Here is a 69,849-nt window from a genome sequence, read left to right on the forward strand (position 1 = left end):
TGCTGGCTGCTGCTGGCTGCTGCTGGCTGCTGCTGGCTGCTGCTGGCCCCACACACCTCCCCAGTGCCTTCCTGCCTGTAGTACGGTCCTCTTGTCCTTCCTTGGACAGTACTCCATTAATCAGAATCCGCACTTCTAGGGGACTTGGACCAGGGCCCTAACTCAACATCTATCTCCTCAATCTCATGAGTGAAAATCTCTGCACAGCAAGGGCTGAGCCTAGCTGGATTCACAGGAGAGTGGCAGCTTACAAACACTTGTAGAGAGCATGGTCGGAGAGCTTCTCTCCTTGTGTGGAGAGAACAATGCCCAGAGTGGCAGGTAGACTACCAGACAGAGCCACAATCTGGGCTTCTGAGTTCTCACCCACATAGAATGAGCCTCTTCTGCATTTTCTAAGGAGGAGAATAGATCAAGAAAGAGCACAGGGGCTTCCTGAACCCAAATTCCTCCTAGCACAAAGCCCACCTGTTCCACACCAACTCTGATCTCCGATCCTACCTTCAGATTTCAGACACCTCTGACCTCAGGCAAGGCCCTTCCCTTCTCTAGGTGGCTGATGGTCAGGCTTCGTCTAGGTTGAGTCACAAGAGGGACTGAAAAGCCCTCTCTGTAGATGGGAGGCTGCAGGTCTCATCCCTTCTCATACACATAGAGGTACATTGTACCCACTTCTAGCCCTAGGGACTCAAGGAGACCAAGAGACAAAGAATCCCCACCCTGACCAACTTAATAGCCCTAGGCAGACAATGAACAAGCCCAGGTATTACAGACAGTAACAGCCTCTGAAGCCATTGAGGATGAACCCTACTTCCTGGTCTCTACTTTAGGACCCATGTCCCATTTCCCCAGTAGCTCTAGAAAGAGAAACATCAGCTTTGCCACCTTTTAGGATTTAAATTACCATATAAAAAGATGGACATATTTGGAATTTGTTGAGGCCCATTAAGGCAAAACTACTTCCTCCAGATCAAAATAATAGAATCAAAGCCCTACCTCTGGCCTAGTGCAGAGACCTGGCAATGTAGGCTTCTCCAAACATTATATACGCTAGTCTTTTCCCTTGGGAGTCAATCCAGATGGGTTTGTCAATCACCTGGGCAGGAGTCCACCCAGCCCCACCCCAGGGAATCTGATTCACCTGAAGACACCTAAGGGAAGAGAATGACTAGTTATCTACTCAATGAGACCATGTCCTTGTCCCTCCTGGAAGCCCCTCCCTGAGAGCAAACTCTCAAAGCTCTTCCTTCCTGAAGTGCTAAGGAGAACTAACTGCTCACATTTTAGAGCTATTCAGAAAATTGCAACTTTTATTCTTCCTTCTTTTCTATCTCTTTTTTTTTTTTTCAGATAATAGCCAAAAACTTGGATATGCTTTTTCTGACACTCTGGTCTTTCTCTGGGAAGTTTTTCTCCAGCCTCTTTTCCAGCATTCATCTGCTTATCCACCGTGCCACTGCTGCTGGCTGACCTCCGTCTGCTGCTGAACATGCTACCCTCAAGCTAACTCACACAGCATGGCTTTTTGACTTGCCCTCCTCCATCTCCATTCTCCTGGAAACTTCTGGAATCTACAGCTTGCCCACCCTGCCGCTATTCTCTCAGATGCTAAAAAATCACCTTCTAGATTCCTTCTAGTCAGTTTCTAGACTAAGAAAACCCAAAAGAAGGGAGTTGCAGTCTCCCTCAGTGACACAGGTAAAGACGTAGTAGCTAGAGAGGGAGATCCAGATGTCCACCATATCTGCTCAGGAACAGGAAGAGGAGCTTCATTAATTTGCCAAGATGAGAGAAGGAGGCAGCCCAAGGCACTGACTAACAACCCTGACACCCAAACTGTCCTAATGGAAGGAGAGAACTGACTCTCAAGTTGTCCTTTGACCTACACACACACACACACACACACACACACACACACACACTTAATTAATTAATAATGTAATTTTGAAATGCTTTAAAAAGAAATCAGAAAAGGAAGCTATGCAAAGGTTTAAAAACCTACAGAGAGGTGGGAAGCCTGGGGCAGATGGGCAGGAGAAGAAGGAGGGGAAACTGAACAAGGGCAGGAAGCAGGGGCCACACAGGACCCAGTAGCAAGGACCAATTGAGACTTTGCATTCAGTGGGGCAGGAAGCTGGGAAGATTGGGACTGGATGGAGTGTGTATTATGGTGGAATAGGCTGTGTCCTTGAAATTCCCACTATTTCTAAGAAATAAGTGAAAGACTCTAACGTGTCTTCTTATGCTAAGGAAACGCCCATGCACAGTTCTCTCAAGTCCCAGGGGTCTCTACCACAGTAAATAGGATAATTTAGGGCTGAGAGGTTGCCAGGCTGTACATCAGCTGACAAAGACTTTGACTACTGCCCATGCCAACAGTAGACCAAGTGTGGAGTGTCTTGGGTTGATTGCCCCAACACGGAGACGGCTTGGGCCTGAGGCTTAGCTAGACCCCATCTCATATAACTGACCTCCAATGATCTTGTTCAAGTTCTAATCCTCTTGAAACACTTCCTCTAAACAGAAAAATGATGCCTTCTGATTGGCCTGCCAGGGCATGGCTAGTATCAACACAGACTTCCAGGCAATACACTTCAATTTAGTAGGCACTCTGTCCCTAATCATGACCGAGTGCCAGCTACTTCAGTTCAGCCTGTCTGAATACAAATCCCAAGGTGACCCATTTTATTCCTGAGAGGGCAGGAAAGTGAGTTGTCCCTTGACCATACCATTCAAGTACAGCTGTTATACCTGCCCTCAAGCATACTGAGCACAGGGCCCAGAGCCCCAGCATAAATCAAAGCACTTAATGCTAAGTGATGGTTCTTTCTTCCTCCTACTCTCTCAAGATCTCTACAAACTGACCATTAGCAGTTTCACTGATGGTGAGACTGAAGGAGGATGAATCCCCTGACAGTCAAGTGGCCTGAAATCTGACCTAAGGCCCTTTAGGGCATCAGCACAGCCAGGAGAAGGGATTCCAAGAAACTGCAAGCTCAAGAGGACCCAAAATTCAAGCAACCTACAGGCAGGGCCTAGACCCTCTGGTCAGTAATGTAGGAGAGGCTTGTGTACAATGAATAAGGTCACAACATTCTGGCTGCAACTGGCTTAGATCCTGGTGGAAGAATTCCAGCAGAACTCCAGGGCTCCAAGCCTTACCTGACCAAGCCATCAGCTCCAGAGTCCTGTTCACCTCATCCCACCCCTGCTCAGATGGACCTGCTATAGGGAAGCACAGCTGGATTCCCCCAGACCACTATTCCAGGGGCTCGAGAACACATCTGTCCTCTGTACATCTGGAATCATGTACGGCTGCAGAAGGCAGGGCTCCTGGGTCCTGTGCTGAGGTAGAAGATTAGAGATCTACCCACTCATTGAGACCATTTGGACAAAGGAAGGTGTTCCCTCTGCATAGGCTTTGGCCAGAGATCCCAGAGTCTGAACCTTTGGCACAATGAAAGCACATTCCAGAAACCAAACTGATACAGGTCCTACCAACAGCCTTTGTCTGTGTTCTATTCTCAGCTCCAACCCCACCCTGCCTGCCTCATTGTGTCATCAATTTGACTTGTGCTGGGGAAGGGCTTCATTAAGCCCCCAGCCCTCTTCTCCCCTCTTGTAGAGGAAACAAGATTGCCCATCTCAGGGCCAGGATTCTTGTATCTGAAGGAGCTCAGGGGGTGCCCTGGACATGCCTGTAGGTTCGGATGATGCTCAGTGCTCCTGTGTGGAAGGAAAGAGGGCAGGGAAGAAAGAGGCAAAGAATGAGGCAGAGGCAGTGTGTGGAGCGGTGGGGAGTGTCCATGGAAAAGACTGAATGACTGACTGCCCTGGGGTCTGAGAGGAGTGATGCTGCCGCCATGTCCTCTCTCTACCCCTGAGGACAAGCCCCAGGGAGCCCTGTGCATGGTCCATCTGCAGGGGCCCCGTGAAGTGTAACTGCTCGGCACGTGGGAAAGGCAGGCAGAGGACGGTGAGACACACATCTCAACACAGTAGCATTCAAAGAGATCAAAATGCATTTAATGTGGTCTAGTCTTGTTGCCTACATCTTTAGATACCACTATGTATTGAAAATAACATGAAAATTCTCCAGTTTCACCGTTTAAAATAGATTTAACATTCTATGACCTCACACAGGGCAGACACCCATACAAGGGCCTCCCTATGGTGTGTTCTTCTGCCCCCAGGCCCTCGGCTGGACAAGGACCAGGTGCACAGCACCAGATGGGCTTAGGGCAGCTGCTTCATCCTGTGCAGCTTTCTCTCTCTCTCTTTCTCTCTTTCTCTCTTTCTCTCTCTCTCTCTCTCTCTCTCTCTCTCTCTCTCTCTCTCTCTCTCTCTCGTGCTGCACACAGCACCCATGCCACTGACATTCACATACACACACCCTGGGACCTCCACACACTCACACATGTTCACACACACACACAGATGCATCCATGGCCTCTGACAGGATCTGCTGCAGAGCCTTACTTACCATCAGACTCCTCAGACTGATGCACACTGCATACAGCCTGCATAACCAGGGCAGGGCAGGAATTCAAGTCTGACTGTGATCGTGTCTGTGGCCAGCATCCAGCCTGACCAGTTCAGGTTGGTGAGCACTAAACTCACCTTACCCGAATAAAAAAACAAGCACACACATACCTGTGGGCAGACATAGACTACCTGTATACAAACACCTGTGTATACCATATACCTGTATACCAAGTACCACACACAGGGAGACGATGGTGCGAGCACGTCTGTACATGTGTGCACACACACCCTGGCTTTCCTTCTCATGCACTCCCCAGGGGCCAAGCTTTCCTGCTTGGCACAGGCACATGGCTCCCCTCTCAGTGGCCTCCCCCATCAGGTACACTAAAGAGGGGGGCTAGTTTGGTCTTTAGCACAAGCAATAAATAAATACAGGGAAGGAGGAAAAAAGAGGGCAGGAGAATTTGAAAATACAGCATCTGCCTGCCTTTGGCAGAGATGAAAGGCAGCTTGAGCTGCTCCCCAGCAGGGCCCAGGGACTGGACCGTTCTGGCAGGCCTGGGCCTGGAGGAGGATGGGCTGGCTAGAGTTCTGAATGCTTCAGGCCACTGAGATGAGCTGGGAGCAGGCCTTGGGAGACCAGAAGCCCCTAGACCCTGTTCTGGATACAGGCCCACCTACTCAGAAAGAATGACAGGTGCCCAGGCTCCCACAGTGACACTCAGTAGCCAGGACCCACCCTCTGACTCTCCCTAGCCCTGATACCTGGATGGAGAAGTGAGTGACAGGCGAGCACTGCCAGGCTGAATGCACCCTTAGGCCCCAGGGCCAAGGCTAGAAAAGTCAGTGAGATTTGGGGGCAGAGGTCTGGTCAAGAACACAAAGGAGCTCAGGCCTCTGTAACAGGTCCTAGGTGGATCTCCTAGGTTAGAAATTAGCATGGAATCTTAAGCTAGATGCCTGGGAGCAAGCCCACCTCAGGTCTCCCTGACTGGGCATTACAGGAAGACTCCATGGGCCTCAGGAAGGAAAAGTTCCACCCCAGGTCCCTAAAGGCTAAACAGAAATTCTTTGTTTTATGACATCTTCTCTGGTCATCTCTATGGTGGCAGGGGGCTGGTGTGGGATGGTGCTGGGGAGAGGGGTGTTTCTCTCCTCCCCTAGACTCTTGCCTTCCAGCAGGAGATGACTGGCTGGGGCAGCAGGGCTTCCTCATCCTGCCCCAGGAGTATGAAACAAGTCAGGCAGGGCCATGGCTGTGAGAGGGCAGTCTCTACAACCTCAGAGGGGCCGGGGGGGGGGGGGTTTCATGAGTGGAGGTAGGGGCAGTAGGGAAAGATTAAACAAGTCTGAGAAAACCAGAAATGACAGAAGCCAGACAACCAGAGTCTCTAAGGCACAACCCAAGCTGTGAGTCCAGCAGCGGGGTGGGGCTGACCCACTTCCAGGGAAGGTGGGACCTAGACCCCATGCTAATTTCCTGAGTGTCCTTTTCTAAGAAGCACCCACTCTGGTGTTTCCTATGCCCCTTGCTGCAAGGGGTGGAGGCCTGGGGCAGATAGGGGGTGAAGCACACGGGAGCATGGAGTTGGGGGGAGTCTAAACCCAGCTCTGAGGCAGCTGAGGTACAACATCAGACAGAAGAGCAAGCCGGATTCACCCTCGTGGACCCCACCCCCAGGGACATCCAGACACTTTATTAGGATTGTCAACATGGTCACAAGCAGCCTGATTCATCCTTAAGAGTGACAACTTGCAGGGCCCTGGCCCACGTGAGGGAGAAACCAGACCTCTGAGAACCTTCAGGGTTCTCTGTCCAGCTGCCTGCCTGGCAGCACTGAGTAGAATTCCAACTGTCCCCACACCATGAATTTTAAAAATTGAACCACCTGTTAGTGTTTTCTTGTGTTTTGTAGTTTTTTGTTTTTGTTTGTAAACAGTCTTACCCAAGTTAAAAACCAATGAAGTCTACATACACAGCCTCCTCCCACCAGGGCTGGGACCTGCTCCCGAGGCCTCCAGCAGAGTCCCCAACTCCTGTGCAACCCTTCCCCAAGAAGTCACCTCCTTGCTCATGTGTATACACCAGCCTCTGAGGCCATGAGCTGGTCATTCTGGCCGTTCACTCTCCCGCCAACTTTCCCAAGCTATTGCGGAAAAAACATGAAAAAGACTAAGATGCTACTGAGTCTGTGACCCGAGGCATTTGGCCTGCTCTGCTCAAACACAGGTCCCCAAGGGACATGGGGACCTATTGTGGTCGGGGTGGTGCTGCATCTAAGCCAAGGGCACTCAAATCTCTGACTCCCGTCTGTAGGGCCGCTCCAGGGCACCACTGCTGGCCTGGAGTCTGTCAAAGTCATGCTCAGGCTGAGGGCTGCGGCCATCCCGGTCTGTAGCCACTTCGTCCTCCTCATCCCGGCTCAGGAAGGCCAGCTCATTCTCATAGCAGAAAGAGTTGGCACTGGGCAGGAGGAACTTGTTCTCCACCAGGTCCTTGGCGCTGCAGCGGGGTGTAGATGGCACCTCATAGGTCTTGTGGAAGTGTGAGTAGTCAATCTTGTACTGGTTCTTCTCTTCGAAGAGCACTGGCTCAAAGCGGTGGCCCCATAGGATCTCATTAGCCAGGTAGGAACTGCGAGCCTGTGTGGTCATGGCTGTGGCCTCTACCATGCCTTCTAGGATGACCACAATCTCAAAGTCATCCGTCTCGAGGTCCTGACGGCTAATGCCGAACAGTGGGCTAGCCTCATCAATCTCGTGCAAGATGGTGATGGGTGATACCAGGAAGATCCGGTCTAGGCCCTTGTCAAAGCCAACATCAATGTCAATCTGGTCCAGTGGGATGTACTCACCCTCCTCTGTCACCCTGGGCTTGATGAGCTGGGCTCGCACGTGAGCCTCTACGATGTGGCTCTTGCGCAGGTTGCCCACGCGCCACATGAGGCAGAGCTTGCCGTCACGCAGAGCCACCACGGCATTATGGCTGAAAAGCAGAGTCTGTGCTCGCTTCTTGGGCCGTGCCATCTTGGCCATGATGGCACCAATCATGAAAGAGTCAATGATGCAGCCCACAATGGACTGTGCCACCACCATGAAGACAGCCACCGGGCACTCTTCTGTCACACAGCGTAGCCCGTAGCCAATGGTGGTCTGTGTCTCAATGGAGAAGAGAAAGGCTGCCATAAAGCCATGGACCTGCAGCACACAGGGTGTACGGCCACGACCCTCGGCTGGCTCCAGGTCTCCGTGGGCGACAGCAATGACCCAGAAGATGATGCCGAACAGCAACCAGGAGGCAAGAAAGGCCAGAGAGAAGATGAGCAGCATGTAGCGCCAGCGGATATCCACACACGTGGTAAACATGTCAGCCAGGTAGCGCTGTGACTTCTCATCCATGTTGGCGAATTCAATGTTGCACTGACCGTTCTTCTTGACAAAGCGGTTGCGGCACCGGCGCCGTGTATGCACCTTGCCATTGCCAAAACCGTTGGCGCCTGACATGGTAACCAGGTGCAGCCCGTCCTCCTCTGATGATACGATGCTGTAGGGGTTGGCCCGACTGGCTGCGGTCATCCCGGGGTCTGGTGGACCCTGGCCTGCCCCCAGGCTGACTCCAGGTGGGGGCACTTCTGCAAAAGAGAGGACAGTAGGTCTGTCTGGGCAGGTATCCAGGGCCATGACAGTAACTGACAGACACAGCCTCCGTTTAGTCACCACAGATCCCCCGTCTTCCCTCCCACTTGAAGCCTGCTTCTCAATCCTCCTTCACAGCTTGGAAAACAGTCTCCCTGGGCTCCCAGAAGCTCCAGCCAGAAACCTTGGCTTCCTCTCATCTCTTTAGCTCCTATACCAAGAGCTTTGCTTTTACTATATATTTATTTATTTATATTTCTCTGACCCTTGTAGCCCAAACCCTGGTCACCTCCAACCTGGACCAAGGCAGGGGCCGTCTCATCAGCCTCACTTCATCTGCCTTCCTCCCAGCCCCCCATGACAGGCACCAGAAGCCTGAAAGGCACCAAGTCAAATCCCATCCTTCTGCTATTCACAGCTAACTGACCCTGGGAGCCACAAGGTTGGTACAGGCAGTCCCACAGCCTTGTTGCCCAGCTGAACACACTCCCCAACACACACACACACACACACACACACACACACAATGCTCCACCCCCACTCTCTCTCACACACAGGCTCCACGTACTCCCCCCATGGACCCCCCACACGCCCCCTCCCACAGCCATGCTGCTGTACATCAGACTTTGTTCTCATGATGTCATGACAGACCTCCTCATGCCCTAGAGGCAATGCACACATGGTCCTGACACTGCACACTCCAGCACAGATCCTCACGTGGAATAGCAATAGCGACAAGCGTAACAGCTGTGACACTGGCCAGCTCCCTCACATCGGTCTGTTTATGTCGCCCACTGACTTACCCTAGGTCTAAACAGCTGCCAAGCCCCAGGCCTCATTATGCCTGACACTCAGTGCTCACTCTGCTCATCCTTTAGAAGCCCAGAGCACCCACTAAGCACCCGTAGGCTACACCCATATCTTTTCTATCATATGATATAAAGGGTAGCCCTAGAATAGACACCCAGATTGCATCTATTAAGGTTGCCCTAACTTCAGAACAGACATCTTCTCCTATCTCTGCTGTGGACCACAAGACCACAGCCCCCACAAGTATCACTTGCTTCCATGACCTCCTACAGGGAATACCATAACTCCAGGCCAGCCTAGCACACAGTCCTCCCAGAGAAGGCCTGAAGAATGGTGTGATGGCCAGAGCAAACCCATTTCTCAGGCCCAGGCTTTATACTCCCCCCATTGCTTCACAATGGCTGGTGCTAGGCTAAGCCAGGCATCACAGCATGCCTGGCCCCATAAACTCTAGCCTGTCTCAGCTGGGCTGAGCTGAAAGTGAGTGTCCGCTGATGTAGCAGAACACTGATGAGCTGAACATGCTGTGTCTCCTCATCACAGAGATGCCATACACCCCAAGACCTACCCAATGACGGGTCCATTTAGAGACCAATAAAGCCTCGGAGCCCTCCGTCTCCTGGCATCACTAGGAAGATGGAGATCCCAGAAGAACCCAGGGAAGCTGGGCACCTGGGGCAGGCCAGATGCTATCAAAACTTCCCGCCCTTGGACCCTCGAGGGTGGCTCTGCCCCATTTTTCAGAGCTGAGAACAGGAAGACACTTGCCCAATGCCTGTAAGCAGAGACAGCAATGCTGGACCCCATCTAGCCAGCACAATCCCTGGCCACATCTACATCAAAGGCTCAGAGGGACATGGCCTGCAGACTCTGCCACCAACACAGAGGCATGGGTGGAGACCAGTAGACCAGACAGCTCAGGAAGGACTCCCGGGGTCTCTGTCATGAGCCACAGTGCTACTGAGTCCTGTAGCCTTGCAGACACAGACACAGCCATGAAGCTCGAGAACCACAGAAAGAGTTTGTCAGGCATGGGGCAAAACACAACCAAGAGCCTGAAGTCATCCTCTAATGACCATGGAGGGTTTCTAAAGGGTAAAGGTACTCCTAACCAAGACATACGGTCTCCAACACGAGAGCCAAGATCTAAACCTCACGTCTAATGCAAGGTGTCCTACCATGTAACCTCAAGCTCTACAGGGTCACTTGTCCTCACTCTGACATCCTCCCCTACACCTCTGTCAGTTGACCACCTCACCATGGACCTGTGTAGCTGGGGCTCGGGGCTGTAATGTTGGATGTTGTTTCTGTCTAGGCCAGGAAGCAGAGAGTTGGCAGGGATGAGGAACCCGGGAACCATTCTGGGAAGACATCTCAGCCCCGGGTTCCTCAGCCTTCCAGGGGAAGGTGGCCAAGGTTGGGGTACTCAGACGCCGGGGGGAGGCTGCCAGATTCCAGGAGCCAGGCTTGTGTGGCCTAGAGGCCTTGAGGGACGTCCAGCGGGTCATGGTGGCTCTGGCTGGAGCTATGAGCAGCAGCTGGCCTGCAGGGAACAGAATCACAAGAATCAAAGACTGGGGATCCCAGTCTAGAACCCTGCTCTAGGAAAGCAGCCTGGCTTCTGGCCCCCCCATGCCGCAGACATTCCTAGAGTCACCTAGGCATCGTCACAGACCTGAGAACGCCCACTTCTGTTGATATTCCACCCACACCACAGAGAAAATCAACTTAAAGTTTATGCCTGTTCCACACCTTGAGCCAGAAACAGATCCTGAGTGAATTCACTTGTTCCCAAACACCAAGAGAGTATGTGTGAGCATCAGAAGCAGACAGAGCCCTAGGATGTGGAAGCCCCTCACTTGGGGCTTGATGAAGACAGACCCAAAAGGAAGACCCAGAAGCAGAAACTAGCGTTACAGACAGACCAAGTGTCAGAAGGAGACTCCACATGAAGGCTTAAGCAAGAAGGTGCTAAAGATCTCTGAGAACCAGAGGGCAGAGTCTCAGCCGGGGGCATGCAGGCTGGCAGGCTGTTGTTCAATGGGCTGTGCGGAGACTGGGGAAGAAAAGGAGTGAGAATTTGTTGCACTTGAAGAGGTCTAAGTAAGAAAAGAGTCCAGCATCCCATTTCATAGGTGGAGAAGCTGAGGCTAAAGGAGAAAGCAATGCTCAAGCCAACAGCAAGAGCCACAATAGCAAGGCCCAAGCTGGCCAGTGGGAGTTCTGAGCATGGCCAGGAGGGAACAGGGAGACTCAGTAGAGTACAGTACCTGAACTAGACAAGGAGAGTCACAACTGGATGGCACTCAAAACAAAAGCAGTCACAGTGGGCAACAGACCCCACAGGAGGAAACGACCTGTCCTAGACCTGCAGGCTTAAGACCAGCTTCTCATCCTGGCATCTGCAGGTACAGCCTCTCAGCTTCCAGGAAGCCTGGAGCACTGGCTGGGGCCAGGACTGGAGCTTTGAGCAAAAAGAGCTGCCACCTAACCCAGGGTGGAGCCTGGGAGTCATTGGGAGGTACCTCCGGATGGAGAAGGACATCCCATGCCAGTCTCCAAGACTCTGGGCACCTCAGGTTTCGCTAATATCCGGGAGGAACTGGGGCAAGGCTTGGGCCCATATTTCTAAATGTCAGCAAGATGCTGACTGCAAAGATGTGGGCCCTGGAAGAGGAACACCAGGTGAGCCCTCTCCCTCAGGCTCCTCCAGAATGAGGAACAAAGAGTCAAAAGCTTTCAAATGCTGCTACCTGACAGGTGCTCTTCTGAAAGTCTCCCATGCTCACTCATTTAATCCCCATGATGACCATGACGGTTCACCCCTTTTCCAGGGAGGAAACTGAAGCTTAGGGAGATTGAGTCACTTGTCAAGGGCCACACAGCACTAGGGAGTGGAGTTTCTGCACTGGAGAGCCAAGATGAAAGCAACATCTATCACCTCAGGTCCTGAGGTCAGACTCGGTGACACCACACTCCGGCACCAGTTCTCCAGACCTCACAATCCCATTTGGGAATAAAATATACAATACAAACTTCCCCCAAGTTGGCAGACAGCAGGAGAATTTTAAGTGACAGGGTATGCCTAATCAAGCTCCCACATCAAAAGACTCCTTGGAGGTCACATGTGCTGGGAAGGCAAGCATGGGGTAGCTGAGGCCTTTTCTGTCCACCTGTGCCCATGGCTATTTTCAATAACCAACCACAGAGCTTTTGCCCATTGCATCCAGGAGCAGCTAATGCAGCAACTACCACTCTGTATTAGCATGAGAGGCTCCCTGCCTCCTTCATCACAAAGGAAATGGGAGACCAAGCAAGCAGTAGGCACAAAGTTCTCCCTTGTGCCAGGTCCTGCCCAGAAGGTAAACCTGTGGTAGCAGGTAACAGAAAGGGGCACTTGAAGAGATGGCTTGGCCAGAGCTAGGAACACATAGACCAGTAAGGAGGCTGGCCTGGTTGGTAAGCGCTCAGTATGGGTGTTCAGGGGATGAGAAGTTGTCAAGGCAGCTGACATTTTCTTCTTTAGATCTGAGAAGGTGATTCCTGGCCATTTTTCCAAGTCAGATTTCCTGGTCAAGTCTTCAGACAACCTTTGCCCCCATCCCCTGCAAAAATACAGGATCAGTGCATATGCTAGACTCCTGCTTCAAGCCTGTGCTAGGCTTGGGGAAAGTAACTCAAGGGGTGGGTAGGTGAGTGCTGCTCCCCCCTGACCCCCCCACCCCCGGCTCTCACGGATTCAGAGTCCTTGCCCTGATTCTAGCAGCCACGACAATGTCTCTGTGCCTAAAAGCTCTCTGGTCATCAGACCACACTCTGCCCAAGCATGGGGTAGGCTGGGACCCAAAACCACTGAGAGTAAGTGGGTAAGTGGCTCCACTCCCAACCCAGGCATGAGAAGCACATGCTCTCCACGTGTCACCTTGGCTGGATCCTCAGCTGGGAATCCCCAACCAGTTAGATCCCCAGCTTGTTCTGGCTCCAGTCACCTGCCCACCCCAGCAGTTACACTATCAATAACATGTCCTCCCTCACCCTCTCTCTATCTGTTCCTTCTCTGCCTCACCTCAGTGTTTACTCCCCTCTGGGATTTCTTCAGCTTGCCTCCCATGAAGCTACCTGTGCTGGTAACTTGTCTCTTGGACTCTCCTCACGGATCCTCATCCTCTAGTGTCTCTCTTCCACAAAGCCTCTGTGAGCCCCAGTTTCCATCCCCTCCGGGATGATCATACCAGCAAGAAGACAGTACAGAACCTCTTCCCCAAAGTGTGCCTCACCCTCTCCCCTCTCCCACCCATTCTATGAAGACCTGGATCTTCTTGTCTTGGTTTCTACCCATTAGGGCCAGAAGCTGCCTGTACATTCCTAGAGTCGCTCCAATCCTACAGCCACCTCCAGTCAGCCTCCGAGGCCAGAGAGTCTAGTGCAGGCCCTGACACAGAGAACCCGAGAAATGTTCCTGCTCAGATGCAAAGGCAAAGGCAAGAGCTCAGAGTGGAAGGATGAGGAGGGGATAGAGACATGAATGAGGAGACAGATATATGCGCAGGTGGGTGGTCAAGCAGATGGATGGATAAACTGGGCTGACAAACGAGTGGGTGTCTGGAGAGGAGTGACCAGATACTGGGTGGTTTGGTGGGTGGATGGATGGCTAAGCAGATGAATGGGTAAAGGAAGTGAGTAATGAATGGAAGGGTTGGGCAGCTAACAAATTAGAGCAGATGATGAGATCGATGGGTGTTCTGGTGGTCAGATGAATGGGCGGATGGGTGTGTGGGTGGGGTGAGGTGGGAAGGGTCAGCAGGGAGAGGGGTAGAAATCAGGTAAGCGTGGGAGGTGGGGGCAAGAGGATGCATGTCAGATAGACGGAGTGTCTGGGGCTACTGGATGGATACCAACAGCTGGGTAAGTAGGGAGAAGACACCAACGAGGAGTGAGAGGAGGTACCGTCAAGCATCCATTCGTGGATGGTGAACTACCCAAGTACACATCCAGACCTCGACCACACCTGGAGCTGCCTCCAGTGCCAAGCTGCAGCTGCAGCTAGCCCTTGATACCATCTGGGAGGAATAGGGCCTCCGGTCGCTCCTAGACCTACAGTGACCTGAACAGTTACCGTAGATGTTGCTGCTCTCCTCAGATGGCTCAGAAGTCATAACTCTCACCCCATATGCCTTCACAGCAGGGCAGCTCAAACCAGGACATCACCGCTGGACCAGGGCAGAACAAGAAAAGCTCCCCTGATGATGGAGAGAACCAGTGCACACTAGGCTCGGGGTAGGCACCTGACACACATCATCTTGCAGAATCCTCATGGGGGCACAGGACTGGAATGACTACCCTTCCCTTTTCAGACAGACAGTAATGTCTCCAGGGTCATGAAGAGGCTTAGGGTGCTATGCTTGTGTATGAGCTAGTCCTGCCAGGCTTCCCCATTACCACCCCCAGACAGCTGTGGATAGTATGATGGATATTATTTCCATGGTTGGTGTGTGGGTGAGTGAATGAATGAGTACAGGAGGCGGGGTTGGGTGAGTGGCATAGATGAACAGATAGGAAAGTGAACCGGAGCACAGGAACCATCTCAGAGGGGCGGACAGGAGCTTGCCTGGGCACACACACATCCTGCAGTGTCCAGAATCAGTTTTCCGTCTGTCAGGGGGACCCCTGCCTGCCAACCTATCTGCCAAGTGGACTTGGGGAGAAGACAATGCAAAGGGCTCTGAGAGCTTCTGAGGCCAGGACCTTGAGATGTTGTCACCTTCTCCACCTCCCAGGCAGAGTTCATGGGGACGCCCAAGTCTGCTTTGTCACACTGGCTTTTCTGGCTGGGATTGAAGAAATGGTTGGTGAGTCACCCCCACATTCTAAGCCTCTGGGGCAAGCAACAATGGTAGTTTTGGAGACACAGAGTTATATTCTAATCGGGGATCTTCTACTTACAAGCTGTGTGGCCCTGGGGGAGTCACTTCCCCTGTCTCTCCATCTTCAGTGACGCCTTACACTCACTGTTTGCCTCTCGGCCCTTCTACCCTAAGAAAGCAAGATTCGGGAGGCTGGGACAAATGTCACACAACTGGGAATGTCCCTGGCAGGGACATCCTGCCTGTGAGTCCAAACTGTGCTTGGATCTATGTGCTCTACTCATTATAGCCCAGCCTTGGAGGATGGTTCCTCCCCCTGGATATACAGGGAAACTGAGACTACGAGGTTAGGCTATATCCCAGTTACCCACATCAGAGCTCCATATGGAGATGACTACCACAGGACAACTAGAAACTTAAGGTTCAGGAGAGTCAGGGGTGAGAGCTGTGAACAGTTTGTTCTCCCACCTTCCTGTTGGTCACCTGGCTGGTCCCAGGCTCTCTCAAGCTGACTCCCTGCTGGGGCTTGCCCCAAGCCCACAACTCCAGCTTTCATGATTGTTCCTCTCTATATAAGGAAACTGAGGCTTGTTACAAAGAAGTGACTTGCCCACAGTCATCAAACCAGGGAGTGGTGGCCTCAGATTTATGGATACATTGTCCGGGACCCCTACCTCACCCTATCCTGCAGTATAAAGTATCCTACCAATAAACTGGGCCCTCCTTTCATCAGGAGTGTGTTCCCAGGACTAGTCACCATCCCAGATTAGAAGCCTGGGAGCACAGAGCAAGGCTTCCTAGATTTGAGGGTTGGGCCCAGAACAGTTGCCAGCCAGTGAGGGCAAGGCTCAGCTGGCCCAGGCCTCTTGTCATGCTAAGCCTGGGAGCCAAGGCTCTGGAGAAGGCAGATACTTCCTGAGGCTCAGGTGACACTGCCAGTCTCCAGCCAATATTCCCATGAAACCAAGCATGCCACCAGGAAGTGAGAGCCAGACACAGGGCGGGGAACAGGGCCTGGCCCAGCAAGGAGTAAAAGGCCGCATGATCAGCAAACGGTGATCTGGAGGGGCCCTTCCCTGGCTTCAAACTCCACACACCTCAGCAAGTGTTACGGAATAAGCAGAACCCTAGCTCCCACTCCTGGCATGCAGCAGCCACACAACAGCAAGAAAGAGTCCTCGCCAGTATTTGAAGAGGGTTGGTTCAGATGTGACAACCCAGATGTGTCCCCACCTGGACGGCTGAGAACAGAAAGGAGGTTCCAGGTCCCTGTCTGGATATCCCTTGGAAGATACCCAGTATCTTTCCAGGGTAGACTCAGCCCCCTTGCTCCCCATTGCATCTGAGCCCCAGAGAGTGCCCCGCAAGCTCTGACTGAGTAAGCCTGGAGATGAGTGAGACACACTAACCCAGCGGCTGGCTGTGCTGGACGGCCAGGAGGAGTGGGCAGGACCCTGTGAACCTGAGGTTGAAACCAGGGCTAGAGCTCTGTTGTGGCCCCATCAGGGTAGACAACGGGCACCAGATGCCAGGGAATGTTTCTAGGATATTTTTATCTTGAGAACATCCTTTGGGGATGGGGGGGAAACAGAGTGTCCTTGGCTCCAGGCCCCTGGGAGCATTAAAGGACAGGGACTTCTGAGTACCCTCTGCCAGGATAGCAACAATTACAAGGCCTCATCCTAGGGTAAGGGACACCTGACCGGCATTTGGATTTCATGGGTCTCTGGGTTCTATTCCAGCTTGCCGTGTGTCCCAGAGAAGCAGGTCTCTGCTCCTTTCTCATGCTCCTGATACTGTTCCACCTTTTCTGGGCCCGATCAATGCCAGCTCAGAGATTGTCACTTAAAGAAGACAGGGTAGACCTCAGATTTCATTGGATGTCTTACCAGCAAGGGAGAAGGCCAGGCAGCTAGAGTAGAGCCATACCAGAGTCCTGGGAACCTGGTGGGGAGGGTAATCTGGAATACGGTGGAGAACTCAGGAGCATCCCAAATGAATGTCTTTAGGCCTGGGAGAAGTGCACAGGCATAGAAGCCATCCAGACTACAACAGCAAAACAACAGCAAGGGTGAGCATGCCATGGTGCCTGTGACCCTCAGAGTCCCCAAGATCTGGAAGCAGAATCCAGCTCTGCTACTTCCTCTGGGCCTTGGCAAGCTCTTCCACCTCTGAACTTCCCTGGGCCTGCCAGCAAACCAAGGGGCTTTCTGATTCAGCATCCCAGCACGCTACATGACCTGGGGCTGAGAAAGTCTGAAGGAGCACACTGTTGCCATCCTAATTGCAGGGAAGGTGAATACGCATTGAGAGTTCCAAAGAAAACGGGCTCTGCTCCAAGGTTGCACTAATAGACGAAAGAGACGGAGGCCAGAGAAGCCCGCATGCCACACTGACAAGCTTGGGCTCCATCCCAAGATATATGCAGATCTCAAGAGCCATGATAGAACGTGAACGTTTTAAACAGTTTCAGCCAAATTGACTGAATTTCTGCCCCTTCCTGTGTAGCCTTGGGCAAGGCACATCACTTCTCTGAACTCAGTTTTCATACCTCCGGAACAAGACTAATAATAGCACCTGTCTCATGGGGCTGGGACAGGCTCTCAGTGAGTCAGCCCATGGGGATTGCCTACAGGAAAACCTCCTGCCCAGGCCCTCTGCCCATCACAGCTCAGAAAGCTCACAGGCCCCTGTAGGGCACAGGCTAACTCCTACCACAGGAAGGAGAATCAGATGGCCGGATGGGTATGAACCCCAAGAGAGAGGCCCAAGGGACAAAGGCCTGCCAAAGTCTAACTTACTTGGTGTCGCTTTTCAAACTTCAACCAATCTAAGTCTCAGACATTTCCTGAGCACCTAGTATGGGAACAGAAGAGCAAGGACTTTAGAGAGAGAAGAAGAAGCCAGCCAGACCAAGGAGAAGCCTGAAGAATTTGCCAACATAAAAATGTTTACTGGCTGGGCAGCAGTGGTGCATACCTTTAATCCCAACCACTGGAGAGACAGAGGAGGAGGTCAGAGGCAGGCAGATATCTGAGTTCAAAGCCAGCCTAGTCTACAGAGTGAGTTCCAGGACAGCCAGGGCTATACAGAGAAACCCTATCTCCAAACACTCCCCTCACCGCCCCCCACCAAAAAAAAAATGTTCATCAGAGTTGGAGAAATGATTCAGCAGTTAAGAATTCTGACTGTTCTTGCAGAGGACTCAAGTTCAAATTATAGCACCCATGTTAGGTGGCTCACAACTGTCTGTGTCTCCAACTCCAGGGGATTCAACACACACACACACACATAAACACACACACACACACACACAGACTAAAATAACTATAAATAAATCTTCAAAAACTTTTATGGAGCTGCTTATAAAACCTATTATATAAAACAAAAAGCAAATGATAACAATCCATTAACTGCTGTAAAAAACAAAAACAAAAACAAAAAAAACAAGGGACTTACAGGAAGTTCCATGTGTGGTGTTCTCTTCACGGGGTAGTACAGGCCCAGGAGGGGACCAGATCTGATGAAGGATAAGGTCATAGATACATAGGGAATTCTGTGGCTTAGTTAAAGCTGCAGACCCAAGCAGTAGGCCTGAGCTGACACAGGACAAGACCTGACCCTCAGAGAGGGACTGGTGACAGAATCTCTGGTCCTAAACACCACACTCACAGAGGGAAATGGGACCTCAACCCTGCTATGACTTTAGTCTCCTCCTGAACATTGCAAATGCCACTACAGAAAGAAAAGGGAAGACCTGAATTCATACAAAATACAGGAGAAAAAAAGAACTCAACCAACAATCTAACAGATGGGCCAGCCCCTGTACAGAACTCAAACAACCCACGACAACAGAGACAAGACCTCTCTGAAAAATCACTAAACCCATAGCAAGGACTCTGAACAAGAAAAAACTGGAAGAACCTCCAGACAAAGAATTTTTTACAAAATAATTATAATTATACTCCAACAACCCAAAGATGGCATGAGTGTATTCCAGGAGGACAAATGCAAACGGCTGAATGAAAGAAGGAAGTCAATCCAAGATATGAAAATCGAATTCAATAGAGAGATAGAATTGCTGAAGGAAAAAAACCAAACTGAAATTATGTCAGAAATGAAAACTCAATAAGCCAAATTAAAAGCTCAGGAGCAAGCCTCAGCAGCAGAATGGATCATGGGAAACGGAACGCCAAGGCTGCAAGACAAGAGGAAGGACGGAGCCATCCAGTGAAGGCCCGTGATAAAAAGAAAAGCACAAACAGAAAGCCTCTGGGACACCCTGGGAAGATCAAATCTTCCAATTATGGGAATAGGAGAAGAATATAGCACTAAAGGCATAGAAAATATTTTCAATAAAACCAAAGAAAAGAATTTCCCAAGTAGAGAGAAAGAGGTGTCAGCCAGGTTCCAGGAAGTCTTCGGAACAACAAAGAGATGGGATGAGGAAAGAAACTCCCACAGCATATTACGACTAGCACACTAAAGATAAAGACAAATGAAAGGACTGAAAGCTGCATGAGAGACGAGTCACTCAGGAAGGCAGGCCCATCAGGATAATACCTGATTATTTTGGAAAGAGTAAGACCAGAGGAGCCTTAAAAGGTAGGTGTATTAGATGCTTTAAAAGATCACAACTGCCCATCTATACTGTAAATTATAACCAGAAAATATACCAATTATAACCAGAAAATGTACCTGTTAAAATTAAGAAATTAAAACTTTCCATGATAAAGTCAGATTTAAGGAATTTATTTTTTCTAAGTCAGTACTGCCAAAGCCACTGGAAGGAAAACTTTAGTCTGAAGAGAAGGATAAACATGTTCAAGAGGCCAAAGAGAATAAATAAACAGAGCCAGGACATGTGATCAAAGATCTAAGAAAACACCACAAAAGGACAGGAATTAATCCTTTCAATAATAACTCTCAGTAGTAATGGAGTCAATTCCCCAATAAAAAGACACAAGTGGTGATGGAGGACGCCTTTAATTCCATCACTAAGGAGATCTCTGAGTTTGAAACCAGCCCAGTCCACAGAGTGAGTTCCAGGACAGCCAAGGCTGTGTACAGAGAAACCCTTTCTCAAAACTGTCTCCCTTGGAGCTGGAGAGGTGGCTCAGCACTGACTGTCCTTTCAGAGGTCCAGTTCAATTCCCAGTATCACATGGTGGCTCACAACCATCTGTAATGGGGTCTCATGCCCTCTTCTGGTGTGTCTAAAGACAGCAACAGTATACTCATATTAAATAAAATCTTAAACAAAACAAAAAACAAACAAACAAACAAAAAAACCACCCTCCATCCCTGAAAAAGACAGACTAGCAGGTTGGATTAGAAATGTGACCCATCTCTTTTCTGCCTCCAAGAAGCATACCTCACCACAAAAGATAGAACCTCAGGATAAAGGGATAGGGAAAGGAATTCTAAATGAATGGAACTAGAAATAAGAGAGTGGGCTGGAGAGATGGCTCAGTGGTTAAGAGCACTGACTGCACTTCCAGAGGTCCTGAGTTCAAATCCCAGCAACCACATGGTGGCTCACAACCATCTGTAATATCTGTAATGAGATCTGATGCCCTCTTCTGGTGTGTCTGGAGACAGCTACAGTGTATTCATATATAATAAATAAATAAATCTTAAAAAAAGAAAGACACTAGATCTTTAAAAAAAAAAAAAGAAATAAGAGAGCATGACCCTCCTAATATCTGACAAACAGACTTCAAACCCATATAGTCGGAGGAGATAAAGAGGAACACTTCACACTCACCAGGGAGCTACCCATAAGAAGACATTTCAGTTACACACACACACACACACCGAATACAAGTGCACGCAGTTTCATAAAACAAATATAAAGCCATAAGCTAACCCCAGCACCATGGCGGTGGGTGACTTTAATACACTTTCAACAACTGGCTGGTCATCCAGACAAAAACTAAGTGGAGGAATACTGACGATAAACAACATCACAAATGGACCTAACAGATATGTACGTAACATTCCACCCAAGCAATTAAAAGTATACGTTCTTCTCAATAGCCCATTGGGGTCTTCTCTAAAACTGACCACAAATTAGAACACAAAGTGAGTCCTCAATCCAGGAAAATTGAAATGACATCTGTATCCTGAACCTGACGGCAATAGGTTAAAGCTGGATATCAGCAGCAATGGTGACCACAGGAAGCACACAAACTTGTGGAAGCTGAGTAATACACCAGTGAATGACCTACGGGTCGCTGGAGAAATCAAGAAGGAAATCATAGATTCCTAGAATGGAATGAAAATGAAAATACAGCGGATCAAAATCTCTAGGACAGTCTTAGGAGGTTGGTCTTAGGTTAGGCTTTTAGTTAGCAATGTGTGCCTACATCAAAAATTGGAAAGATCTTGGCTGGGCAGTGGTGGCGCATGCCTTTAATCCCAGCACTTGGGAGGCAGAGGCAGGAGGATTTCTGAGTTCGAGGCCAATCTGGTCTACAGAGTGAGTTCCAGGACAGCCAGGACTTCACAGAGAAACCCTGTCTCGAAAAACAAAAACAAAAAATTAGAAAGGTCTCAAATACATTAATGTTCCATCTTAAGGCCTTGGAAAAGCAAGAATAAACCAAAACCCAAACATTAGATGAGAAGAAATTAACAAAGTCAGAACAGAAATTAATAAATTGGAAACAAAAAACAAAACAAAGAATTAGCAAATTGAAGGCTAAAGAAACAGCTTGTGGCTTAGGACTTCCAGTTCAAATCCCAGCATCCACATGGGACAGCTAACTGCTTGTACCTCCACTCCAAGACGATCTGAGCCCCTTTATTGGCCTCCATGGGTACCCACACAGATGTGCACAGACATACATACAGACACAGACTCATAAATAAATAATAGGCATACATTTTTAAAAAGAGTTGATGAAACAACAGCTGGTTCTTTGTGAAAATAAACAAATCGACACATCCTTAGCTAAGCCAACCAACAGGAGTAAAGAGAAGCCAAATTAATAACATTAAAGATTACAATAAATGTCAATGAAATTAAGAGAATCGTGAAGATGTACTTAAAAAATGTATATTCTGCCAAATTGGAAAAAATGGACTAGTTTCTAGATGCATCTGACATACCAAAATTAAACCAAGATGAAGTAAATAATCTAAACAAATCTATAACCAGCAACATGATTATGGCAGAATAAAAAATCTTTCAATTAAAAGAAGCCTGGAGACAGATGGAGTCACTGCAGAACCCTACCAGAACTCCAAATAAGACCTAATAGCAATTCTGCTCAAATGATTTCATAAAATAGAAAAGGAAAGAAAGCTTCCAAACTCGTTTTATGAAGCCAGTATTACACTGATGCCAAAACCAGATAAAGACAAAATGAAAATTACAGAAAAATCTCCCTGGTGAACATAGATACAAAAATCCTGAATACAGTACTCATAAACCAAATTCAAAATCGCATAAAAAAAATCATTCATGGGGCTGCAGAGATGGCTCTCCAGCTAAGAATACTAGCTGCTTTTCCAGAGGACTGGGGTTTAATTCCCAGTACCCACATGGAGATCCCACAGGAATACCCACAGGAATACCCACAGGAGTTCCAGTGTCCTCTTTAGGACTCTGTGGACACTGGGCACAAATGTGGTGCACAAATATACATCCAGGCAAATCATCCGTACACATAAAATAATTGGTTTTAATTTTTAAAACAGCACCATGACCAAGTTGGATTTATTCCAGGAACACAGGAATAGTTCAACACACACAAAAAAAATCAATAAATGTTGATTCATCACATAAATGAATCAATGACAGAAATCACAGGATCATCTCAATAGACATAAAAACCAAAACAAAAGAACTTTAGAAAAAATCCAACATCCCTTCATGATAAAAAGCCACAGAGAGGCTGGAGGGTAGAAGAAGCACTAATCTAACGAAGGACACATGATAAACATATGCTGACACCACACTAAACAGAAAAATGTGAAGCATCCTGACTAAGGTCAGGAGCAAGACAGCTTGTCCACTCTTGTTCAGTGTAGTGCTTGAAGTCTCAGCTAGAGCAACAAGAGAAGGACTTAAAAGATATAAACAGAAAAGAAGTAAAAGTATCTCCATTCGCAGATGTATCTTATACATAAGAGACCCTCTAGGTTCCATGGGGGAGGGGGAACAAAAACCTCTGAGAGCTAAGAAATATGTTCAGCAAAGGAGCAGGATACAAGATCAACACGAAAAGATCCTACATGCCAATAGACAGGAATGAACTCTACGATGAAAATATTGAAGGAATAAATTCAGAAAGACATGGGAAGAGAGACCTTCCATGCTTATGGGTTGGAAGCATGTGAAAATGACCACCCCATCAAAAGCAACCTACAGATTCAATGTGATCCAAATATAAATTTTCATGCCATTCTTTCACAGACATAAAAAACACGATTCAAAAGTTTGCATGGCAACACAAAAACCCAAGGATGGCTACAGTAAAACAAAGACTAGCGTGGGAGGTGTCACAGTATCTGATCAAATTACACTACAGAACCATAGTAATAAAAACGTCATGGTACTGGCACAAAAACCCAGAGATCAATGCATTAGAATTAAGGACTCAGATATAAGTGCACACAACTATAGCCATCTTTTTTTTTTTTTTTGACAAAGATACAAAAAGTGCACATTGGAGAAAAGCCATCATTAACAAATTGTGCTGGGGCAGCTGGATTTCAACTCGTAAAACAGGAGCTTGATCCTCAACTTCTGTGCTGAACAAAACTCAGCTTCAAATGGATCAAAGCCCTCAGGGTAAGACCTGATAACCTGAAACTGCCAGAGGGGAAGTCAGGAAATGCTCTTTACTTACAAGTGAGGACTTTCTACACAGGCATTGAGACCAGCAATCAGCAAACTGGATCTCTCGAAGCTAAAAAGCTTCTGTAGCAAGAAAGAAAATGTAAGCCGAATAAAGAGGTAACCCACAGGATGGAGGAAAATGTTTTCTAGCTGTACACTTGATTTTGTTTTGTTTTTGAGACAGGATTTGTCTATGAGTCCTGGCTAGCCTAGAACTTCCGATGTAGAACAGGCTAGCCTCAAACTCATAGAGATTTGCCTGCCTCCCTAGGGGCAGAGGATTTGTGTCTAGAATAGACAAAAAAAAATTAAAAAATTAAACATTAAGAAAAGAAACAACCCAATGAGAAAAATAGGCTAGCCAGGTGTGGTGGTCTGTGTTTTTAATCCCAGCACTGGGAGGCAAGGGAAAGAGGATCTCCATGAATTTGAGGTCAGCCTGGTCTACTAGTAGTTCCAGGACAGCCAGGACTGTATAGAGAGGTTCTTTCTTCCTTCCTTCTTCCTTCCTTCCTTCCTTTCTTTCTTCCTTTCTTTTCTTCTTCTTCTTCTTCTTTTTTTTTTTTTTTTTTTGGCTTTTCAAGACAGGGTTTCTCTGTGTAGCCCTGGCTGTCCTGGAACTCACTCTGTAGACCAGGCTGGCCTCTGCCTCCCAGATGCTGGGATTAAAGGTGTGTGACACCACTGCCCGCAGAGAGACTCTTTCTTAAAACAACAACCCACCCCCAGCCCAAAAGGGCCAAGGAACTGAACAACTTTTTTTTTTTCAAAAGAATAAGAAATGCACTCAACTTAGCTAGCCAGCAGGAAAATGCAAATTAAAACCACTTTAAGACTCCATCTCACGGCAGCCAGAGCCACCATCATCAGGAATATAAATGACAACAAACACTGTCGTGATGTGGTGAGGGAGAACCATTTCCAGTTGACTTTCGCGACCCGACTAGAGGAAGCTAGTACAAACGCTTGGGGACTCATTCTGGAGGTGTCTCAGGAAACAGAAATTAAAACTGCCCTATGCTTTGCCTTCCTAGGCACACACCCAAAGGCATCTCTATCCGACCACAGAGATGCTTGCAGGTCATGTTCACAACAGCTAGGAAACGGAATCCTGTCAATCAACAGGTGGGTGAATAAGAAAAGCGTGTTACGCGTACACAACGGAATGTTTCTTAGTTGTCAAGAAAGATGAAACCACGATATTTTCAGGTAAGCGGGTGAAACTGTGAGAAGTTATACTGGATGTGGTAACTTCTCTCATATACAGAGCTTAAATCTTCCTGTCCTGTGTTGAACTTGAAGCACAAGTGGAATCCTGGGAACTGGGAATGAGCCCTTGTAGGGGGAGCACATTAGGGAGAGGGGCAGGAGATTTAAAAAAAAGTGAAGGAGTCGGAAAGTGAAGAGGTGGAGGCTGGAAGCTGAAAGGCTTAAATGAGGAGGGGGAAGTGAGGATGGAGGAAACCAGGGGGAGACAGGAAGAAGCATGAACAACCACATAGAAGCCTACCATCTCACCACTCGAATAAAAATAAATGTACTCGGGGGCAGTAGTAGAACACACCTGAAATGAAAGAGGGTATTCCTGGGGATTGAAGGGTTAAGTCGGGATGGGGGTGGAAGACTGAGGAGGGCGAGGGTTAACCCTAAGTAAGGATGTATGAAAGAGCCTCATGGGAACCTACTAGTTAGTAAGCTAACTTCTAAATAACTTTAAAAAAAAAAAAGAGTTCAAATGGAATTACCCTGCATGGGTGGAAATGTGCAAGGAGAAATTGGTCAGGGAGGCCCCATGGGTCTGCAAAACAACACAGGCTAGCTGGGGACCATGGTGCACACCTTTAGTCTCAGCAAAGGCAGACAGATCTCTGTGATTTTGAGGCCAGCCTGGTCTACACAGTGAGTTCCAGGCTAGACAAGGGCAACCCTATCTCAATACAAACAAACCCACATGTTATTGCTGTGGTTCTTGGTTACTCCGTAACTACATTGTAAGGCTCTGCTGCCGAAGAAACCCTTTGGCTGCAGGACATAGAGAAACCTGTAGTGAGAGTTTTGGTTTCTTTAAAAAAACCCAGTTATGTTATGTGAATATGTTTTTGTTTTTGTCTCAGCTGTGGGATATGGGGCTGCTTCAGATTGTCCACAGCCGATAATTGTGATTGTCTCATGATTTTTGCCAGCTGCAGATAGTTTATCTTTGAAATTCTGGGGACTCCTGAGAGGGTATAAATGTGAGAATCCCAAGAGGGCCTGTGCCCGGCGGCTGCTCCCCCTGCTGCTGGTCCCTGCTGCTGCCTTTGCTATTGCTGGTTTGTTGTTTTGCAGTAGTGTTGTTTGGGGTTATCCTGATGACAAAGATTGGACTTGCTGCAAGTAACCCAATGCCCCAAATCAGCAAGAAGTAGTCTGAAGATGTCTCTGCCCCCTTTCCTCTCTTACCTTCTTTCTCCTACCTAGTGTTAGGGGTGGGGAGGATGGTAGATAATAGAACTGAATAAAGTACACCCACAGAAACCAATTTTGAACTGACCAGGAAAACTCCTCCCTGCCGGCCAGCTTCCATGGGGCTATAAGGTGTTATGCAGGGATGGGAGGGGAAAAGCTATCAATGGTCTTACCCAGCACTGGACCATTTGGTGTAATACCAACCTTCCCAGCAAGATGTGCCTACTGGTGTAGGAATGGCCCAACTGTCGTGGAGTAACTAACCGTTTTCTGATGGGATCTGTGGCCTGCTCCACAGGAGGGGATTTCACGCCTGGAACTGAAATCCTGATCAAAAGTTCATAGCTCAGGACGTCACAGACCCTAGGGGAGAACCTGATATTGTTATTCTGCTAAATGGCCATGCTGTCAAATTTCTATTTATGTTTCTACCCATAGACCAGGCTCCTCTTTGCCTTGGTCAGAGAAGCTTTGTTATGCAGTGAGCGGCGGTCACTGCAGAGATGAGTGACTGGTCACAGTGGCAAGAATAAAAGACAGAGTGTTCAGCCCTAAACAGGATATCTATACCATCCACATACCCCAAGCTTCAGGGAACATGCCATGTGAATTCACAGAGACTGTGGTTACCTATATACAATCAAGCCCAAACTCTGGCACAGACGGAGGAGATGACCTCCAGGCCCCACCCTAGACTGAGGAGCTATTGGCAGTGGAGAACAGCTGAAGGAGAAAGACTCACTCCTTTTTGAGGATACGGCTACTGGTCGACCTCCCATCCTCCCTACAGATATAAGCATGCACTACCCATGCAGATATGAGCATGCACTACCCATGCAGATATGAGCAGCACTAAACGGGCTTTGCAAATTACATATCAAAAAAAGACATGAAGTTGAGGGGGGTTGCTGAGAGATAGAGAGGGCGTTGGAGGGGATAGAGATGGATATGATCATGTCTTACTGTATACAAGTATGACATTCTCAAGAATAAAGAGAAATAATGAAAATTTGCAGGCAAATGAATGGCACTTGAAATTTTATCCTAGTGAGTTCATCAGGCCCAGAAAAACAAATACCACATGTTCTCTCTTGCATTTTGGTCCTGATTTCAAATCTCATTGTTCTATATGTTTCACTTGAAGTTAATGTGAAGGCAAACACACAAACAAACAAAACAAAACCAAACAAACAAATGACAAACCAGAAACAAGCCTGAGGTGAGGGAGCAACATATTAGGGGACCAGAGATAGTAAACCACAGGCAAAAGGAAAGTCTGGAGTGGGCGTACTGGGGTAGAAAGGCTCAGATATGGAGGTGAGGAATAGGGGATTGAAGAAAAGAAAAAGCTATCTGGAAACCTGATCTCACAACTCAAGTGAAAAAACCTATGTGGTGCCTGTCTGGTAAGGTTTCAATGGGCTCTTAGTGAGTCAGCACACGGGGGCTGCCCAGAGAAAAACCCTCTGCCCCTCCAACACACCTGAAGGGGATAAACAGGTGACAAGAAATCTCAGAGGGGACAAGCCTCCAGGCTAAAGGTTAAGTGGGGTTGGCAGACAGGAGAGATAGGGCTTAGGGTAGTCAAAACTAAAGATGCAGCCTTATAGAAATCCATGAGTTTGTAAGCTAATTAAAACAGATAATATTTTTTAAAGAGTTTAAGCAGAGGTACTCTGTATAAGTGGACAATTCTGCTCCCAGAAGATAGGAGTTATTAACCAGGCTGGTATTTCCTCTCTATGCCCCACCCCCATCCCCTTCAGAATGGTAGTGTATATTCTGTGCTATTGTATGCTGCAAATATGTAATTTGCTTTTTTTTATTTTACAGGGGTTACAATTAGGAGATTGCCTTAAGTCTCAGAAGAGACTTTGGACTTTGTGCTTTTATACTGCCTTGAGACTGGGACAGACTACGGGGACTTTTGAAGTTGGACTAAATGCATGTTGCATTAGGATATAGCCAAAAAGAGGCCAAGGAGGAGAATATTGTGGCTTGAAATAGAAAGGCCTTTATAAGCTCATACATTTGAATACTGGGTCTCAGTTGATGGAACTGCTTGGGAAGGATTAGGAGGTGTGGCCTTGTTGGAAGAGGTGTGTCACTAGGTACTGGCTTTGAGGTTTCAAATTATTCCCAACTGGCTAGTGTGCTCTCTCCCTCTCCTCTCCCTCTCTTCTCTCCCTCTCTTCTCTCCCTCTCTCTTTCCCTCTCCTCTCTCCCTCACTCTCTCCCTCTCTCTCTCTCCCACTCCTCTCTCCCTCACTCTCTCCCTCTCTCTCTCTCCCTCTCCTCTCTCCCTCACTCTCTCCCTCCCTCTTCCCCTTCCCTTTTCCTCCCCTCCCTTTCCCCTCCCCTCCCTCTTCCTCCTCCTCTCCTGTCTCCCTCTCTCTCTCCTTCTTCCTCTCCCTCTCCCTTGCTCCCCCTCCCCTACCCTCTTTCTCCCCTCCCCTTCCCCTTCCCCTCCCCCTCCCTCCCCCTCCCTCTCCCCTCCCTCTCCCTCTCCCTTTCTCTCTCTTCCTCTTCCCTCTCTGCATCCTCATTTTATCTCAAGATATAAGCTCTCATGTACTGCTCCAGTGTCATGCCTGTCTGTCCGCTGCCATACTCCCTGCCTTGACGGCTGTAGATTCACCCTCTGAAACTGTAAGCCCAATAAAGTCTTTCTTCTCTGATTTGCCTTGGTCACAGTATCTCTTCCCAGCAACAGAAAAGTACCTAAGACAATAAGTAGCCATGAGTGCTCAGCTACAGATGGGATGTCTGTATGAGCCTCATCCAAGGTCAGGAAACCTTGTCCAAGGGGAGGCAGAAAACATGGAAGAGCCAAAAGATGGAGAGGAGAGTCGAAAAATGTCTTTGAGATACGGCATGGCTGCTTCATACTGCTGCTGAGGTGGGGAGCGTCACTTTTTGAAGATATGTCTGCTAGTAGGTTGTCCATCTCCATGTGCATATGAGCAAGCACTAACTGGACTGGGGAGATAATAACAACAACAATAATAATAATTAGAAGATGAAAAGTTGGGAGGGAGGTGGTGGTGGTGAATGAATAAAATCAAAGTACATCATAAACATGTACCAATTTTTAAAAGAATGAATACTAAATATTCTTTGTAAAGAAAGGGTTCACGTGTTCAACAGAGTGCACAGAATTAGGGCCCAGATACCAGTGAGGCTCACAGGACTTGCAGTGTCTCACGAGTCACATGACACAGTCTCCAAGAGGCCCTTCCTAGCACAATTCCCTTCTCTGCTGGTCATAGCTCAGTGAATCCTTCATGCTCAGAGATGCCTCCTCCTTTCAGTCCTCCAAGACTTCCATTCCAAAGCAACCTGCACATCCTTCTGGCCTGATACTCTGGGCCTTGCTTCTGCTCAGTATACCAGAAAGTCCGTGGTGGGTGGCCAAGCAGCGTTGACAGAAAAAACAAGATACACCCAGAACTGGACACACCAGCAGAGGCCCTGAGGCCAGGCAGTAGTGTGGTGTCCCAGGGCCCTGAAGGGTAGCATGCTAAAGTTGAGCTGGAAAGATGAGGGAGAAGCTGAGCTCACAGAGGCTGACGGGATGAGAAGCCAGTGGCTCAGGGAGGGGTGGTCCTGCTCAGCGACACAGAGCTTGCTGGCTTCCCCTTCTTCATATACCAAGGCAACTAATCCTCAACCTAAGTGACTCTTGGAACAGCTGCTTCCTACTCTTCCCTCGCTGTGTGCTAGGTTCCCTACCTTTTCTAGCCTCTAACTCCTCCTACAGGTCCCTCAATACCCACCTTCAATTCCTCACCTCCTGGACCCCTCTGTCCCTAGGACCAGGCGAGCCTAGCTTTCTGAGGCTACCCTACCAGGCCAGGGTCTTCCCTGAGGGTGAGGCCTGAGCCTGACTCTCCTGAGGAGCCCCAGCGTAAGGCCTGTCGGGAAGGCCTGTTCTGTCCTGTGGCAATAGTGTCCTTGGATGTTGCATTTAAGAGAGCAGCAGGATTCTTTTCACACCATTCTTTCCATGACCTCTGTCCAACCTTGGAGAATCTGTCTGGCTGTTCACCTGTCTGGCAGTCTATCTGTCTGTCTGTCTGTCCATCTTCACAGGTACTCTCATCTTCAGCTCTCCAATCCCATACCTTTCAGACATATCTGCCTAGTCTCTAGAACACCGTCACCCATGTCTAGAATCGCTAGGACTCTTCTTCCATACCACTAGCTGTTCTTTCAAGAAGCCAAGAGAAATGAAAAATTTTAAATTAAGCATGCCCGAAACACCAAAGTTTCCCCCCACTTTAATCCTTCCATGCAGGAAAAAAAAAAGGGGGCTACCTGGTGTGGTGGTTAATCTTGCCAGCGTTACTGGTTTTAGAATCACTATGGAAACACACCTCTGGGTGTGTCTGTGAAGATGTTTCTAGAAACGTTTAACTGAAGAGGGAAGACCCACGCTGGGCACAGGCAGTGCCATCCCACTGGCTGGAGTCCTGGGTTAAGTAAAAGGGGAAATCGAGCTGCGGACTGCCTCCCTCTCTCTGCTTTCCTGACTGAGGATCCCATGTGACCACTTGTCACACTCCTGCCATGGTTCCCACCGTGATGGACTGTATTTTCCAACTGTGAACCAGAAAGAGCCCTTTCCCCTTTAAGTTGCCTTTGATGGGCGTTTGTCATAGCATCATGAACAGTAACTAATTCACCTAACCACTTCCTGTCAGGATGTCTCTTGACTGCTCTGCTTCCAACCTCTGGGGCCAAAGGACAGCAAAGTCTGTGGCTCTGGCTGTGGGGGACTGAATAGCCCTTCCCAGAGCTCCTCTCCTGCCCCAGCACTGCTGGCTGAGGCAGCACCAGGCAGCAGCAGGATCCCATCCACACCAGTAGATACCATCTCAGTAAGGAGCTCAGTGCTCCCAGTGGCCGTTGTAACAAAAGCATCCTGCTGAATAAGTGGATGACAAACGCACCCAGCCTGCGAACAGTTCAGCACACTATTGGAGGCAAGGGTAGGGACCAAAGCCAGTGTGTGACCCCACGGGACAGCCTAGGACCCTTATCTATTCCCCATGGGTTCATCCCTTCCCCTGGTGACCCTGAAAACATGTTTTTGAGCACTGGACCTATGCATGGTATATCATGAATAGTGAAGGGCTGTCTTCTTGATGGTTCTGAGGGAGAGGGAGGGGGAGGGGGGAGGGGGGAGGGAGAGGGAGAGGGAGAGGGAGAGGATAGGGGTGGGGCAGGATGTAAGGAGCCCACTGGGAGGGCAGCTTGTTGCCCTGCCTTTGGACACAGGAACCATCCGTCTCTTAGATCAAATCTACAACTGAAGTTTAGCTTGTTCACCTCCACCCCCAAAGTCCTTCCCAGGCTGGGGGCCCAGGAAAGAATGTGAAAGTGAGGAGGTTGGCAGAAGGCAAAGAAGGGGTGTCGGGAGCACCGGCCCCTCGGGCAGTACTTTGTCTAGTGCCACAGTGGTACAGCTCCAGATGAATCCAGATGAGACTTGGGAACCCCACCCTTCAAAGGTGAAAAGTGGGTCCCCTCAGGCTGTTCTGGCTCCACACCTACTTGTCACCAACGTCTTAACATTAAGCTTTCTGCAGTCCCTCCAGCTCCACAGCTGCCTGTGTGCACAGCTGGGTGGTGACTACACCAGCCTGTGGCAGCCCAACAGTACTTGCTATTAGGCCAAATTACATCCCTTGACACCTATGGTACCCTGAAGGTCCTCCTAGAGTTTTCCTGGCCCTAATATCTGGTGCCCCCTTAGGGTCACTGACCACGCTGCCATCCCTTCAGAGTGTATCAGAGTGCGACACATGCCGCCTCCCTTTCACAGAAGCTGAGGCTTAGGAGGGCAGGCGCCATGCCCACAGTCAGCCTTGGCAGAGCAGGGTAGGGATTCGGGGCTCAGGAGCTGCAAGTACAAAGACCTAGAGTCACTGGCAGAAATCCTTGCCACAGGCTTGGCTTAGTACCACTTCCTACAGGAAGCCTTCTCGGACTGTCTTCCGCTCAGCAAGGGCTTAGGGAGCTAACTGATGCCACATGGAGCAGGAGCTGCCAAGTGCCTGAGTTGATGCCTCAGGACCTGATGCTCTCCCCTCCGCTGCCCTAGCCCATAAGCCTAGAGTTCAAGAAAGTGGTCAATCTGCAGGGAGCATGGGCTTCACCATCAGATCTCTGTCCTGAAAGCCCCAGGGAAACTCTCCTGCTTGGCTCAGGAAGAGTGAGAGCTCTGCTTCTGTACCTTCTGCCTGGGCCTCTCGACAGCCTTGGCAGCCACTTCTGGGAAAGGGACATCTCCATTCAGAGGGAGGCACCTGGCTCTAAGTGGGCTGATCAGTTCATACCTAGGTGATGCCACTGGGATACCCTCTAGAGCAGCTGGGGAGTCTCTCAAGTGAATAAGGCTGCTCCTGCCTGCCCTCCTGCCAGCTGCACCTTTCAGGGAAGATGCTAGGCTCGGGGAGGGGGTGTCTTTCTACATCTGCTCCTGGTTGCAGTCTGCTCTAGGCTGCTCGCTTTTACCTTAAAGGCACAGTATATGTGAACCTTGCCTTGGTGTTCAGATCTTTTATTTCCTTTTTTAAAATTTATATATGAGTCTTCTATGTCCATATATGGTGCATGCCAGAAGAAGGCATCAGATCCCACTATAGATGGTTGTGAGCCACCATGTGGTTGCTGGGAATTGAACTCAGAGCCTCTGGAAGAGCAGCCAGTGCTCTTTAATGGCTGAGCCATCTCTCCAGCCAATGTTCACATCTTTAAAATGGACCTGAGCATACTGCCTCTCAACCACTGCAGCTGGAGCATTAATGGCATTGCTCTGTGCACAGTGCCTAGGGCAGCTTTGAATACACAGCAGACAGCATACACTGCCACTGATATATGTGGCATCGTCACTGTCACATGGCCTGAGGCATGGTGCATGCTCTTCTAGAACATTCCCCAAGATCAGGCCAAGGGCTTGAAAGCAGGAAACGTATTCAGAAGATGGTTGGGAAGCATGCACAGGGAATTTGAGCCAGGACGGCAGCATAGTCAGTGGCCCCAAGGGGGCACCAGACGCTAGGCCCAACGAAACCCTAGGAGGACCTCCAGGGTGCCATAGGTGTCAAGGGCTGTGATCTGGCCTAACAGCAAGTACTGTGGGCTGCCACAAGCTGGTGCAATCACCCCACCGCTGTGCATGCAGGCAGCTATTGTCCTAGAGAGGCTGTAGGATGAAGCCTGGGAAACACTCAGCACATTCGGCCAACAGCTCTTGCCTCATACAGAGGTCAACATACCTGTGTATGGCTGTCATCACACATGCAATCTGCCTGCTTTAGTGTGTGTGTGTGTGTGTGTGTGTGTGTGTGTGTGTGTGGTGTGTCTTCCCAGCGAGCAGATCTGTTCACACTGGTGTGCCGTGTACACCAGGACTCTGTGTCTGCTCTTGTGTGTGTACACAGGCATAAACACATACACCTTCTTCAGGGCTAGGCAGTAGGGCGGATGCACAGACCCAACCCAAGCAATGCAGCAGGGTGGGAGAGATGGTCTGGTCACCTTGGCAACGGGCAGTATCTAGCTAGTCTGGGACAGCTTTGGTTCAAAAGAAAAAAGAAAAAAAAATCCAAGCACTGAGCACAAAAGAGGTTGCATAAAAAAAAAGGAATTGGGGGTGGGGCTTCCTCCCTGCAGCCCCAGGCCAAGTGGACCTAGCTGAGTCCCTAGGTACAGAGTCCTTTCAGAGGCTTGGAAAGCCCACTCAGGGACAGCCAACAGGGGATAAGTGCCCTAGGGTAATGCTACTGGAGGTGAGGGGGACATGCTCTCAGGGTTACTGAGCCCCAGAAGGCACTTGGCACTCTGTAAACATAGGCATGCTGGGCCATGACTGCACAAAAGTCACCAGTTCTGACAATTAACGCACTAATTGCACATGCTGTCCACAGCCAGTGCATTAGCCCAGATCATGTGGTGATTTATTCACGAGAGCGTTCATCTCCTATCTGCCCCCAGCTTCTAGCCTCAGCTGCCTCTCTGCTGGGTGAGGAGGCTGGGAGGAAGGCAGACACTTCCCGAGCCTTGCTTGAAAACCTTCATGCTGTTTATGTTCCATCAGATAAGAGTACTCAGGATGAGACCTCGGGTGAGCCGCTTCCAGCAGACGGTGGCAGCTGTAACCTCCAGTCTGGCGGTGACAGCTGGGAAATGCCTCCTCTCGAGTCTGAGGAAGTGGGGTTTCTGAGGTAGCCACTGCTCAAGAGCCGTGGCTGTAATCTTCTGCACAGTAATATGAATTCCCCTAGACTGCTACCCTGGGTGCAGAGCATGGCCTGCAGGGGAGATTCTGAAGCTACCCTCCCTTGATAGAAAAGAGCTATTCAGAGATGCCAAAGGACTCACTCAGAGCTAGACAGCCTGTAAGAGACAGAGCCTGTGGCTTTAGAGCCAGTGTCATTAAGGTCCTGTCATTTAGCCTCTCAGTTCTGAGTAGTCCTGAGGGGTTGATAGCATAAGAACACTTTAAAGACCGGGAAACTGGGGCTCCAAGAGCTAGAGATTTGGCTTGGGGGGTCACACAGATAGGAGAGGAAGTAGACACATGACTTTGATGGACAGTGTGCTCCCATTCAGGCCCTGGGTAACCCCTTCCCCCGCCCCCACCTGTGACCCCATGGCTAAAGTCTCCAAAGCACTTGATTTCAGCAAAGTCCAGGGAGCTGTGCCAGGGGAAGTGAGAACAGTTCAAGGTGGTCAGCCACTGCTGCCCGAGCCACGCCCAGGGAGGGTGGCCTCCCCTGTGCCTCTGCATAGCCCATCCACCAGCCCTGGAGGCCAGCTTGGCTAGCTGTGACTACCAGGCCCAGGACAAAAGTCTGAAGAGCCCACAAATCAAAGCAGCAACTCCAGATGGTAATCATAGTTACCATTCTCAAAAGAAGAGGCCCCTTCCTCACCCAGGCTAGTACAGGCTCTGCACATCAGTGTTAGCTTACAGGGTGGTCTGTGGCCCCCATATGCTCCCTAGAGCACCCTGATGGCCTCTCTACAGATGCATGGGAATCCCAAACCACTCTCACAGGGCCACGATCACCTTGTCTGTGAGGCACTAACTCTATCTTTGAAGGCTGAGGTAGCCATGAGGGCTGATCATTAGGCAGAGCAGGCAGCACATTTTGGAGATCAACCCTGGAATTCCTTGGCTGTGTAATCTTAGGTCCCCAGACACTCCTCTCTGAGCTTGTCTTCCCGTCTGCTGAAGATTTCTCCCAAGGCTCTGACAGACAAGAAGTCTGAATTTTGCAGTCCACATCACTACAGTGGGTACCTCTGAATGACCTCAGCTCCTGTGTACCTCCCATGGTTCTAGAGTAGCTACAAGCCAGATCTGGCAAAGGCCCAGGTACAGCAGTGGACGTCTGAGACTGGCTACTTAGACCCACAACCTAGCTGTTCCTCTTCCACACAGCAAGGGAGGGCAGAACACCTCTAGAAATGGCTCTACCCACTTCGTGGAGAGGTTCCAACCACTCCCCAACTTACACAGAACCCCAAATGCTCTCTTCCTCTCTGGACTAGTTCACAACTTTTATTCCAAGCTGTTGCTTGGTCATAGTAAGATCTTGGGCAGGTTCCTGTACCTCTCCTGCCTCTGTTTTCCCACCTGTAACAAGTCACAACTGGGCATGAACGTAGTGAGGACCACTAGGTTCATAAGGAGGTTAGTGTTGAGCCGGGCATAGAGAAATATCACCATCTTTATGCTAACTGCCATCATTTCTGCCTACATACTTTGCTGTAGGCCTAACAGGGTGTAAAGAGTTTCTGGAGAAACAGATGGACATTTTCTGAGAGTTCCCCCTTGACAACGCATGCTCCTGTAGCACATGTCTCCCGCCCTTGCAAGGCCATCCCTCCCAGAATGCCCACAGCCTGCCTACTGTCTTCACCCTTCCCACACTTAGCTTCCAGCGGAGCTTCTGGTGTGGACTCCTCTGTGGACTTCTTAGTCACCAACAAAGTGAAAGCACACCAGGGCCTCCCTGAAGGTTTGCAAAACAATAATCCAGAGCCTCGTCTCCAGATACCAAACACACCAGAGCCTTAAAAGAGCAGTGTGAGCCAGGCCTGTGCCTTTCCTAGCACGCAGGAGGCAGATGGATCTCTGTGAGGGTGAGGTCAGCCTGGTCTACAGAGTGAGTTCCAGGACAGCCAGGGCTGTTCACTGAGAAACCCTGTCTCAAAAAAATAGAAAGAGAGAGAGAGGGGGGGGGGGGGGGGAAGCAGGGAAGGAAGAAGCAATGTGAGGTAGATACTGAACTTTTACAGACATTTACAGAAAGGAAACCAGGTTACAGGGAATCGGCCTACAGATATTGAAGATCTGAGGTAGACTAACGGCCTGGACCTCAGCTCCTTCTTTACTCCAACATAGTAAGCAGAACAGCGAAGGCTGTCAAACGTCACTAACAGTGCCCACACGGAGGATGGCTCTGAGCTTAGAGAAACCACATTGCAGGGATCATAGGCTTACATGAAGCCCTAGGAGAACCATCTCTGACTAAGACCCAGTCGCTCAAAGAGAGTGGGGACAGACCCAGGAAGTAAACTGTACACCCCTGACCACTGTGGCCTCATCTGTGAAGTGAGAAGTGCCCTGAACAGAACAATACCCAGCAGTCAGCTGTGAAATGACAAGGTAGGGCCCCTCACAGCCTGTGCCCACCAGATCCCATCACAGCCCACAGGGCACTATAGTACGTGAGCTAGCAGACCGTGCTGGGTCCATAACAAGAACATGGGAGCAAAGGGAAGAACTTGAACAAAGGAGCCACTGAGGCTCTGGCAGTGGGAAGGGGCCCATGAAAAACAAGGTGCCATTCAGGAAGAGCCTGAATCCCAGGAGACAGTATATGAAACAGGCCATTCGAGGAGATGCCAAGGTTGGTTAGAGTTAACCAAGGCTAGTCCTGGGGTGTAGCCAATCATGGGAACAATCTGTGAGCCCTGAACCTGGGATCTGAGAGCTGGACCCTTCAATCCTGGCTCAAGAGAGCACCAGAGGCCTCAGAACAACCTCCAAGCCTCTTTGAGTCTGTGGTCTCACAGGCAAAGGAATAGAGCCCCAGCATCTCGCACGGTTGTGATGTAGGTGCAGTGTGTCAGCACACACGAACTTCTAGAGTCGAGGTTTTCAACCTTCCTAAGGCTGTGACCCTTTAACACAGTTCCTCATGGTGTGGTGACCCCCCCAACCATAAAATTATTTTTGTTGCTACTTTATAACTGTGATTTGGCTACTTTAAAAAATCACAATGTAAAACCTGTGTTCCCTAATAGTATTGTTAGTTTGTTTTCTTTTTTGTTTTGTTTTGTTTTGTTTTGTTTTGTTTTTCAAGACAGGGTTTGTCTGTATAGCCTTGGCTGCCTCAGACTTCTCTCTGTAAACGAGTCTAGCCTGGAACTCACAGAGGTCTGCCTGCCTCTGCCTCCCAAGTGCTGGGGTTAAAGGTATGCACCACCACCCAGCTCAGTCTTTCTATGATTTCAGGCCACTTGTGAAAGGATCTTTGACCAGCCCCCACAAAGGGGTCACAATCCACAGGTTGAGAACCAATGTTCTAGATAGTTCAAGCTTCCACTCTGTAGTCCTCTGAGCCCAGAAGGCCAGGATATAGCTGGGGTAGAGGTGGCTGGAAAACCTGGTGACTTGCAAAGAAAATACAAGAGACGCCAGAGTCATGTGGACTTGGGGTTATAGGCCTGCTCTCAGAGGAACAGTTCTGTCCAAGTAGCATGCTACCCTGGTGGGTCAGAAGTTACATAAGGTCAAAGAGCCAGGTGGTGGTGTTCCACTGGGACCCTTGTGCCTTGGATTCATAAGCACTGTCCACACTGCCTTCTCCTCCTGTAGCTGTCTGTGCACACAGGAGCCCACCCTCCCAGCCTACTAAGTTCAGATACACTGATGTGTGGTCACAGTGCTGACCCTACCAAAGCCCACCCCACCATCAGGCCCTCCACCTGGCTTCATCTACATCTATGCGCCCTGCATAGTGTCCACCATGTAAGGAGCCTACCCCTGTCTGCGCTGCCTGGCTAAGGCCTCACCTTCTGAATTTGCTGATCCAGGATCCCCTGTTTGAGGCTACTGGTTGTGAGGAAGGCGTGGATCTGTGACCATCCTCCCACCACACACAGCAGCACCCCCAGGCTGATGAGAGACAGGTGGCTTGGAGTTCCTCCAGATCCAGGCTAAAGCAGTATTCTGGGGGAGGAGGCTCCTGTCAGTCCTCAGGCCTAACAAGCTGAAAGAGGGTAGGGACTGGCTAAGCTAAACTCCCCCAAAACAGCTGCAGCTGAAGGTGGAGCCCAGAGAGAAAAGCCCTGTGGGGCATCGGTCTGTCTGTCATTTCCTTGGCATCCCATTACAACAGCCAGATCAGCCTTCCCTGTGGAGCCCAGGCCAGTGGAGCTGGTACTGTCCAGTGCACACATGCTGGCACACATGCAAAGATGATGACCCAGTCTGGAACCCAACAGAGAATGGCCCTCCTGCTCTGTCTCTGCTTTGCCCTTACTGGGCCAACATCAAAATCGCTCTGCCGCACCCTCTTCTCTCTGACACCCTTCAGCTCATTCCCTGATTTAATGGTCTCTGTTCACATGGAGTTCATGGTCACTCTCCCCAAAACACACAAGTTCTGTTTGTCACCCAATGTCCTAGGTGATAGGCTCTCAATGGTCACCCCGGGTAGGCTTGTTTTTAAGAAATCTAGAGAGAGTCCAGTGGCAAAAGAGAATCCTGGGTATAGCAACAGATTTAGATAGCCAGAGGGGACGAGGTCCTGTGAACAAGAGAGTGAGAATCCGTCCATATGAAAGGGCTGAGAAGATCAAATGAGCAGCTGTGACGTAGACCAGTGAGTTCTCTTTTGATATTCTCGGAAAATCAAACCGTCCACAAAGTCTAAGGCTTTACTGGGAAGGCTTGGGCCAAGGATCTGGAGAAAGGGGACAAGCACCAGGGGCTAGATGAAAAATGAGTGACAGGTTCAGCAATGGGTTGGAAAGAAGAGAGCTCAGGATGGGTCCTAGTAGGTGCAGGAGTATCTGTGTGGCTGGTCGGCAGCCCCACAGCAGACTGCAATTGTGTATAGGGACTTTGTATCCTTTGGCTCTTGATCTCCTGAAGTCTTGGGTAGCAGTCAACTAATAATTTCTTTGGTTCTCAACAGTACTCTAAGGGCCCTCCTAGTCTAGACCCTTTCCTGGGAACACAGATGCTTCCAAAACCCTTGTGAAGCCAGGACCCAAGATACTCACCTGTGAGCCTTTTGTGTTCAGTATCACCCTCTCGGAGGCATTCACTGGGTCACAGGAATCTGTGGAAACGGCTGCTTCTCCACAGGACCTGGGGTCCTTAAAGCCAACCGGAGGGATGACTAGATCTGTGGGTGGATGGATAGGTGAATGGGGGTCAGGTGTGTATGTGTATGTTTGTATGTATGTATGTATGTATGTATGTATGTATGTATGTATGTGTATGTATGTATGTATGCATATGGTTAGAGAATGGGAGTGGATGGATGGATGGATGGATGGGGGTCAGGTGTGTATGTATGTACATGTATGTACATGAGGAGTGGGGGGTAGATGGATGGGTGGGCGGATGGGGGTCAGATGTGTAAGTTTGTATGTATGTATGTGCATGTGTGCATGTATGTACGTGAGTAGGGAGTAGGGGTGGGTAGATGGGTGAATGGATAGAAGGATAGGTGGGTGGGTGAGTGGATGAATGAATGGGTGGATGGATGACCGACAACCCAGTTGTCTCCTAAGTACCAGATTTTTAAACTGTACATTATGATTCCATATGTTAACTCAATGTAGAGTCCCAAATATGGCAATAGTAAGTATTTTGGACATGCAATGATCAAAACTCAATTCGAAATCAGCGTGTCATGAATCCTAGGTATGCACGCAGTGCACTCACGCTCCACTGTACAGCTTCACTGTAGCCTTGGTTCTGAGCATCTCATGCCGACTGCACCGAGCCACACAGCACCAACAAAACACTGCTGGAAGCACTTGACTCGGATGCACGCTATGGACACCAGCGTTTCTAATACACACACAGTGTCCAGCTCTTACAGAAACAAAGTAGAAGCAAAGGCTTTAAATAATTTCTTATTATATTTCTCAGCATATAATTATTATATCTTTGGATCATATGGTGGTTTAAATGAGAAATGGTTCCATCAGTTCACATTTGAACATGAGGCTCCCAGTTGGTGGCACTGTTTGGAACTTTCAGTAGGTGGAGCCTTGCTGAAGAACATACACTATTGGGGCGGGCTTGTGGGGTTTACAGTTTCACCCTACTTCTGGTTCTCTCTCACACAGCTTCCTGCTATATGGTCACATTGTGCCTTTCCCACCACTGTGGACTCTGGCCCTCTACAAACTTAGGCTAAAACAAACTCTTCCTTATGCTGCTTTCAGTTACGGTATTCTAGACCAGCAACAGAGCAGTAACTGATGCAGATTGTACTGTGTTTGATTTTGAATGTTCGATTTTGAAAGTTGTCACCAGGCAGGGCTGTAGAGATGGCTCAGCAGTTAAAGAGAATTTGCTGTTTTTATACAGAGCCTGGGTTCAGTTCCCAGCCCCCAAATGGTGGCTTACAACTGTCTGTAACTTCAGTTCCGAGGGATCTGATGCCCTCTTCTGACCTCCAAAGGATACCAGCTATGCATGTGGTACAGAGACACATGCAAGCAAAACACTCATACACGTGAAATAAAAATAAGTAAATCTTTTTTAAAAAAAAAATTGCTGCCAGGCATGGTAGTGCATACCTTTAATCCCTGTCCTCAGGAGATAGAAACAGATGGAATTCTGTGATTTGAAGGCTAACCTGGTCTATTAGATCCAGGCCAGGGCTGGACAGTGAGACCCTGTTTCAAATTAAAACATTGAATTTTTTTCTTTAAAGTTAAAATGGATTTCGGCTTGAGATCAGAGCAGAATTTTCAACCATTCCTGAAATGACCCTAAATATACTTGTGCCATTTTGCACCCTGTATTTATGCAAGAAGGCGTTCTCACTGCTGACATTTATAAAATCAAAATATCTATCAACTCTGAAAAATGTTGTAGATACTCTGTGACCTAGAATCTCCAACATTCAGCTAGGATTTAATTATTTATGTAAAATCAAGTATGTCCATCTCATTAGTATGCAAATCTGTTTTAATCTTTATTAAATGATGAAATTTCTTCATGATTTACTACTAATAAGTGCTTAGCCCATCTGATATACCTCTATACCCAGGGTCACATGAAAATATCTTGGGTAAAACTGACCCAGGTGAGAAGGGTTGAAGAAACCCTGTCCATAAGCAGTGAATCTTCACCCCGTGGCATTCCAGGGCATCATATATCTGTAAACAAATTCTTGAAAAGCCTGCAGTGCCCATCTTCCATAGCCAGAGTCTGAGAGCACAGCTGTTAAGGCCAAATGGCTCCCAGGATGTGGAGCATTTGGAGAAGTCAGTGTCAGCCATGTGAACGTAGTTATGAGAGGTACTCTGAGACACTTGCATAAGGCCTCAACCTCAGCCATGGCCCTGCCCCAGGATCCCAGCCCAAAGGGGCCCAAGAAATGGTCTGTCTACCCCACAACCTGATCCAGAGCAAGGACAAAGCTGACTGGAGCAGCCCACATTCAGAAGTTGTAACTACAGGAGGGATGAAGAGCCTCAGATCACGCAGGCTGAGTATGATCCCTGACAGTGTCTTCTGTCTTTGAAGCCTCAGTTTCTCTACCTATGAAATGGTCCTCTATTATCTAGAATTTTTAAACAGCGATAAGGTATGGCCAAGCACTCCTCTGGAACTATCCGTGTGAAAGGGAGATTTTGCCCTATTTTTCAGAATACAGAATTGAGGCTTAAAGAGATGACACTGCTAGCTTCAAGTCACACAAAAAGGGGTCAGCCCCCACTTAAATCTGGGCCAATATAGTTTATGGTGCTCATGGCCAGCTCTACTACTTCCAGCCAAGCAGGGTGTCTAACATCCTGGGAAAAGATCGCAGGCTAAGCACCTCCCACCAGCCCACAGCACTCTTCAGACACGGCCCTCTCTTCATGGCTTTTGGATATTGATTGACATCTGGATTGATCATTTGCCTCCCCAGCCTCATCTCTAGCCTGGCCAGGACACTGAGCACTAAATGAGATAACATCTGGAAGCATTGAGCACAGTGCCCAGCACCAGCAGATCTGGTAACAGTCATTTCATGGTTTTCTTTCGATGCCAAATCTCAGGGAGATATTATACCACTTCTCCAGAAACACTGGCACCGTGTGCATGCTAAAGCCCCGCCCCCTCCCCAATAACCTGATAGTAACCTGGAGTGTGGGGAAGGACCAAGGACACTGGCATCATCAATTCAGTACATCTCTGCAGGGACATGCATGGTGGCAGGCAAGGAAGTAGTTTGGGCCATGAGTCCAGTGATAATGGGCTATGGAGAAAACCAGGTGCTCCAGATGTCAATCTTGGGCACTGGGCACACAGAACTGAGAAGGCAGGCTGGTCACTGCACAGCCTCACTGCACCTTGGTTTTGGAATCTGCAAAGCAGTAGCAGCTCCCTGTCCTTTGAGTTAGCTGTGAAGACCCAGGAGGACATGAAAAGAGACACGGTGTCAGGAACTAACTACCTGACTTATTGACCAACCAGTGGGGTAGGATAAGGATCTGAGAACACTGTCCCCAAAGGAGCTAACTCCGAGCATAAGCCACAGGAAGATACCAGACTGGACGAGGCCCTTGCTGTCAAAAGTTGTGTTATCAAATAAGGCATCAGGTGGCTGTGGTACACACAAGCTCTGCTGAGGTGGCCCTACACTAGTATGACACCAGATGGGCTCTCAAAATCACAAAGAAATACACCCTTTAACCTAGCTGAGTCATTCCCAGAACCTGCTATTTAGAGGACCCAGGCACAGAGACAGTTAAGGTTGGACGGAGATCTAGGAAGTTAATACATCAGAACAAGGAAGTTTTAACTAAGCATAAATTCAGTCTCTTTCCTGAAATATCAGGCAAATCTCAAAACCATCTTGCCACAGAAAGTAGTATTTCAGGGCTGGGGAGATGGCTCAGCAGTTAAGAGCACTGGCTGCTATTCCAAAGGACCCAGGTTCAATCCCCAGCACCTACATGGCAGCTCACAACTGTCTGTGGCTACAGTTCCAGGGCATCTGACACACTCACACAGACATACATGAAGGCAAAACACCAGTGCTCATAAAATTGAAAATTAGAAAAAAAGAAAGTAACATCTCCCACACCCTTCCATGTGCCCAGGTTATGTATGAATTCAGATTGCACCACTTCAGAAAGAGAGACCCACTCTTGTCTCCGTGTCTCTGTGTTCCCAAAGGGAAACTGGACAGAGCAGCAGAGCCATCTGCTTACACATGGGAAATAGCAAAATCCAAAACAGAGCCCTAATGCCATGTGTTTCCAAAGGATACTGCCCAAAAGTACATCTTTTCTTTCTTTTTAGATGGTGGTGGTGACGGCTGTGGTGTGTGCACACATGTGTGTACCATGGTATATGTGTAGAGGTCCAAGGACACATTTCAGTCACCACTTTTGTTCTTCCATCTTTACATTGGTTCTGAGGGGTTGAGGCTTACATGGTAAGTGCCTTACGGGACGATCTATCTTGTTGACCATGAGGTTTTTTTTGTGTGTTTTAAGATTTTATTTTCTGATGCTAGAGGTATAGCTCAATGGCAAGAGGACTTGTCTACCATGCATGAGACCCTAGGTTCCATCCCTAGTTAAAAAGAGAGAGAAAGAGAGAGAGGGGGAGAGGGGGAGAGAGGGGGAGAGGGAGAAAGAATTCTAATAAAAAATTCCATATCACAAAAACTTAGCTTGCACAAAATTATTAAAAAATAATCTATTCATATTCAAACTCTGTATATAAGTTATAGTTGAAAAAAACCCACATACAGATTTCATGTGCAGGCTTGGGTCCCCTCCCCAAGGCATCTTACCACACATACTACAAAACCTGAAAAACAATTCTGAAATTCAATGCAGGTTGAAGCCAGCATTCTAGATAAAGAGGCTCAGGCCACACTATTTCAACCCCCAACGCAGCAGCACCCAAACCAATCCGGGGCTTGTGCTCCCTACTGTTCACTTCTACCTCCTCCTGGGCCTCACCCTGACCCAGCAGAAGAGCAGGGATGTGAACATGGTTGCCTTTGTTGCTCTAGGATTTTCATTTTATAGACGCAGACTCTGGGGCATAGGTTCATGCAAGGGCTCCCAACACTCCTGATTGCCACCACACCCCTGTTCCCTAAATCTATTCCCTATCAACCTCTACCTATTTAGGGTGTTTTGGCCCAGCTGCAGCTGGGCCAAAGGCCAGCAGGAGGCATCTGGGTCAGGAGAGGACAGAGCCTGGTAGTGTAGGTCTGAGCATTTCCTGCAAGGCTAAGCTCAGGACCCCAACTGGTTATGGCTTAGCTGGCCAGGCCAAGTCCAGCTCATGTTCAACAAAACAAAGAGAGGGGATGGTGGGTACGTTCTGTCACAAAGGCCAGGGGCCTGGGCCACTGTGGGACTACCACAGGGGCTCCTGGGGGACATACCCAGTGGTCCTCAGGTTTCCTAGGGCCCAGAGAAAGTCCTGGCTGCTTTGACCAAACAGGTGTTGCCGACAGCTTGAGACCCAGCAGGTGAGGTGTTGGCATGGCCAAACCTCCGGCTGCAGAATGGAGGGGGTGACAGAGGAGAGGAAGCCTCCCTGCCCTGCCCTGACCACAGAGCCAAGTACAAAGGGCAGGAAACAATGATGTCTTGAGAGAAGGGAAGCATTAGTGCCCATTTCACAAGAAGGAAGACTGAGGCTTGGTGCATCAGAACATTCAAGATCCTTATAGCCTCTCCTGGAATCAGGGCATCATATACTTTCTAAACATGGTCTTCCTTCACATCAAACTAGGATTCAGGAATGGCTGAGGACCAAGCAAGTGGTGGACAACCCAGAGGCAGAGTTCCCAGTAATGGTGGTCCTCCCCCAGGCAGAGGGTTAACCCTGTCTGAAGACCATAAAGGATCCAGTGGTCCTTCCTCTAGAATGTCAAGAAAAAGGCAGAGAGTGAAGCAGGGACCTCCCTGCTTTAAGAAAAAAGGGTAGGCACATCCCCCTTCAGATACAAGCAGGGCTTCCTCTGTCCCAGGGGAGTTAGCCAGCCGTAAGTTTCACAGCACTGACAGATGAGACCACATGGAAGCTAGGGGGAGCCGACATAAATAGCTGGAAGGGAGATGAGCTACTGGGGAAAATTAAAACACACAGCCCCAGGTACCCCCCACACTCTTTGAACCTAAATTCTGGGAATCTAGGGGGTCTAAACTCCCTGGGATCCCAGGAAGGACCTAGAACCTCTCTTGGGGTTAAGCTGCTCCAATTCTGCAATTCCAGGTTCCCTGCCTCAGACTGGTAAAGCTTCACAAAGAACCCATGATGTGTGAACTCAATGGCTCTGCAAGTTCAAAGGCTCCACAACCGAGATCCACAGACTCGGTGACTCAACCCTCATCTTGGAGACAGGAATGGAGCCCTGGGCTCAGTAGGCACTGGGCACCACACGGCCAGGATCCTGAAGCAGGGAACCAAGGGATGCATGGGTGGGGGAAGGGGAGAAGAACAGAGAGAACAGCTACATTTACACAAGCACTGAGAGACAGTCACCCAGAGAACATGGAGCATTTTGGGGGGAGAGAAGGCAGAACTGAGGAGAGATTTACTTTCTACTCTTACTATTTAATTGTACCATGCAACACTCCCATAATTAAAGACTGTAATAATTAACAAAGGAATATGACCAAGTCTATGACTCCTCCTCTGCTTGTCTATTTTATCTTCCCCAACCCTGAGAGATATCAGCCCCATGGGGTCCCCCACAAGGGAGGGCTTGTGTGCATCCATGGCTCCAGCCTCTCAGCACAGGGCGTAGCACGTGTATGCGCCTTTGCCCAAAGCTATTTGTTGAAAGTATAAATGATGCTAAAATTTGACATCCTCAGGGCCTGCGTCATAGCACTTGATAAGTCAAGACCTCTAGGATTCTCTGAGAAGGGAAAGGATGGAAGAGAAGCAAAAGAAATGCCCAGAGCTGGGTCAGACGGTAGTACAAATGAGGAGTCACCTACAGGTGACCAGGTCACCCTGAGGTTGCCCCAGCCCTCCCAGGTCAATTTCTACCAAGTTGAAATGGAACCTCCCCCTCCTGCTGGAGACTCTAGAGCCTCGGGGACCAACAATGCCTCTGCCTTCCATGTGACCTCACCAGGCCATGCCAAGCCCCCACAGGCTTCACATCCTCTCACAGGCCTGAGTGGAAGGCTGGCCTTGGCCTGGAACCAGAAGCCCAGAGGCAGAGGTCGGGGCAGGGGGGTGGTGCGGCTGCTGCCACCCAGAACGCCAGCTGCTGGCAGTGATTTATTTTTGCTTTAAGTGCTGAAGAATTGCAGGGCTGGAGCAGCCAGCTTAGGGGGGCCTGCGCTGCAGCTGGAAGGAAGAGGAGGTAGGCAGGGGTGAGGGCATGCCTCTAACCTGGACCCCAGAGCTTCTCTAGACCTCTCTACTGCCCTCTCAGACTCACTGGCCCATGTAGTCCTGCACCCCAGCTTCCATTCACCCTGCCCCCACCCCATTACCAAGTCTCCACACAGCTAAAAAGAGACCAGAGAGCAGAGATACCAAACTTACTTGCAAAGGGCTATGAGACCCTTCTCTGGCCTCAGGGGACCCACTTGCACAATGGGGATGCCATGTCACCCCCACCAAAAGAATTGCCCAAGGCTCCAGTTCAACCTTGACATGGTCCCTCCTTTGTGTCCAGAAGACAAGACCCCAAGCCCCTTCTACTCAATCACCAGAAGCCATGGAGATATTGAGGAGAGGAGAGGAAGGCCATGCAGTGACCACAAGAAAATGTCATGTTTTCTTCACAACAGGGGACAAGCCTAAGTTGTTGACTGCAAATCTGAAGAACTAAAACATGTATAAAACATGTTAGTCATGTTCAAGGAACTTGAACGGGAAAGTAAGAAGCACAGCCCAAACTCCAGTGGCCAGTGGGAGTTGTCGTGCCCCATGCCACTCCTCAAGGCCAGGCTGGATAGGAAGGCAGGTAGCAAGACCCACCACCTAGGAGAATGGCGAGGAGCCAAAAGTCACCTCAGCTGGACTCAGTGTGCTCACACTTACAGTGACTCACTACTCCCATCCAGCTGGGGTGGGGCTTTCCTAAGCTGGGGGCAGCCAGGCTTGGACAGGAGACAGTGTGAACAGAAAGGCTCCAGCCAGACTGGTCCAAACTATTCTTTCTGCTCAGTCACAGGATCCCAGGGCAAGGGTTCAAAGCATAGCCCTGGCTCCCAGCTCATGCTCAATGCAGGAACTATGCTGGCACCTCTGGAGACTGTAGTCTCACCTGCAGATGCACACAGTTGCCGCTACAAGATGAGCACAGCGTGTCAGGCAGCACACAGCTGAGACCGCACACCCACCCACTGTATGTACTGAGCACCTGCTGTCCGCTGCTTATTGCCACAGGCCTAAGGGGACATCTGTGGGGTTATAGCTCAAGACAATGAAGAACATTGAAAAATAAAGCACTGGGGGTAGATGGCACTGAGTTCTACAGCGAGAAAACAGTGGTATGGAGGGCAAGGGGCGTGGCTTCGATGCTGTGAGGAGTTGTGGGGAAGGGCTACAGGGAAGAAGTGGCATTTGGGCAGCACATGAAGATGGAAAGGAAAGGGTCATGTACAGACCTGGGAAGGAGTGGTCCAGAGAAGGGAATGGTACAGGCATAGGCCCTGATGGAGCACAGGCCTGTCATGTTGAAAGCATGGCAAGAAGGGCAGGGAGAGAAGCAGAAGCTAGTACACACAGTGAGAGAGGCCAGACTGGAACCACTAAAGCACTGCCACCCAAATCAGGTCAGGCACACAGTAGGTACCTGAGCCACGATGGCCTGTCACTCTATACCTTTTACTCTAACCATCTCCAAGTCCGAGTTCTTCCCAGAGACCGGGCCACAGGTGAGGAATAGAAGGGACCCTTCAGCTTCCCAAGGCTTGTAGGGGATACTAGGGAGCTTCCAAGCCAGACCCACGAGGCCAAGCCCACCCTCAAGAAGCAGCTGATACCCAGCAAAAGCAAAGCTGCTCCTGGGGCAGCTGAGAAAGGCATCCCTGTGCCTGCTGGCCAGGCTCATGGAGCCATGTTTGGTACTATAGGCCCAAAGGCTAACGAGGATGCAGGGTCAAGATCTCTGAGGTCCCCACAGCCTCACACTGCCCCTGTAGCTGTCACCTCAGCAGTTAAGCAGGAAAACGTGAGCTTTAGGATATCTCTGTGAGAATGGGCACACGGAACAGCCCAGAGTAGGAGGCCAGCATCTGAGGCCACCTCCATGGAAGCCCACTTCTCTCTAAACAGTTTGCCTTGCAGCCAAAGAAAGACTGGGCTGCACTGTGATTCCCAAGGCTTGGGCACCAAAAGCCCACAACTCTTCTTCATGGGGTCCCCTCTGGAGACACCCAGTTTTCCTGGGTCTTCAATATCCTTATAGGTATATTTAAAGGTTCTCTTCCCTTCTCCATCCTGAGTATCCCAGGACTTCCAGGCTTTAGTCCCAGCAACTGAAGCCAGGAGAAGCACCTGTGTGTCTCTTATTCCACCAACCTCCCAAACATCCCCATCTGCAACTAAAACCAAATCTTCCCTACACAGAGAAACCGACTGACTGAACAGTCCCTTACTGTTTCTGTATGCTGGACACTCCAGCTCACACTCACTACAGCTTTGGCCATGTCACAAGACGGCTGCCACCGAAGCCTCAGGGAACATTACGGAACACTAACCTCATGCCAGGCCTTCATCAGGTCCCAAAGAAGCAACTTCCTGGGAGACAGGCAGGCAGGCAGGCCCTAGGGCTTAGTGGAAACTGCCTGGAGGTAGAGACCGCCCTCAGTAAAAGTGTCTGTGAGCAGCAGAAAGGTGCAGCCTGTCCCTGAAGAGCCCTAGGCTCTGGGTCAGAAGCACAAAGGAGTTCCAACACCTCCTGGCCTCCATTCCCATCCATATAATGGAGACAATACAAGCTTCTGCACTGGGAGGCCATTAACAAATTAAATTATCTGGCCCAGCTCTGGGTCCTTAACTCCTTCCTGGGGCCAGTTCCTCTGGAAAAGCCCCTTCGTCACCACAGCTCCTCTGGAGCATCAGCCGCCATTCCTGAAGCCCAGTCCCAGTCAGCTCCCTTCTTTCTTGCTTTATCTACTGTTTTTCCCTGCTGTCTGCCCCCTTGCCCTCCACTCCCCAGCAACCCTCCCTAGACGTAGGCTCAGCCTTCCCCCTCCTGCTGCCCACAAGCTGCCCCTTGTCTGCCTCTCCTCAGTGTCAGTCCCTGGCAGGACTCCAATGACAGTTCACAGGGAAGGGAGGGGTAACTGGGCCCGTGTTTCACTCACAGCACAGTCCTGGACATGGCCCAGCCACAGGGCCCAGCTGCATCTGTTGCAGGAAGGGTCTTGCCCAGAGCAGGAGTTAGGATCAGGGAATTGAGAGTGACTATTGAGCAAACTTCACAGTATACTAGCAGACCCTGTTGGGAGGGGGGGGGCTGGCAAGGACCACAGAGATTGCTGAGACTGATGACGCAGTCATTTCCACAATAGCTTTGTGCCAAGGCCTTTGGGTGCCATGACTGGTCATACTAACTATGGCCCCAGGCACTGGATGCCTGGCAGAGCCAGAGGAAACTGTCTGCAGGCTGTACTGGCCCCAGTGTCGAAGATCCTAGAGGTGCCACTGTGGCCAGGATAGTTACCATTATTGCTGCCATGTTAGTTTACTGCTAGAGGACCACTCGGTTCTGCCCGGTCCTGCCTAGGGCAGAGCAAAGAGAAACACAGGAGTCCTGGTATGAAAGCCTTCTGATTTGGGAAAAATGAGGCAAGCCTTCTGGTTTGACCTAACATGTTGCATGGCTCTGGAAGCACTTGCCGCACATACCTCTCCCAATATAGCGCACAGCCTTCTAAACCTCCCTCCGCTAGACACACACCTACAGGGGACCTTGCCTAGAGACCCCAATAACAGAGGACACATCCATCACTCCATTGTCCTCAACCAACCCAAGACAGAGAGGAACAATTAGGGCTTGAAGTATACAAATGTCAGTCCTGTATGAACACTGTGCTTACAAGGTACTTTCTGTATGCATATAGCAGTATCTCAAAGGAGAAGATGGTCCAGCACACCAGAACTACCTACCTTGTCCCTAAGGATGTCTGAGCCTCTCCCCGTTCCCACTATGCTGAGGCTGATCTAGTGGGCCACATGCCCACAGCTATGCATTCATTCTCACAAGTGGCTCAGCTTGTCCAGGGTCACTTGATATGACAGAGACCCTTGTGTCTCCTGACTAATTGGAAGGACCCCTTGAACACAACGGATGATTTCACTGAGAAGTCTCTTTGGGGTTCCCCTACAGGCCGTGAAGGGGCTCTCCTGGGAATACAGCGGAAGGATACTTAAGGAAGAGCCTGGTACTCAGATCTGCCTCCCCTCTCTGACCCTCTCCTGTTCACGGGCAGATTTGTGTGAGAGGTCCCGCATCAGTCACCTGGTGCAGTGCCAGGCTGGAGTCTAGACAGGTGGGACAGCAGCCAGGGCGGGATTCTGCTTATCTCTCAAAGAGTGTGTAAAGACCGGGAGCCTACCAAGCTTTGTGGGTTCCCACCTTGGAGGAGGCGGCAGCTGATTTCAGTGGCATGGGGGCACCTAGGCAATCCAGAGAGCTGAAGCCTCTAACCAGGGCTCAGGAGGTGGATGCCAAGGCCAGGAAGTCCCTAGATCTTTACTGCCAGCTTCAGGCTTGGGTACAGGTAGTAAAGAAGAAACTAGAAAGGGCCAATGACGGTATCACACTCTGGGGATGGCCAGAAGGGCAGCCCCAACCCCACCAGGTCTATGCAGTAGGGTGGCAGAACCTCCTAGAACCGGAGGCCTTCACCAAAGTGACACTTTCTTGTGAGTTCTAAGGTATTCACAAGGCATGTGCACAAATTAAGGCAGGGATGGTGCCAAGGGCCTCAGTCTCCAGCTCTTCCCCAAAGCTCTTTAGAGGCTGTCCCTCCCAGCTGCCTCTTCCAAAGGGTGCAGTTCCCCACAGGACACCAGAATAGACTTGTGCGCCTCGGAGAGACCCTTTGCCCTGAGCCCCTTTGGGTTTCTCAAGATCAAATTTAAGCAGCAAAGGTGCCCTGGTCTTGCAGGCTAGATGAATGGTTAAGAACCACCTCCAGAATATTTTTACTCCATTACAGCTCAGGCGGTGGGAAAGAAATGACTCCAAAGATCCCAGCTCTTAACAGGGAGCATTCTCGGGTCGCTAGCCGAACCTGTGCACTCACTCTGTACCTCATCTTGATCACAGGTCTGTCGGGTAAGGTCACGCCTAGGACCGATGCCGCGCGCAAAAGTGGCTCCGCCCGCAGCCTTAAGAGCCCCCTCAATCCAGCCGGCCGAGGGGGATCAAGAGCTCCTCAAAGTTTCCGAGAGCCGCCCCCCGCCCCCGCAACACACAATACAATACACCCCGGGAAAGACATTAGTCCGGAGCAAAGTTCCCTGGTGGCTGTAGCCCGAAACATGGCAGGGGAAGAAAAGCTCTCTGTCAGCATTTCATCTGGTGGTTCACCACGGGAAAGGAGAAAAAGGAACCGAAGGAGCTCTTCTGCCTCACCTTCCCTGTTGCTGCACCACCCCTCGCTCACCCGGGGCAGGAAGCTGTCTGCGGGGGAACTGGGGCCGAGAGGGTGGGCCGTGCGCCCGCGGCCGCGCTCTTACCTCCGTCAGTGGCCGGGGCGCGGCGCGTCCCGCGTCCTTCAAGCTCCGAGCGGCCGTTCCCGGTCCCGGCCGCCGCTGCGCTGGCTGCATTGCCACCGTTGCCGCCGCCGCCTCAGCGCAGCCCCTGGGAGCGCTCCACGCCGAGGGGCGCGTCGCTCCCGGGCTCTGGGTGCCACCAGCCAGCCATAGGTCGGGGGCGCACGCCCAGACGGCGCCCCCAGCCACTCGGCGCTCGCTCCGGGCTCGCCGCTGGCTTCTGTCGCTCAGTCCCGCGACAAGAACCGCCGACCCACCCCCTCCCCCGCCGCAGTTATCTGATCCCGGGTAGGGCCGGGCGCGCTCCCCTGAGCCGGGTGTGGGTGTCCTGCACCTCCCAGCGGGCTTCGATCGTACAGGGCACCCTCCCCCGGCGACCGTTCCCAGGGAGGCGGTGGCAGCGCAGTCGCGGCGTGGCCGGGGGAAGACGGGGAACCAGGAATGGAGGGCGAGGAGGCGGCGGGAGGCAGAAGCTCTGCGCGCACCCAGCTCCGCGCCCCGCTGCCACAGTAGCCTAGCTCGGTAACTCCTCCAACTCTCCGCCGAAAGCACGCCCGCCCTGCGCCTCGGCGCCGCTGATCCCGCCCACCACCGCCCTGGCCTGGCCCGGTGGCCCCTCTTGGCCCCAGCTGCCCCCCACACGCACCAGCCACTTGCGCACTGGAGCGCGCGCGCGCGAACACATACGCGCGCACGCGCGTGGCACACACACACACACCCATACACACACATCTTCCCGGGGACACGCGCACACACAGGTGCATGGCGAGCATATATACTCAGACTACAGGCAGGCAAGAGAATCTGGACGGGCTGCACACAGCAGGATACCAAGCTCAGGCGACACCTGCACAAAATGCATGTGATGAGGAACGCGATGGCTAAGGTGCACAGGTGCAGTCCTAGTCATATATGCACATTCAGGGTGGGATTAGTCAACACATCCATCCACACAGGCTCGTCTCTGAGCTCAGGTAATCACTCCCCCTTATACAGGAAGCTCAGGGTCACACACAGGCACACCCCACCCTCTTTAGCATCATATCACTTCTTCCCTTCTTGTGTTGTATTTAGCTTTCATCTCCTGCTTTTTCTGTGCTCCTCCTTCTGGCCTCTCCGCTGATTTGATTCCATGTGCTGCCCCTCCCCTTGCCCACTCTTGTCTGGAAGGCACCCCTGGTACTCTCCTCTCCCAGTCTCCTGGAGCCTATTGTCTGGGCCTCAGGTCTTTGCCTCCTGCAGAGCCTGGACCGTTCAGCCTGGCAGACAGATCAGGCTAGCAGGCCTCAGGGAAATCCCATTTTATCATAGGGCTGACCCCCAGCTCAACCCTAACACTGACGAATCGGGCCAAGAAGGCAGGACTACAGGCAGAACACAAGCTTCACCAAACTCCCCAGCCCCCTGGTCTCCAGCTCCTCCATAATGTGAAATATAATTATGCATTTGTATAGCAGAGACACTAAATGCAGGATCCGAGCCAAGAAGCATGGCTTTCTGGCCACCCAGATGCCCAGGCTCTGGAAACTTCTTCAGAGTTCTGCAAAACCGACCAGCCCAATTCCAGGGAGCCAGCTCCTCATCCAGGCCCCAGAGTCCCCAGAAAACTCTCCTACCTCAGGTGATGCTTATCCTACCTCCTCGACTGAGCAACCCCATGTGCAAGGCACATCAGCACTCGGTCTCTGGATTTCCTGTGATCACATGGACATTATGGGGCTCCCTGAGTTATGGGACTGGGTTGAAGGTTAAATGAGATGAGCATACGTACAGTTCTTAGCTGAGGAGGGGGCTGAATCAAACAGCTAGTGGGACTTGGGTGCTCGAGCAATCTATGCTGGCCTCTGTGCTAAGGACTTACCTAGAGTGACTCTGCTGCCATTATGATCCTCTGGGAGGCCATATGACCCATGGACCCACTTTACAGATAAAGACACTCAGGCTCATCAAGGAATAGTTGCTTATCTAGTTGCACATTGGTGGGGAGTGTCTCAGATCCAAGTGTGTCCTTCAGATGGCCATGCCTTCCTGTCTAGTCACTGTTAAGGACTACAATAGAGAGAAAATGGGTATCCCCAGGAACTCCATTCCCAGGTCCCCAGGCTCCTAGCCTGCCTTTGACAGGCACATGGTGTCCTGATTTCTACCTTCTCCTAAGTGACCAAGAAGAAAAATGGCTCAAATGCCCCTAGTCCACCCAACCCAGCCCTGGTGTCCAGAGAACAGAAGTCAAAGGTGGGAGTAAAGGACACTATCCCCTGCTTACAGGCTTCTCTGTCCTCTCAGGGACAGCAAATCCAAGTCGCACTCAGTGGGTTCCACCAGACACCCCAAAGAGCTCACAGCATGCTAGTAGACAAAAAAATGAACAGAACACTACAGGGCTCCATTGTGTCTAGGATCTTAGACAGCTCCTGTAATGAGTTCAAGGGCGCCTTAGGGTAGAGCACACATGCACATACACAGCCACACTCGGCTGCCTATCTGGGCAAGGGCCTCAGAGGCCTGTGTAAAGCCAGAGGTGAAGGTCTCACCCTGCTGTCCCACTCCCCCATTATCAGCCACACTTCACAGATAGAACCAGTGTCTTGTCCAAGGTCACCTAACAAAAAAGACCCACCAGAGAAAGGGCTCCAACTCCCACAAGCACTGTACTCTAGATCTCACATTCCGCCCTCCAGCTTACAAGCAGGGACCAAGTTCAATTCATAATCAAAATCACATCTCTTTCTAGAACATGGTGAGTCTTCTATCAGGCTCATGGTTATAGCCTCCCTATGGAGAGCACACCCATGCTCAAGATTCAGTGACAGAGGACAGAGGACAGCCACACAGGAGGACTGTCTCTAAGCAGGTGTGGACAGGGTGGGTCATGTCATCCTTACCACCAGGAAAGACATCCTGCCTCCCTCCAGAGCTGAAGGAAGGGGTATTCTAGAATGTGCCCAGCCTCAATATAACTGCTCCCAGCACAGGGCCCAAGGACACATTTCTCACTGAAGTCCCACCTCCTTCTTTGTAAAGCATGGGTGGCCACAAGCACATAAAAATAATTCCTACATTGCACAGCACGGAGATAAGTTGTCCTGTGCATGCATATATTCCCAGGAGCCTATGTGGCTGTCCTTCAGTCTGAGAGAATGCTCCTGGACTAGACTATAGCTGGGGCTCTGTCCATTCTCTCAGTGGCAAAGCCTGTGTGCCCTTAGAGCCTCAGGCTGGGGCAGCCAGAGGAAGCCATCAGCTTATTTGGAAACCCTTCCTTGACATGAGGACAGCAAGAACAGCAAAGCCATCCAGAGAAACGCCCCGAAGGCTTCGGTATCTGTCTCCATAAGTAGCAGTCTGAAGCGTTGGCCTCTCTGCCCAGCAGCTGGCAGCAGTTCTGACAACCAACTCCTGTGGAAACCAAAAGGTCCTTCCTCGGTGTCTTTGTTGGCCTGGCAGCACCTGGGGCTCCTCAAGAACACCTTCTCCAAGGATAGGATTTCTTCTGCCTCTCATAGATGTTGGTGTAGCCTCTACCCTCCACTGGCTTCATTCTCCCTTCCAGGCATACTGGACTGCCACCAGCCCAATCCTGTCCTGACCACCCACTCCTCTTTAAGGCAGGAGTACTATTTCTCCCATTGCTTTTCCTTCAGAGCATCTCAAGACTCCCCTGGGAAAGACCACCCCAAGGACATCCCTACTTCCCCTTTCTTGCTTTGACTTCCCCCCCCCCCCAGGAGTCTGGCTTCTTGTTCACATCCCTGATTGTCACACCAGTTCCCTGAGACCAGAGACAGGTCCTTGTGTGTAGACCAAGGCAGGCACCATGGGCATGAGTATGTCTTCAGAACAAGAATGATGAGAATGGTGGAGAATTCCCCTCAGGAACAGTTGTCCTGCTCAACCCAGTGCTCATAGACACATGTGAATCATCTGCATGGTCATGGGACGGTGTGTGTGTGTGTGTGGGTGTGTGTGTGTGAGAGAGAGAGAGAGAGAGAGAGAGAGAGAGAGAGAGAGAGACCACCCGGGAAACAAGCCTAGCCTCCTACTCCAGTGCTCATCCTGCCTCTGATTGATACCCCATCTAAGGAGTCAGAAAGAACTGTGCCCATGGGCATCAGGATAAGCATTTGTGGTAGGAACCATGGGCGGGAAGTCAAGAGGCACAGGGGGGCATTCTGCCTGAGCCCTGTCTACAGTCTAGGCAATCAGTCAAGTGGAAAGAGACCTATCACTCAGGCTGTGAGCCACAGAGTAGAGCCCAGGTCCAAGAGCTGTGCCCTTAAACTGGCCTCTCTTCAGCACCATTTGTCCCAAGATATATGTACACTGCTGACAAGTATAATGGGGATGGTTGCAATGGTCCATGCCAGCTGTGTGTCTGCCAGGCATCACACGGTAGAGTTAAATGCCCACCAACCTTCACTGGGGGTGAGAGGCAGGTAAATCTCACCCCAGTTAGACAGGTAGAAGCCGAGCAAGGATGGACTTATCTCCAGGAGAGCTACGTGGGAATCTTACACGTCACCACACACACACACACACACACACACACACGCCCATCCCCTGACCAGGTAACTGTGGACTTCTGGCTGAGCCAAGAGCATTGATTTCAGACACAAACTTCAGGAACCATTGACACACTGAGAACAGGACAGCCAGCGAGTTCACAGTCCCTTCCACCTGTCCGGAAGCAAACATCGATCAGCAGACAGAGCTAGCTGCTGACTGCCTCCCTATGCAGAGCTAGGCCCTATTCCTGCTCTGCCAGAGAGGTGGCTGTGAGGAGCAGCTGCTAATGTCCAGGACACAGCAGTTAGGGACCAGGCTGAAGGCCATGACTTTCTTTCATGCTCTGGCTAAACTCATAGGCATGAGAGGCAGGAGTTGCAAGGCTCTTGTCCAGGCTGTGAAACTTCGAAGACGCTTCATCATCTAAGTACAGCTGGATTTAGGACCCTCTTCTGAGACCCTTCATATTTCGATCAGGTCCTACGTCATACCCTCACCACCTGCTTCCTGTGGGGCTCAGCCACTCAGGGACAACGAATAAGAAGTGATCCAGGCAGGCAGTGAGCACTACAGTGGCTGACTGAGGGACAGGCTTGTGATCAAAGCCAACAAAAGAGAACCTACCCCAGGACTTTTGCTAGATAGGTAGAGAAGGTTCCTGTGCATGTGCAGATGTGCATGTGTGCGCATGTGTGCGTGTGTGTGTGTGTGAGTGTGAGTGTGTGTGTGTGTGTGTTTCCAGGGGTTGCTCACTGGTAGCAGAGAGCTGCTGTGGACCTTGCTCCACCTGAAGTACACCTTGAGGAAAGAGGAGTTGAGATGCTGACAGGAACTGGACTCCAGACAGGTCTTTTGAGCCCCACAGATCTACCCTTGGACTTTTGATTGTGAGCCAAAATCCTGTTTAATTTAGGAAACGTTTCCATATTCTCAAGAGACTGTGGAAGCCATGGGTTTGAAAAGAGCTTAGAGGCTTCCAAAGGGCCCCTCCCCTCCCTTCCCCTCTCTCCCCTCCCTCCCCTCTTCCTTCCTCTGCCTCCCATGATGAGTGTGGTGAGGGTCAGCCTGCAGACCTAGCGAAGTTACACAGATACAGTAAAGAGACTCTCCTCTCTCTCTCTCTCTCTTCCTCTAAAGGGACATGCTTCCAGGCCTTCAGGCCCCAGGAGGACAGAAATAAAGGGCAATAAAGGGAGGGAGGGAGGAAAGTGGCTTCAGTCTCTCAGAGTTAAAAATAGCTTCCCAAGGAGGCCTCCTGCGGGTTAATCTGGCCAATTATCCAGCCCCTCTCCACCCCATGGGCACTACCTCCCCCTTGCTACCCTCCAGGTGGTCCCCACATGGGGCCATCATTCCAAGGACATAGGCCTCAGTCCCAACATGCCCCCTAGCCCCCCACCCTGCAGCTGGACCCTGGCCCTCCTTCCTCAGCGGGGATTCAAGGAGGATGGAAGTCTACATGGGCCTGACCAACAGAGAGCTCTGTGTTCATCCTGACATGACTCTGCCTCCTTGAGAGAGGAGACCGGAGGCTAATTTGTGGCTGCTGTGGGTTCTGTTTATGGTAAGAAAAGCTACGAGCACATCTGCATTAGCGAACTGAAAATCTAGGAATTCATAGACACAAGTGTTGGCGATTATGCCCTGGGAGGAGACCTTGACTGTTCACTTCTGTGTTTTGACAGCTTTCCCAAGGGCTCTGGACTTAAGCCTACCTGATTGGAACCTATTGTCCAGGTTTGTCAGATGAGACCCCCTCCCATGGACTCTTTTCAGTTAGGGACATAAGGCACATTGGCATATTCTATAGCTCTGGAGGCATTTGGTTTGAATTTGATATTGAAAGCATTGATTCCTTCAGCAATTTTTATCATTCAAGTGACTCTTATTAGTGGAATAAAGGCCGATGGTACAGTGAGGGGGAGATATAAATCTTTTCGGTGGGGACAGAAAGACCGAAAGCCAGCTTGTGTCCTTGCCCTGTGATCTAATTCTCCTACCTGCTGCAGGGTCTGTGTTATGTTGCTGTTGGCTCCATATTGAAACATGCTCTCTGAGATTGAGAGGACGGGCTCCAGAGACTAGCTAAGCTCAAGGAGTCTATGGGGTTCCTAGAAAGCTACACAGTTCATAAGGCGTTTCCTTCCCAGGGTCCCCAATGCCTGTGTAAGTGAGGAACAACTGCTAGAAAATAGAGATTTCTTTAAGTGAAGCTGCCTGCAGAGGGATGTCGCTTTCACGCATCTGGCATCCGTGGAGGGGGGTGCTTTTAATGATACAGACATCTTTGAATCATCCGTACTCCTGAAGGTGACCCCAATAAACTGATTCACCAAGATGAACTTGGTGCATTGTTCTTCTTTCTTCTGTGTAGGAGTCCTTGCCATTGTGAGTAGACCTCTTTGTTCATGTCTCTCCAGGGAACATCACACGACAGAAGATCTGGACTAGGCATTCAGAGTACTGTCTAGCTGAGCATGTTGGGGTGGCTGGCTAGGCTTCTCATGGCCTTAGCCATCTTTGGGGGCAAAGGAAAGCAGGCTTTTTGGCCATCAGTTTAACCCCTGCTTTAATTAAAGACTGGGCCCACTCCTTTAGGGACTCTCACTAAGGCTGATTCTCTCTGTATGGGAAACAGACTAGGGCTTCGGGGACTACAGGAAGCTCAAAGCCACTGTGTTCTGAACCTCAGTGGGCCAGCAGCTGCCCTTCTGAGGGACCACTGCTCTGTGACAGTCCTAGAGGTTGGGAGTCAACCAAGCTATCTTGAGCTCAGAAGGCACAGAACTGTAAAACTGCTGGGTCAGTGCTGATTTTACAGGACCCCATCCCTTGGGTGTCAGTTGGATGCTAGAGACCCAGTACCAGGAGGAACTCAGGTTCCTATTTATAGGAGCGTCCCTGTCCTGGGCTAAGGAACACATCTAGGAAGGAAGTAAATGGGATTTCAGGGCCCAAACCGTTGCCTTCTTCTTCAAAACCATAGTTTCCTCAGACATAAAATAGATGCAGTGGCCAGGCAGTGGTGGCGCATGCCTTTAATCCCAGCACTTGGGAGGCAGAGGCAGGCGGATTTCTGAGTTCGAGGCCAGCCTGGTCTACAGAGTGAGTTCCAGGACAGCCAGGGCTACACAGAGAAACCTTGTCTCGAAAAACTAAAATAAAAAAAAAAAAATAGATGTGGTGTCCTCTGGGGTCCCTGCATCACTCCAGAACTTTGATGCTGCCTAGTGGTCCAGTGACTAGTCAGTGCTCTGACCACTCACTCAGTAAGTGATAGATAGCACAAAGAGCCCAGGAAACGTCGTGCAGAAGACCTCGACCAAGTAAGCAGTGCATAGCAGCAGGGCTTGGTGAAGAACCTCACCTGCTGTCCTCTAGTGGCCCCTCATGCCCTCAGGCCATATCGTGTCCCTCCGCAGGCACCCACCATTACAGAGCTCTGAGTAACATTCCTCAACAATTGTACCTGTCTCCTCTGTCCTCCCTGCCTAGCCAAGTCTCTGGCAAACCCTTGTCCTCAGCTAAGCCCCAGCCCTATAAACTTGCTGCTTCCCACTCCCCAAGTCCTGGAACAGCTAGCTGTGTGGCCCCATCCTGTCTGTGGTGATTAATAAATACAACAATGGCCTGGATCTTACAGAAACTCCAGGGAGCCCATGTCTCTTCCCAAGGATGCCCTTGTCACACAGCCTTGGACCAAAAGGCTTGCTGACCTCAGGGACACTCAAGGTCCCACCTCCCTTTTGCCCAGAACGCAAGTGCTCTTTCTGTTAGCATCTTGACCTCTCCCCCCTCAAACCCCCAACAGGACCATAGAGCTCCCTGAAATGGAGGAAGCCTTCCCTCAAGCTGGTCCAGCCACAGAGTGGGAGAACCTGAAACCCGTTAACCTGACTAGAGATAAAGATATGACTATAGAGGCATGGGACCTAGAGATGAGATATCTCTCACTGACCATGGCGGATTCAGCAGGGACCCTGTGAGTGGGTCAAATATTTCTTTTTTCCTTTTTCTTTTTCTGTATGCTTTTTGAGATGGCTTCATAAAGCCCAGGTTAGCCTTAAACTTGGAGTGTAGACACATACATGACACTTGGTGCCGCCATCCTATGCATAGGCCATCCACTCCACTAGAAAGGTGTAGCTTAGGCTCTGGGATCAGGGAGACTAGGGTTCAAATCCAAGCCTCATCATTCACAAGCTGTGTGATTAAGACTATGCTAAACCTCTCTCTGACCCAGTGTCTTCCTCTGTGGGACAGACTCCACTGCACTAATGCCTGCCTCCCGGTGCTATGGTGAGACAGAGCCACATGAAGGGGAAGCAGATGGTCCAGGAGCTGGCACAGAACAAGCTCTATAGATTCTAGGAATGGTTATACTGCCACTGTCATTTGCTACACATGGGATTGCTGGTGGTACTGACCATTTCCGTCAGAAAGCTCTAGAGAGGGTTGCAGGGCAGAACTCAGGTGCTGGCCTTAGGAGGGGGATGCAACATTATTTCTATTGACCTTCAGTGGAAATCCAGCCACAAACCAAAGCAGCAAGCCCCAGAGGTCAGCAGGACCTGGTACTCCCACCTACTCAAGTCATGACCCACTCATGGCTGGTAGACTCCAGGTGTCCTTCACATTCATTTCCGGTTCCCTGTAACCAGACTTCAAGCACATCCAGATGAAGGTGCCATTCGCTGTGTCATAGATAATTGTTATCCCTCTCCTGTTTCTATCTTTCATACACATATGAGGGTGTGTGTGTGTGTGTGTGTGTGTGTGTGTGTGTGTGTGTATGGTGTGTATTACTAAAGACAGAGTCCAGAGCCTCCACATGTTAGGCAAGTGCTCACCACTGAGCTACTTGTTACTTTGAGACAGAGTCTCACTAAATTCCCTAAGCTAGCTTAGACCTTCAGATCCTTTGTCTTGCCTCTGGGACAGCTGGGATCATAAGTCAGTGCCACCATCCCAGCTACAGCCCTATGGCCACCTGGCTTCCTGGCGAGTCTGCAGTATTGTTTGATAAGTTGGGATTCTAAGGAAAGGTCAACAGTACATAGAAAGGCCAGGATGCCTCCAGCAATGGCATCAGGTTGCTGGACCCTCTGACCATGATGCCCTTAATCCAGACTACAGCACTCTGGTCCTGATCTTGTCACAATGTGCTTCAAGCTCCAAGCCAGCCCATCATCTTGGGCATCTTCAGGTCTACCTACATAAGCACCTCAAATCTCTATAGCCATGGGGGAAACTTGAGTTAGGTGAGGGGTTTATCTAAACCCTGGGACCAGGCAGGCATGCTATGGCCAGGCAGCTTCTGTCTAGCTTGTGCTCCAGGGGAGCTGCAGATCCTTAGTCCCAGAATTTTAGTGTCTAGTCTTTCCACAGGGACCTCCCACCCCAGCATCCTGGCCAGGCTTTTTATGTCTCTGGCCACTCCAGAGTCCCTTCCAAGCCCCCCTCCCTGATGTACTCTGAATGAGTGCTCACAGGACCAGGGAGGAGCAGAGGGGAGAAGGAGGTTCCTCAGCAGGGTTACCCACAAGGAAGGGGCTCTGGAATGAGATCAACATGGAGGAGGCAGTTGCCACTCACATCACAACTGGGATTGAACCTAGCCCCTCCTTCTTCCTTACATGACCCAAACGCCCAAGGAGTTCTGAACATCTCTGCTGCCGACATGCTAATTTTCTCTAGGACACCAGACCATTCCTAACATAGCATTTTAAAGATGTAGAAACTGAGGCCCCAGAGACATTAAGTCCAGAGACATATGGTCGGGGAATCAGTACTTCAGAGGAGATGCCCAGAAAGCCCTAAGCCCAGCGGGGATCTGTTCAAGGACTCCCAAGCCCTCAGGTATCAGCTGCCTGAGAGAACAGAGGGCAGAATTTGCACAAAATCTGTGCTTATCCATCTATGACTTTGTCACCAATAGGCACACAATAGAATACAGCGTGAATGCTGTGAGCATTGCTGCTGTGCTATACTGTCTGGGGAATGAGAAATAAGCTTGTGCCCAGGATTCAGACAGATTCTATGGTCGTTATCATTGGCACTGTGTGGGAATGAAACCCAAGGTCTGGCATGTGCTAAGCAAGGGGTCCACCACTAAGCTGCACCCCAGGCCTTTTTAATTTAAAAAAAAAAATCATTTTTATGTTGAGGCAGGGTCTTGCACAGTCTTCCTGCGGGCATAGAAACTCAGAGCCTTGGAAGCAAACTAGTGCTACTTTACAGGAGGGTGCCAATAGCAGAGACTGTCTCTCAGGGGTGACCTCAGGGTCTGAATAGGGGCCTCCAGGCAGTTTGTGGGGTGAGGTGAGATCAGTCAGGCTGAGTAGGGCCATGAGGTCAGAGACCAACTGAGCACCATTGTCCCGGGCTTCCTCCTGGGCCTTGGGCCATAGTAGGGCTTAGACACTAAATGAGTGCAGTGAGCTAGGCAGATGCGGAATTCACAGCTGTGTCAGCGCATAGCTCCACTGTGCAGGCCGCTCTCTGGCCTCTCCAACGCCCCTCAGCGCCTGTCTCCGTCGTCAGAAAGGGTAGCAGGAGGCTTTTGAACGATTTCAGTTTATGCCTGGCTGTGCTGTGCTGGTCCTTGGGGATTCCTGTTGTGGAAAGCACTGATCACAGGCTTTGCCCACGGAAAAGCGGGTTTCAGCAGGCAGCACGGACCCTGAGCACACACTACGGTGTGGCCTTTATGCAATCTCCTTTCATTTTAGAGCTGAGTCCCACTTTGGTCCGCAAGCCCAGGAGTTTTGTCTGGGCCTGGTGAGTCAACAGCCGTGAGAGGGTGACAATGGGATGGGAGTGGGAGGCGGGGCAGACAGGCTGAGCCCAAGTACCACGAGAAGGGGCTGCTCTCCTGGGACCCTATAGGCTAAGAGAGCCTATTGACATCCTCTGCTGCACGAATCTGGATGGAGATAAGGCTCAGCCCCGGCTAACCTTGGGTTCATCCCCAGAAAAAAAAAAATCCTCAGCTCAAAAAAAAACCCAGCTTAGCCACAGCCCCCTCTAGTCCCCTCTCAGCTCTCAGCTCCCATCGTCCTCATTCTCACCTTTCCTAGTTATTTCTGAACACAGGGCCTTACCCCAGGGCCTTTGCATTCACTGCAAACCTCACCCACTCCACCCACCCCACCCCCACCCACACACATACACTGCAGACTTCTGAATGGTTTCCTTTGGGTCATTGCTCACACGTCTCCCAAGGGATGAACTCTTCTGGATACTTTATTTAAAATTGTACCACTGTGGCCCTGTGTTCCTTCCAAGGTTTTGTTTGTCTCTAGCTCACTAATCTGAACCTGACATGGTGTCTAATTTACTCATTTGTTGTGCTAATTGCCAGTTTTCTTCAGGAAGTCGAGGCTCTTTGTCTTATTGACTGCTGTGTCCCCGGTACCTAAAACAGTATCAGCATAGCTGGGTACAGAATGGAATCGTAAGGAAGCCTCGGGGAGGACCTGCTTCCACCTTATTATTATTATAATCTCTTAAATAGGATCTCATTTTGCAGCCCTGGCTGGTCTAGAACTCACTGTGTGGATCAGGCTGGCTTCAGCCACCAGAGTGCTGGGATTAACCATGTGTGCTGCCACGCCTGACCACTCTGCTTTTTTTTTTTTTTTTTTTGGTCAGTTGATTGGCTGATTTCCGGGACAGGGTTTCACTATGTACCTATTGATTGTCCTGGCACTTGCTATACTATAGACTAGGCTGACCCCGAACTCACAGTGGTCCACCTGCTTCTGTTTTCCCTGTGCAGAGATTAAAGGTACCCTAACGCACCTTACCCAACTTGTTCAGCCATTTTAAAAGAAAGGAGAGTAAAGAGTACTCCAGAATGACGCCTTGGACCCACGGAACAGCTACACACGGGAGGAAAGCCGGGGTCGCTGCTTTTATTCCCATTTGTTTTCTTTACTCAGACTCCCGCTGGACTCTACAGACTTCACCACTAAGGGCTGTCTCTCTAACCAGTCTCTTTCCCCTTCCAGGTTGAGGGCATGGAGGTAAGTCATTGTCCTAAGCCTGCAGTCAGCTTGGATTCCAGGAACAGCAGGACCTCAAAGGACACACCACCTGCATCAGGCACATCTGAGGTCAAACCTGGTCTCACCTGCTCCTGAACTGTGAGACCTGAAAGGCAGATTGCTTCATCCCTCCAACACTAGTTTCGAATCTGCAGATGATATAGAAATGGCCTCCTTTAAGATTGTAATAACCTTAAATAAGGTCGGTTCTGAAAATTGCCGTAAGGTATACAGAAAGCACAGACAAGCATAGTATCCTGCTCATTTCCTGTTTACCCACTCATTCATTCACCTCCCTTGGACCCAGCAACTGTCTCTCCACCTATCCTTCTACCCATCCATCCATCCATCCATCCATCCACCTAGCTGTCCACTAATTTCTCTATCCACCCATCCACTCATCACTGGGAGAAATCTCTGCTTGCATGTCCTTTCCCGGTACCCTGGCCTTGCTCGTCCACGAGTCTGTCTACCCTTCCTTATCACTGTCTCACCCTTGCAATCTCTTCCTGTCAGGGACTTTTGTAGCATCCCAATTGACTCGGTATAAATCCCCTCAGCCTCCTGCTGCTGGAAGGGCAAATCCAACCTTCACATTTAACTGTGTCTTCACCTTCTACACTGGCCCCATCAGGGACCTCCAGTTCACAAAGCAGAAGAAAGAGGAGAGGGATGGGAAATGCCACTCACCCTTGGCTTCCTCAGTCCTTGCCAGCTGAGCCCAGGTTGGCGAATGGGTATAAGAAAGGTGTCCCGCAAGAAGTCAATCACTCAGCCACTAAAAGTAATGCTTGGTGGGCACTGGCACAGTGGTTCTCAACCTGTGGGTCACGAACCCTTTGGAGGTCACAGATCAGATATTTATGCTTTGATTCATTATAGTAGCAAAATTGCAGCTAGGATTTAGCTATAAAATAATGGTATGGTCGGGGGTCACCACAACATGAGGGACTGTGTTAAGGAGTCGCAGCATTGGGAAGGCTGAGAGCCACTGCTCTAGCGGAACAGACAGAGCCCCTGCCCTGTGAAACCTAAGTCTTAGTTCTCATAAACAAATAAAGGAGTTAGAGATTATATTTAAACTGGCAGATATCATCCAAATTTGGTGAGGAAAGGAGTCTTTCCCGCACCCATCCTCCGACAGGGTCCCTGGCTACATGGCTTCAAACTCATGGAGATCCTCCTGCCTCTACCTCCGCCTCCTGAGTGCTGGGATTAATGGTATGTACTCCCAGACTTGGCTCACTGGATGGCTTAAAGTATAAAAGTGATATGAGCTGACAGGTTCAAATGGGAGGCAAGAAGTGTCCCTGCCCCAGAGGGTGCTTTCGTGCCCCAACTCTACAGCAATGGTGGTTAGAGGTATTCTAGGCGCCTGAGGACCACTCCCCGATGATTTCCAGGTTCTCATGTCTCAGAGCAAAGAACTGGATGAAACACAGAGAAAGCTTGTTCAGAAAGCTTGTTCTCAGAATGGGAGTGGGCTGGTGAGCAGAACAAACGCTGGGTCACAAGGCTCAGGACCCTTTGTAGGTCTTTGCATAGCGCCTGTCTCTCCCACACGGGTACAGTGCAGACTTTTCTTGGGCATGCTTTGTTTGCTTTATGTAGCCCAAGGTAGGAAGGGTTTCTAGTCTTTTCTTACCAACTATTTTCTTTATTTGTTAATCTTGATGCCTCCAGCCACAGAAGGGCTAAAGGCAGAGCCTGTGGTATGGAAATTTTTGCTGAGAATATAGGAAGAAAGAAGTGTGTGTGTGTCTGTGTGTGTGTCTGTGTGTGTGTCTGTGTGTGTGTTGGGGGTGAGGACTGTAGAAAATAAAGAGCAAATGGCCAAGGTAAGGGAGAAAGGAGGAAGAGCCGAGACTCCAGGCTTGACCTCAGTGCTTGCTCCACCTGTGAAGTGGGGTGCTGGGGTTCCTGTGGGAAGGACTTGAGAGAGGCCTCTAGTGGCAACTCGCTGCTTTTCTGCCTCTGGGTACAGCCAGTACACCTGCCCCACTCCAAAAACCTTCCTGTCCTGGATAAGGGTCTTTCTTGAGCTTCAGTGTCTTAGGCAGAGGTAGGGAAAGATGTGGGGAGGCCTCCAAGGATCCCCACACTGCTCCCCAGGTGCTAGGCTATTCTTATCTCCCATCCTCATCCCTCCAGCCATTAGGGCATCACTCAGCATCGATGGAGGCTCTAAGTAAGCTCAGCTCTCCTTGGAGACCTCCCCCTACCCAGGACCTCGGGAGATCAGTAACTCAACTTAATGGAGGAGAAAGTGGAGCCCTTTACTGCTCCGGAAACCCACCCCCACCCTCTCCCAGCTGCTGCTCAAGCACCAGATGTAACCATAAAGCCAAATTAGTTTAAAATTCAAAATGTTTCTATGAAAAATGGAAATAACAATGTAACCTGTCTTGGTTGGAACAAAGATATTCTAAAGGGAAATATTTGTCCCTTCCTTTAAGCCATCAAACTGTGGAGACAATGAAGTCCCTACCCCAAACTGAAATTTATCTCCTAGAGTGTCATGTTGGAAGAAGGAAAAGTCTGAAGCCTGGAGCAATCAGAAGGGGATGGTATTATGGAAATGGATTTCACGAGATTTCCCAATCTTATAGAGGAGATTTGAGCCTAGGCAGTAATGTGTCGATGTAGGTGGGGCTACACCTTCGTAATTCATACATCTTGCCCTCTAGTTAAACCTAAACCTTATCTCATGACCCAAAACATAGACTCAGGAGTAACTGTGCCTCTTTGTTTCTTCCAGTGTAGCCACACTGAATAAATCTCTTTCTCTAGATTTCACTTGTCTGTTTAATTGATCTATTGAGGACAGATGGCTGAGCCTAGCTTGTCAGGGCTGCTGGGCCCCCAAACAACTCTACTACAGCAATATCTTTTTCTGGTTTTGGTTCTTTTAGGGTGAAGAGCTCTGCCCAGACCACTCCAGATTCCACAGGCTTAGTTCTCACTGCCCCGCCCCACACCATCTCTGAGTTAGATGCAGACAAGTGGGGATCTCCGGCTGCCTGGTGAAGCAAACAGGAGAGCTGTTTCAGAACTCAGGAAAGTAGGAAAGAAAAGTTCCCTGGCATCAGAGCCAACCAGCTGAGAACTAGAGTGACCCAGACTAAGGACAGGGAGGGGATGAAGTGGGTTTGGCAGGCTGGGTTATAGGAGACCACTAAGGCCAATGGATAGTAGACATAGATTTATGAGAAGGGTTAACCTTGGTGGTACCTGGCACTCAGGTAAATAAGGGCCTTTCCTCCCAAGGTGCTCTCAACCTCTGTCCTGGAAGCTGGCTTACTCACCATTTCCCAGCCACCTAAAGGCAGAGAGGGTCTCATGAATTCAGGGATCTTCACAAAAGTGTCTGTCCCTACCCACAAGGCCTGAGATCCCTCCATTAGTGACTCAAAGAGAAATGACTAAAAGGGCAAGAGAGCCTCCCTGTTCAGACTAGTGACCAACCAAGAAAGGGGGCTTCCATCCAGTCTGCAGTCCCTCCATCAGCAACACACACACACATACACACACACACAACAGTGCATGCAGACACACATACACACAGGAACACAGAGACATACTCAGACACAAACAGAAACATACAATGATACACAACAGAGACAAGACATATGCTGATAAATACAGATACACACAGAGACATACATACATACATATGTACATACATACATACATACATACATACATACATACATAGAGGGGCACACAAAACGCAGAGAAAAACACAGGCACAAACACATATACTGTCCTGTCTGGGAGAATGAACTGTAACAGCCCTGCTTCCGGGTTCAAATGAGTGAGTTTATTAAGTTTGTAGCAAGCACAAGTGAAGACTGAGTGCGTGCAGAGAGGAGAAGCTGATCCTTAGAGATCATTAGGATGAGAGTAGTCCAGTTGAGAGAAGTAACACCATCACCAGCAGACAACAGGGGAAGCCAGCTGGAGTTCTCAAAGGAACAGGCATTGTAATGGGACAAACAACAACAATGTACATTGGAAATAGCTACTTTTGGCCATTCTCAAGGGCACAATGTTTTTAACGCCCTTAGTCAGCTGCTTGATTCTTTATTTCTCCTTATTACAGATTTAGGGGCCAACCTGACTCAGGACAACAAAGATTGGAAAAAACAAGGAAGGGTCTCCTCCTGCCTAGAGTCTATTTTGAACAGGTTTGAACAGAACATGAAAATTTACCAATATAATGTACATTACAGACACACAATCATACATACATATATAGAGACACAGACACACAGTTATACATACAGACACATAGACACACAGTCATATGTACACATACATAGACACACATAGAGACACAGTCACAAACCCACAGAAGTGTGTTCAGATACACAGAGAGATTCAGAGACACACACACACTTTGTGTGTCCTTGAAAATGCTTGTAGCTCTCTTTACACGCTGATGGACTAATCATAAAACAATCAAGCATTTGAAACAATTTCTTTCTGGAAGTATCCCAAGACAGTACTTTCAACTCCTCTCCTTTAAGCAGGTCTTTGGTACTCCTCCATCAGTCTGGGCAGGCAGTGCTAAAAATATCATGCAGCCCCCTTCTAGTTGGCAGGGCCCAGCCTGCCTTGGGTCCTCCTTTTCTGGGGTCAGAGAAGGCTCTAACACCTCTCTGAGAGCCTGGAACAAGACAGTGATAATTCTGTTTCTTCATTCTCTGGTCCCATAAGGATCAAGACAAGGAGCAGCGTTGAGAACAGAGGGAGCAGCATATAGATTAACACAGGGCAAAAGCGGGAGAAGCCAGCCAAGGAAGGGCAGGAAACACTTCCTTCCTTGGGCTGTGAACAGCAAATGGAGCACACCCAAGAAAAGCCTGCCCCATGCAGCTGTGAAAGGGACAGGTGTCATATAAGGGACCTCTAAAGGGTCAGGAGCCTTGGGGCCTTTTCAGCGCATGCTTTTCCCTCAGCTCACTAGCCCACTCCCATTCTTAGAATGTTTGCTTTTTTTTCTTCCTTTCTTAACAGGCTCTCTGTATGTCTAACCACGTGTTCTCCTTCATCCAATTCTATGCCTTGGCACACAAGAGCCTGAAGACTCTAGCGAGTGTACCTGTGACTCAGATCTAGGCTTGTAACAATGAGGATCAACAGCATGGAGGGGACACACCACCCACCCACGCACGCGAACACCCAACGGAGCACACCCAAGAAAAGCCT

At 49.9% G+C, this 69,849-nt stretch overlaps 1 protein-coding gene across 2 annotated transcripts; it reads right to left on the reverse strand.

The window, feature by feature from the left end:
• Window positions 1-6,140: 6,140 nt before the first annotated feature.
• Kcnj12 (potassium voltage-gated channel subfamily J member 12) lies at window positions 6,141-52,324 on the reverse strand. 2 transcript variants are annotated; one of them, XM_028776593.1, is made up of 2 exons: window positions 52,049-52,324; window positions 6,141-8,117 (listed from the first exon to the last, which is right to left on the reverse strand). In XM_028776593.1, the coding sequence occupies exon 2, from the start codon at window positions 8,059-8,061 to the stop codon at window positions 6,778-6,780; it is 1,284 nt and encodes a 427-aa protein (XP_028632426.1). In that variant the 5' UTR covers window positions 8,062-8,117; window positions 52,049-52,324; the 3' UTR covers window positions 6,141-6,777. The 2 variants fall into 2 exon arrangements, with proteins under 2 accessions (XP_028632426.1, XP_028632425.1); XM_028776592.1 differs by lacking the exon at window positions 52,049-52,324 and adding an exon at window positions 10,190-10,439 and having other exon boundaries at window positions 6,778-8,117.
• Between the last annotated feature and the right edge of the window lie 17,525 nt (window positions 52,325-69,849).

The sequence above is a fragment of the Grammomys surdaster genome, unplaced genomic scaffold, assembly GCF_004785775.1.
Source record: "Grammomys surdaster isolate TR1022 unplaced genomic scaffold, NIH_TR_1.0 270, whole genome shotgun sequence".
In the NCBI taxonomy this organism is placed as follows: Eukaryota; Metazoa; Chordata; class Mammalia; order Rodentia; family Muridae; genus Grammomys; species Grammomys surdaster.

Bases quoted from the DNA above. Each gene is read 5' to 3' on its own strand.
- Kcnj12 (XM_028776592.1), bottom strand. From the start codon at position 10,439: ATGACCCGCTGGACGTCCCTCAAGGCCTCTAGGCCACACAAGCCTGGC. The intron at 8,118-10,189 runs GTGAGGTGGTCA...TCTCTTTTGCAG, and splicing joins CCCAGCTACACAGGTCCATG to AAGTGCCCCCACCTGGAGTC.